Here is a 72,089-nt window from a genome sequence, read left to right on the forward strand (position 1 = left end):
TCTTCTTTGGAGTGTGCCACGACGGCACCCTGGACGGCTTGTGCTTCAACACCCTCGACGACATGTGTGGCAGGGGGACGATGTCATATGTGTTCACTTGATTCCTTCAGCTATTTTTGTTTCTTTCTTGTGCTTCCCGTGTAGGCACCATGGCACCATCTAATTCCTTTTGGCCGGTAGTTGCCAGCACGTAATGTTGAATTTTGTCAAGTCATTTCTTCCATATGTATGGTTTGAGAGAAGGAGTGCAAGATTAACCTTTTGAACTTTGCAATATACAACTTTTATAGAGTCCAACTGTTAATGGTTTACAAAATGAAAGAACTATGTAGAAATTCCCTATGATGCTTAATTGGTTAGTTATTTCTCTCCTTTTTCACTGTATTCTGATAGAGAAGATACTCTTGAGCCTATGAGAAGAACATCGACTCTTTAATTGCTGCTATGAAAATAGCGACAACTAGCTTTACATGCAACATGATATTTCTAACAATCAAGCATGGTTCCTTTAATGCAACTTGGAGAAACTTGAATTGTACATGCTAATCAGATGATGCGGATACATCGTATAGGAGATGAATGCTATTGTCTGATGGAGAATATGCAAACATTGATAAGATTCCACTTCAAGGAGCACCATTTATAAGATACTTGTTGCCAACACCATTGCATATCAAAAGATTTCAGAGTAGAAAAACAAGGGCCATATTAATTAGCTGAAGCTGATTGTTTCTGCGATGCCGCGGCAAGATGAAGCTACCACCACGGTGGTGTAGAGGTGAGTAAAATCTTAATCTAAATCCCTAGACTTTGTCACTTTGACTCCGTGTACTTGTATATTTGCAGGTGGTGCTTATTATTTTGTTACATCAAAGATATAGTTTGTACTATTTATGTTTTTTGTAGTAGAGATATTAAGGAGATGATAAGTAATATAATTCATTTTTCATGTTACTCCAAGGTGAGAAGAGAAGCACATGTCGTTCCTGAATATTTTTTCTATAGTTTTTTCTTAGGGTACAGTGTGGTAATATTTGTTCTAAGCCGTTGCTATTAATATATGATTACTCAATTGGTTTTATCTTAAAGTCTTTCAAATTTATTAAAATTTCACAGTGAAAAATATAATTTTGAATTTGGAGCAATCTTGAGCGAGACAAAGAACAGAAAAATATATGATCATGTAATCATAGTTTGGATTTTGCATTGACTTGTTTTTTAAGGAAGACGTGCGTTGCACGTACATACCAACTAATATACACAACTATAGTCCTTTGTCTAAAAAAATATTGTAGTGGCGTAATCTCGAAGCCCTTTCTCCGTTTAGCATACGTTGCGCCGTGCGCGCGGCTGGCATGGCAAAGCGCGCGATAGCCTCGTGCCGCCCCATCCCTGCGCGTGTCCAGCTCACCCGCACCACACGCCGGCGCCCGTCCAATCCCATCCGCCGTGCTGCGTTCCGGGTCGCGTTTCCATCAAGGCGGATCATTGTCATTTCGTCTTTGCGGCGTGGAATCTGCGGGAGTACCGACCGTCGGGTGCCAGCGGCCACATGGACCCACTCCACACTCTCTAGGCTCTAGCTGAGCCGTGGCAACTGAAAAAGGACTTTCTATATTATCAGGTCGATTCGGGCAAGGGTTTTCTACGTGAGAGGAATATTGTTTCTTTTGGGTTGAAAATCTGACGCCTTCAAATGTGTTGGATCCTGATCGAATGCATGCCAAATTTTCTGTTCATTTTTACTCTATATGACAGTTTTCACTGTAGAACGTAACAAATCCTTATACATAAGTATGACAATTTCATCACTTTTGTGAGAGATTAGTCTTCTTGTATTCGGTGTGGTGTGCATCCACGGCATTGTTTGCAGTGCCAATAGGTTCTCTTGTAATTGATACATTCTATCTTCGATAAAAATATGGTACGTAATTTGTGTCCTCTAAAAAACAATTTTATCAATTTTTGCTTGATAATTTTGGTCGTCAGACTTTTAGAGCTAAAAAACTGTACATCCGAATTTTAACATTTGGAAAAAAAAATTGAACACCTAAACAGGTCATCAGGTTCGTGTTCTCAATGCTGGTACCTACCGTTATCTTTTATATGTAACCGAGCAGCCACGTCCACACGGATTTTTGTTCGTTTGCTGGCCCCGGATTGAGCCACACCATCAGGCCGCGCTTGGGATAGTTGTATGCCAATGCTTTTTGTTTACACTTGTATTTTATTGGCCGCTGCATAATTTCCGGCCGGAAACAAAACGACCGTCCGAGGTCTGTATTTTTTACACCCGTATCTGAAAACGAAACGACTTTTCAAACAGAGCCTCAGTGGTCGACAGGGACCTTCCACGTCGATCGTCGGGTCTATTCAGTGAAGCGCATATGCTCTAACACTAACGTACGGGATACCTACCATATTAGTAGTTTTTTTTTTGGCCCCATGCGCATTGCCAATTTGACTGGTAGCCCAATATAAATCAATTTAATTAGTCCAAGATCCTGCTAGCTATCGCCGCCATGCATGCATGGTGAAAAGCAACAGGGTTTTATACGGAGTACAAAGTAATGACAAGCTGCTTAGATTTTTTTTAAAAAAAAGCAAGCTGCTTAAATTTCTGCTAGCTAGCACTGTTGTCACCGTCACCGTTGACATGTTGGCCTTGACCCGGATTTCTTGCATCTGAAAATGACTGGTTGGGTTTAACTAGCACTACTATATCGCAGCAACCGTGGCCATACGCCCATGCATACTGTGACATACACGCATCATTGGCTAGGTAATCTGGATGTGACGGATTATCAAATCCTTGGCTGTAAATTGCACTTGATGGTATAAAATGGTTGGCCCCATTGGCGCACCCTGTAGTCAAAAATAAAATTTAAAACACACGCATCATTGGCCATTGCATCAATGTGGGTTACTGGACTGATTATCAGCTCGCACGACACGCGCGACGTTACCCCGCAAATGCATGAAAGAGCACGCTTCCAGTAAGATGGACGACATTGCCGGCCAGCTTTAGTGGCTAGACTAGACATTAAGAATAGTCTATTATATCTTGAAGCCATTTCCACTTGGTATAAGACGCACCCAACCTAAAAAGCTTTATCCCGGTTTGCACTTTAGAGAGCTAGCACGTTGAGGGCAGCATGAATACATGCACATACGTCCATTTCATGACCTAACCACCACCCGGGTTAACTATCAAATCCACTGCACATGCAGCTACTACAACGTACAGATCGCCGCTAGAGCATGCACTAGCACGTGGAGCCCTTGCCGGAGTAGCTAATTAACCAGCTGAGATGATGTCCTTTCTGCCTGCAGTGGGTTTACATATTCATATCCAGGCCTCGGTTAAGAGCACACGCCGTACCCAATACCAAGAATAGTTATCGGTTAACCTATATCTGTCTCTCCCACTATCTGGCCCGACTAATTAACAGTTGCACGCACCTGCCATCTCAACGATCATCTCATCAATAAGCTAATTAAGCTAAGCAGTAAGCACCCTTTGGGCTTGCGGAGGAGGCAAACAAGGAACGTTGCCTTTCCATTCATGGGATCCGACGAGGAACGACGTATAGTTGTTTATCTTAAATTTCTTGCATGATTGAAGAGAGAAACGCTTGATCGTCGCGGTGTAGCTAGATCCGGTTCATGCCATCCATGAGATTATATAGATCGTGCGCTAGATCTGCTCGGCCGCACGACACACGCCTTCCTTTTTCTACCACTACGACGATCCAAGGAGCCACGGCGGTGTGCACGAATTTGTCCCCAACGAGAGTCATTTTCTGGTGCAAGTGTAACCACCCAAAAGAGGCTTAATGCATGCTTTCTTAACACTATCGGGCCATTCCACAGTATAGAGTCGCTGTTCACCCATGTGAAGTTGATATTTTCGTAACACCATCCTCTCTGAACTGTTTTTTTTTTACTGCAAACAAATGTACCAATAGGCCACGGGGAATGCTTCCTTCATACTTCCTCCGCCCCATAATATAAGAACGTTTTTTACACTAGTCTAGTGTTAAAAACGTTCTTATATTATGGGACGGAGGGAGTAGTTCATACCAACCTTCGCTGCAAACAGGTAGGGTTCCATTCGTGATACATAATACGTGTTTTAATATGGCCGATCCGGAACGATAAACTTGTAATTTACCTCACAAAGGTTTTGTTTGCTCATATTTTGATTAGGGGATGACTACCACGCTACACACTATACCACGACTGAGTGATGTGTAACCTGAAGGACCCTACCATTTGTGCTGGATTTTTAGGTTTGATTAATGTTGGTGAAAATTTGGACAGTGTGACATTTACATATACCAAGATTTGGCTCCTTGCGAAAAGGGACCAGCGCTCTCGCCTATGACCAAAAGTTAATATGGATCATTTTAGTGAACCACAAACATCCTTATATAAAAAACATGAAGATGCTCAGTTAGACATCTTGTTTTTGTACATAATTGCATTTTGAGTTTAACTCTTCTATAGAGTCGAAATATTAAGTCTATTGCATGAGTTATCATGGAGATGGTAAAAAAAAATGGAGATTGGGGGTAGAAAGGTCAAAGACAATCAGTGCACATTTTTTTATCTTAAAAATGCAATCTCACTGTCTAGCGGGACCACACAAGCCCACGAGCCCACAACGGACACTGGCGGCGTTCCACCTCTGATTGGCCACCACCACATAAAAAAAGCCCAGAAAACAACACGAAACTGCAGGAGAGAGAAAGAGAGAAACCCACCCAAGCCAGAGCCAGAGCCAGACGCCGCGTGCACGCACCGAGCAGAGGAGAATGGCGCCGACGCCGATGGCCGGGGACGGCCCGATCGCCGCGGTGGCCCCGCGCACCCCTCCCCCGCCGTCCGCCTCGGCCGAGGCGTCGGCCTCCGGCTCCGGCTCCGGCGGCGCCGCGGGGTCCGCGGCCGAGGCGCCCGTGCTGATATTCGTCTACTTCCACAAGGCGATCCGCGCGGAGCTGGACAGGCTGCACGCCGCGGCGGTGCGGCTCGCCACGGAGCGCGGCGGGGACGGGGACGCCGCGGCGCTCGACACGCGCTGCCGCTTCCTCTTCTCCGTCTACAGGCACCACTGCGACGCCGAGGACGCGGTACGGTCGTTTGCTCATGGCGCGCCCGGAGCCCCTGAGTTCGCTCTCGCGTTCCGATTAGTTTTATTAGCGAATTTGTGACGGATAATTGGGCTACGACGTGTTGGAATGCCGAATTGTGGCTGTGCTGGCGTTTAGGTCCGCTGAATTGCGGGATAGGTTCCGAGGATTTGGGTTGTGTTCGGGGTTCAGAGTGAGGCGTAACACTGCCGTGATCTGAAAATGGACCGAGTTTGTAGGTGTGGTGTCATGGTGATATGCTCAAATAATATGGGACACGCTTACGGTCTTGCATATACTTCACCATGTGATAGTGAACTATTCCCTGCATTCCACATTATCCTTTTACTGCATTCCCTGAATTTTACTAGCATTTTGTTGCAAACGCCTAGGCATGTCTTAAACTGAACTGTTAAACCATGGCCCTTGAGCATCTAATCACAGGAGTCCATCTCAGAGTACATAATTTTCTCTGTACATTTCCCATTTGCAAAATGAAAGGTTCCGTGTTTAATAAATTGTTCACTTGGTATGGGTATGGGTGTTCTGACTGAAAATGAATTTTCCTGGCATTTGCTTCACTTGGCATGTGATGTGCCTGTGATACGTTAATTGTTCAGCACATATTTTACGGGGAAGGGATGTGCCTGTGATATGTTCATTGTTCAGAGCATGAGCTTTACGGCCTCGTATCATTTACTCTAGACTGACTTCCTATCTTACATTGATATATTTGTGAAATTTTGTAAGCCAACTTTAGTTAAGTATATGTTCACACTGCAGTGAAAATTTGGAGCTAATATTTGCCTTTGATGATTGCAGGTTATCTTTCCAGCACTCGATATTCGAGTCAAGAATGTCGCAGGGACGTATTCCCTTGAGCACAAAAGGGAAAATGATCTCTTTGCCCACCTGTTCTCTCTATTAAAGCTTGATGTACATAGTGATGATGGTGTCCGGAGGGAGATTGCATCCTGTGCTGGAGCAATTCGAACATTTATAACTCAACATATGTTCAAGGAAGAAGAACAGGTTTTCCCATTTTCCTGATTAGTATGTTCTGCTATTTGTATGCTGTTTGTTTAAATTTCACTCAAAGGCGATTTCATTCTCTGTCAGGCAGGAGTATGAGATATGTTGTCATAGTTGTAATTGCCTAGTGGATGTGGTATGAAGCTTCATATTAGGAAGTTTTGAGTTGTCGAATCAAACTAACAAGTTGTAATGAAAGTAATTAAAATCATATGCTTGGTAGTGGGACCTTGGGATGTACTTTTGCCTCAAGGTCTTTAACAATGAGAAGATGTTATGCAAGAGTAGAAGCAATAACATACAGATCTAGATACAGCTGCTGGTCAGTTATATGCACTCATTTTTCAGACAGTTTTATGCACTTATGCCATTTGGCACCCTTTAGTCGTTCCTGCCGCGTCTGTACTAAAGTAGTTTTCCTATTGTCTACGGTCTACTTCAATCTACATTTACCAACAGTATAGTGAAGTACAGAAAAAAAAAATGAAGTAACACCATTTCGTACAAAGCGGTAGAAGGTTAGGCACACGTTGGAAGATGTTTCTAAGCACTGTCTTCCTGCCGATTGACAATTTCCTCTGTATCCAACGTTATGCTCTAATATAAGGGTCATGTCACGTCACTGGGTACGCAGTATGCTGGTATACGAAACCTAAACGCTGATTCCAAGTTTGTATGCAACTTGTGGACTGCTGAAAAGACTACATAATCAGGAAGCCACCTATTTGAGTACTATAGTATCTCTAGAATGTCTTTATTGGCATGCTCACTAGTTGTCATGCCCTGTATATGAGATAGATTTTTTGCATTCTGTGCTCCCTGTGCATGCTTATTGTCCAATACCTTACTGCACAACAGTTTAAAGACATGTGCTGGTAAAGCATAGAAGCTTTGATTAAACTGTTGTTTACATCTCAGAGAACTCAATGGTGAACCTAACTGTAAAAATGAAAGTTCACAACGAGAAGTTTCTCTTGGACTCTTACAAATGATGCATATAATCTTTTATTATATGATGACAAGTTGTCACTTTGTGTTATGTCTATATTAGTGTCCTCCTCTGTCAGTATTTGTTCCTTTCAGCATAGTGCATACAGTTTTGGCGTCTAATCATCCATGGATGTCTTAGGTCTTCCCATTGCTGATCACAAAGTTTTCATATGAAGAGCAAGCTGATTTAGTCTGGCAGTTCATATGCAACATCCCTGTAAACATGATGGCAGATTTTCTTCCATGGCTTTCATCTTCTGTTTCACCTGATGAGCACCAAGATATTCTTAACTGCTTACATAAAATAGTTCCTCAAGAGAAACTTCTCCAACAGGTCAGGATTAATTATCATGCATCTTCTCCTAATAACAATTTTCTTTATGTTATTTGATTTTAGTCTCAAAATTCGTGTAGGTTGTATTTGCATGGATAGGAGGGAAAGAAGTAACTGTGGCACACGATTTCGACAATTCTTGTTCAAAAGGCGGTTATAGATGCGAGGATATCTCTCACCAAACAGACAAGCAAATATGCTCACACGAGAATTCTAAAATTGGAAAGAGGAAGTATGCAGAATCTAATCATAGTCAGCTTGTAACACATCCTATAGATGAGATATTGTATTGGCACGATGCTATCCGGAAAGAATTGAGTGATATAGCAGAGGAGACAAGAAAGATCCAGCAGTCTGGAGACTTCTCCAATGTATCAGCCTTCAATGTGAGGCTTCAGTTTATTGCAGATGTGTGCATCTTCCACAGGTATGTGGCTTTGAATCTCGACTCATGTGCACCTTTGTTTTAATGTTGATGAATAGCCAATTCGTACAACATGCGCATCATGACAACTACTCCCTCCGTTCCAAAATAGATGAACCAACTTTGTACTAGAGTTAGTACAAAATTGGTTCATCTATTTTGGAACGGAGGGAGTAATTAATTATGTCTATTATGTCATACATGTTTGTAATTCATCAGTTATACGCCATTGCTTACACATAATTTGACAACACAATACTTGTATATGAACAAGTTTAGTGTATATTCATCATTACATATGAATATAGATGCATACAATAAAATGCCTTGACGTCCAGTGGTGCTTCAGGTGCGCAACTCATGTGAATAACCATGGAGTCGTGAAAAACCGAGATACCATCAAGCACAGTGAATGAGTAGTATTACCAGTATTGTGAATATGTTACTTTCTTTGCTTTGGGGTTTACATGGTTTTCCTCAAAAGAACTGGGTCTTTATAGATCCCAGTCCTAAGTTCTTATTTTATCCTGTGAAGTGGCCTAATCTGGCATCCTTTGTTTGATCAGTTGTTTTTCTCTTTTGTTCATCTTCAGTATTGCCGAGGATCAAATTATATTTCCTGCAGTTGATGGTGAAGTGTCCTTTGAGCAGGAGCATGCTGAACAAGAACAGCGGTTTAACAAATTTAGATGTTTAATTGAAGAAATCCAAACAGCTGGAGCCAGATCAACTGCGGTGGATTTTTACTCCGAGTTATGTTCACAGGCTGATCAGATAATGGAGGAAATGGAGAAGCACTTCAACAATGAGGAAACAAAGGTGACCTTTTTAAGAAACAAAAGCTAGCCTAGTAGTTAAGAAGCTGGAACCATTTCCCTCTCAATGTGATCAGCGATTCAGCGGGGTCTCATCTATAGTTCACCTTCTTATCTAGGTACTTCCTCAAGCTAGGATAAATTTCTCACCAGAGAAACAAAGAGAACTTCTATATAGGAGTCTTTGTGTCATGCCACTGAAGTTATTGGAGAAGGTTTTACCATGGTTTGTAGTAAAGATGGATGATGCAAATGGACAGTCTTTTCTTCAGAATATGTTCCTGGCAGGTACCTTTTTCAATTTAATAGTTTGTTCTATGCCTCTATACCGCACTAGCTGTATAAAACATCTCCAAATTTGCATGAAACAGCACCTTCCTCTGAAACTGCACTGGTTACTCTTCTCTCCGGCTGGGCATGCAAAGGTCGTTTGAAGGATATATCCAACTCGGGAAAATTCATATGCTTGCCATCAGGAGCACAGGGCTGCCCGTTGGATGGAGATGAGTTAAAAAGTTGTCAGTCATTCTGCCCATGTTCATTGGCCAGCAACGGAACTTTTTCAGTACCTTTGCAGACAGAAAACTGTTCAAGGCCTGTCAAGCGAGGGAATCGTGCAGAATCTATTACGAACAGAACTCACTGCTCACAAACTACTGACATTGAAGAGTCTCGATGTAGCAAGAAACCTTGCCACATTCCTGGGTTAAGAGTGGAAAGTAGCAACTTTGGTGCTGATTTATTTACTTCTGTAAACTCTTTTCGCTCACTGTCTTCCAGTTATTCTGCACCTTCTTTACACTCAAGTCTTTTTTCATGGGAGACGGACACGACATTTTCCAGCCCAGATAGCATCTCTAGGCCAATTGATGCAATATTCAAATTCCATAAGGCAATTCGCAAAGATTTAGAATACTTAGATGTTGAATCTGGAAATCTCATTGATGGAGATGAATCTTGCCTTCGCCAGTTCGTCGGAAGATTTCGCCTACTGTGGGGTCTTTACAGAGCACATAGCAATGCTGAAGATGACATTGTCTTCCCTGCTCTTGAATCGAAAGATGCACTACATAATGTCAGTCACTCATACACCCTTGATCACAAACAGGAAGAAGAATTATTTAAAGATATATCAACCATACTGCTTGAACTTTCACATTTACGTGATGATTTGGCTCACCCCATTGATGAAATTGATGAAGCTGGAAAAGGCCATATTTGTTCATACAGTGAGATTGATTGGTCCAGAAAGCATAATGAACTTTTGACAAAGCTTCAAGGAATGTGCAAGTCTATCCGGTTTACCCTGTCTAATCACGTGCATAGAGAAGAACTTGAGTTGTGGCCACTGTTTGATAAACATTTCTCTGTGGATGACCAAGATAAGATTGTAGGTCGTATAATTGGATCTACAGGAGCTGAGGTTCTGCAGTCAATGATACCTTGGGTTACATCGGCACTTAGTCTAGATGAACAGAACAAGATGATGGATACATGGAAGCAGGCAACGAAGAATACAATGTTTGATGAATGGCTAAACGAATGGTGGAAGAGTTCACCAAATTCATCTGACCCCTCAAATGAGGCCTCCTCCTCCCTTTCTGAAGGTCTGCTCTGTTTTTTTCTAGACTCTCCTCTTCAAACTCTTCCACCATGTTTTTGTTCTCTATTTTACATATGTATATACTTTCTCCACTTGGTAGTATATTTTCCAAGTCAAATGTTTTATCATAGGAAAACCTTAATTGAGAGTTGAGACCCACACTGTTTGATAAAGCAGATACAAATACGAGAATCACCACTTACACTGGATTATCTGTAAAGAGGATATAACTTGCAATGAGCATCATATGAAATTCTTACTCAAAGTTAAATGCTGTGTTACTTAAGTAAGACATGACAACTATTTTGGCATAATAGTGGTGACCCGGTTGAATAAAAAGTTGCAAGCATGATGTTTGATAGTTTGCTTGGACAAAGGGCAATATTAGAGAAGATTCCAGTTTAGGGCAAAGAAGACAGCAAAACTATATCAATGCATTTCTTTGCAACAACTAAAACTGACAATATGGATTATCTGGTTTCTCTGGGTTATTTCAATGATCAAATGTTGACATGATACAATCCTTGGTGATGTAAATTTGTGATAAAGGGGAACAGTCAAGGAGAATGAAGTTGGACATATCATACGTAAGAGCAACTGGCTAGAAAAACACGTCAGATGCTAAAATAGTGCGATTGGGGTGTACATTTATGATGAACGAGGAAATAATCCTCTACACTTCTACTGTTTAAGTATAGCATGTTACAGTTTGGAGGTTCAGATTTTTATTTCATCGAGTCTTTCTTTTCTTTTGCCCTGTAGAAAGCCAAGAAAACCTTGACCAGAGTGATCAGATGTTCAAGCCTGGTTGGAAGGACATTTTCCGAATGAATCAAAGTGAGCTCGAGGCTGAGATACGAAAGGTTTCTCAAGATTCTAGTCTTGATCCAAGGAGGAAAGCATATCTAATCCAAAATCTCATGACGAGGTTTGTCATTTTAAAGTTACAACAAATAAATTGTAGGGGCTATTGCTGCTGTTTCACCCCAAAGATTTTGTATATTTAATTGGAATGACTGGCTGTATATTTCATATTGTTAATTACATGAATTTCAGCCGCTGGATAGCTGCTCAGCAGAAATCACCACAACCAAGATCAGAAGATCATAATGGATCTACTGTAATACCTGGATGTTTTCCTTCTTATCGAGATCCAGAGAAACAAATATTGGGTTGTGAGCATTACAAAAGAAACTGCAAGCTTGTTGCTGCCTGCTGCAATAAGCTGTTCACATGCAGGTTCTGTCATGATAAAGTTAGTGATCATACAATGGAGAGGTAAACTTAGTACAATCAATGTCATCTGTCTTCTGTGCTGACTGCTTAGCACTCTATAATCTCACAGTAGCAGAATGTTCAACGTTCCCTTTTGAACACATGATCCAAATATTACTAAATAAAATGAGATTTGGATAACCTAGTGGTTAATTTGCTCTCTTGTAAAGCAGCAAGGCGACATGATTATTTAAGGCGCGTACTCATCATGGCCGTTGGATTATTTTTTCTTCTTTCTCCTTCATCCATGTGTTCCGGAAGTTACATTCACTTGGAAGTAATTGGTTGAAAAGCTTCAAATGGGCTAACATAGGCCTTGTGAACTTCTCCTTATCTTCCCCATTTGTAGCTTTTAATTGATCTGCCTTAGCCATGTGGTAGTAGTATATAAAAATACATTGGCTACAAAAATACATTACCTTTTCTGTAGTAGCATTGGTTGTTAGAGATATGTTGTGAGATAATTAGCTAAACTGATATTGCTCACATTGTGGTACTGCAATTTTTAGGAAAGCAACTTTGGAGATGATGTGCATGTCATGTATGAAAGTTCAGCCAGTTGGTCCAAATTGCCAAAGTCCTTCTTGCAATGGGCTATCAATGGCAAAATATTATTGCAGTATATGCAAGTTTTTTGATGATGAAAGGTAAACCTGAACGTGTTTGCTAGGTTTCAGTTTCTCTTGCAGTAATAGTTTTCCCCTTGTGTGTGTGTGTGCGTGGTGGTGGTGGTGGGGGGGGGGGGGTGTCGCTCCATGATTTGTATAGTCTTTTCGTTTGGATGGTTATCTCTATCCTCACATATGAAACCAAACTTTGCACTCAACCATGAACATAAGATTGGGCATAAATATATCAATATGATATTAGTTAAAAGGATGACGCATCTATTGTCATTGTGGGAACTAGCTAACCCCTAGAGGGTTCTCTAATTATAAAAGAACACTTCTACCACCTCTCTTCTATTTTCTTGTTTCCTGCCACTTCCTAAAGCCAAAATGTAGGATACCTTACTGGTGGATGGTGGCTGAACTTATTGCCAATCCTCAAATGCGTGCTCATCTGCATCCAAGAATACTTACTAGTCTGTTACTCCCTCCGTCCCATAATATAAGAGCGTTTTTAACACTACACTAGTGTTAAAAACGCTCTTATATTATGGGACAGAGGGAGTAAGTTGCTTCGAATAATACACCATCTCTGTAATGTAGATGCATTTACGCTATGATTAATGCATCATGTGGCTCATTCCTGCCAGTCCTCCTGTGCATACATCTTTAAATTTCAATTATGTGCAAACAAGCCAGTTGGTAGTAGGTTCCGTTTTGTGTTTTGTGTTTTCCATCTCCGTAATGTATTGCAGATGTCTAACTATGTGAACTTTACAGGAGTGTGTATCATTGCCCTTTTTGCAATTTGTGTCGTCTTGGGGAAGGATTGGGCACCGACTTCTTCCACTGCATGAAATGCAACTGTTGCCTCGGCTTGAAACTGAAAGAACACAAATGTCGGGAGAAGATGCTCGAGATGAATTGTCCAATCTGTTGCGACTTCCTATTCACGTCGAGTGCAGCAGTTAGAGGTCTTCCATGTGGGCATTTCATGCATTCAGCATGCTTTCAGGTATGATAGCCTAGTTGCGACCTGAGGCATTTTTTACGTACTCTCTCTGGGAGTCTACTCTGACAATGTTGTCAACTCCAGGCATACACTTGCAGTCACTATACCTGTCCAATCTGCAGCAAATCCTTGGGAGATATGACGGTAAGTTGCGCCACATGACCTGAGTCACTATACCTGTCCAATCTCATGAAATTTAGGAATTTCAGAAACTATTGTTTTCGAGTTACTAACAATTTCCTCTATTAACGCCACATTTCTTTTATTAAAAGCAAAGCAAACAAATTAACGTGAAGTCCATATGTATCCTCTGTTTCTCTGTAGGTGTACTTTGGAATGCTCGACGGCTTGCTGGCTGCGGAAGAGCTTCCTGAGGAATACCGGAACCGGTGCCAGGTACACTATTTCTCTCATTCTGATTTTTTGTTCTTTCCATTGGACTGTAGGATTTACACTGCCGCTCTGCCTGGTTGCTCCAGGATATACTCTGTAACGACTGCGGAAGAAAAGGGCTTTCCCGGTTCCACTGGCTGTATCACAAATGCGGCGCCTGCGGCTCGTACAACACCAGAGTTATCAAGACCGAGGCACCAGATTGTTCCACGCCGAATTAACAGGCGAGTCGTTTTCTGTTTTCTTCTTCTGCTCGATTCTTTTGGAAATTCGCCTCTGTACTATGTCTCTATACAGAGGAACATTGCATATGTATAGCCGTGATGCTTAATAAAGTCAGTTCGGAGCATGGAGGTCGCTTTTGGTTAGCAACGCAGCTAAGACGTCAGTTTACTATAGCAAAACGCTAAATAGTTCTATATTACAGCCATCCCGGCGAGTGCGGGCTTTTGGCGGGCAACCTCCATGATGGTGGATATTTTAAACAATTAGAGAATGACATTTTGGAGTTTCAAAAAATTCTGAAAAAGATTGTACACATTCATATGGATGTATTCAACATGTGTATGAAATTTGAAGATGAAATACATTGTGGTGAGAGCTACACAAAAAAGAGAAAATCCTGCATTTCTAATAGTGAACAGTGTTTGTACTGTTTATCAGTTTGAAAAGTGCGATTTGTCTTTTTTGTGTAGCTCTCACCATAATGTATTTCATCTTCAAAATTTACACAGTTGTAGAATACATCCATGTTAACATGTATGATTTTTTTTCAGAATTTTTGAAACTTTGAAATATGTTTTTTGATTTTTATGGTCGCCCACCATTGGCATTTAGCACCATCGGCCCCCTTTCTAGTTCTAGGATAATGCGTTAGGACAGTGCAAGAACTGGCGGCGAGGCCGCTTGCCACTGCCAAGTTCCCCTCTCCGCTCCAACTGGCCACTTCGGCTTTGCGTCTCGTGGGGCACTGCCACCGCCACTGCCGCTGACAGGGTGCTACGGGTGCACCGGGCCGCACACTCCTGTCACGGCAAGTTCGCGACCAGCCGAACGCCGCGCGCGGTACGGGCACGGGCACGGCAACATCCTCTCATGTGGCCGCTAGCGCGGCTCCCATGCTCTCGTCTCGTCCATGTGAATGAAGCACGGCCAGCGGCACCAACACACTACAAACAAACATACAGCAGCCCCGGCGGTCTCGTCGTGGTACCGGACCTGGGCAAAATTCAGCATTTCAGATGTATATTTTTTAAGTTCCGGACGAAAAGCCACAACTTTTTTTTTAAAAAAATGGAACGAAATTTGCTCAAATTTCTAAATTAGTAAGCAGAATGAAACTATGTCATAGAATCATATTTAATTGGTGGCAATTAATAGCAGAAGGAATGCGGAATGCATCAAGCAAACAAAATATAGCGGAATTTAACATAAGATTACCGCTCCAGAATTATTAACCCAAGAATGAATGAAAACAATAAAAGATAAACGGTCCAGATTGATAGTCCACGACCGTCTACATAAATTAACTCAATACAAAATTACAATAACAATCTAGAATTTAACTAAACCTGGAACCATAACAGATCAATAGTCCGGATTAGTTGTCCAATGTTACAATCCCAAAAGTTAATATTGCATACAGTCCACACAGGGACCATTCAAAGTTCAGGCAACCAGGAAGAGTGATATCTTCTTGCTACTTCTTCCACCCTCAAGTCATTCCATTGGGCAATAGCATTGCGTATTAAATTAAGAAACAAGAATAGGTTAAGTGAGTAAAAAGAAAGAAACAATCATGCAACACAAAACAGATGATGTGGTTTATATTCAAATTTCCATGAGCAACCATCATCAGAAATGACACCCGTAGATGAAAAGAAAATAAGGAATCTTAATAATACAGGTTCTTGACGTCCTTGACCTTCTTGGCTTGCCTAGCCCCGCCCCGATCTGGGGCGGCCGCCTCCTTGCATAGTGCCCGACGAGGCAGTGTCGTGTCACGCACCACCCATGCTGGGTTTCGCCGGCGCGCCGGCGCCGGGAATCGCCAAGGGATGGGAGGATGCGACGAGAGAGAAAACGAAAGAGGAAGTGGGGTGGGGTGACGGAGTGCATAGAGGGTGGGCTAGTGGATTGTTGGAGACAAAACAGACGGTGGTATACCAAGGCCACTTGGCAAACCTCGGGCCATTCCGAGAATGTTTAACACCCGCACACGAAAACAAGGCCTGAGACGGGCGACGGGCGCGCGCGAGAGGTCCGGACTCCGAACGGACAACGGAGAGAACCGGGAGAACCCGAACGGATGCAAGTTTTGAAAAACATGCAGATGAAATGCAGATGATGACATGGCAAAATGCAACACGCAAGCAAATGACATGGCAACGACGGCGAATAACTGACAGACACCTGACGCATCGAATCCGGGGCGTTACAACACTCCTCCACTAACAAGAGATCTCGTCCCGAGATCTTAGGACCGAGACAGAAGTGAAAAGGGATGATGTGAAGCAAGAACTCAAGATAAGGAGCAAAGAATCGAGAGCACTCAAGAAGAAGAGGGGAACGACGAGAATGACGAGAATCGAAAGCTCACGGAATCAGATAGACTATGAAACCACTCCGGTTAGAACAAGATAAGAAACGAATAAGACTGAAAAGATTTAGGCAGCACTCCGGCTGAAACATGGAGGAATAGAACATGAACTTGAGGGGATGGAATGATACCTGATGAAGACATGACACAAAACTCCGGAAAGAATTGAAATAGAATGAAAAGAACTTAGAAGGAAGGATTGAATGGAGTTGTTGAGAAAACGGAGCAACGGTTCAACACACACACATGAAACAAGTTTAAAGGACAAGCTGTCCAAAACAGCAACTAGGCATATTGCAAGCATCAAAACAATAAGCTACAACATCTCAACATGAAAACAAAAGACATGGGCATGATGTACAGGTAAAGCATAACAAAACATGAACACTGAGCTATCTCCAGAAATCACTAGAACATGCTCAAACACACATGGCAAGATTGCAAATAATATCAGTTTCAGACTTTGCAGAAATTAACATCAGGTTGCAATGTTTAGAGCTATCAAACAACATGTTACAGGAACTTATCATGGCAAAAAAAGGCATGGCATGAACCTACTAATCCCATAGATCAAAAGTCCCTTACTGACCATAAGCCAAAAAGGATCAGAAAATATGATGGCACCCACGTAAACATAGCAAGTTATATTACAGATTCATACATGGCAGGAACAGAATTATGAAGGCATGTTGGTGAGCTTGTTACACTCACCACAAAGCAATACATGACATGGCAAGGCAACCAACAGTAAGAAGGCATGTTTGAAACTAAGAAAGGCAAGAACAAGTTCATAGCATGCAAGGATCAACTACAACAACCTTGGCAAAATTGAATAACATGTAAACAATCTGCCAGGAAACATTTTGAAGCAAAAGTAGAGCACGAAATGACATGCTAGACTACTCCATAATTGCAAACAGGGGCATGAATGGATAAAGCATAACCATATGTTCAAAATATCCTTACTGAAGTATCTCAAAATATGCATGGATCTCTCTGTAGCATCATGTTTACATGACATCAAAATAACAGCAGAACAGGGACTAAAACAGCAACATTACGAAGCCTACTTTGCATGCTTGTGCTAGTCACCACATTGATCATAAAAATACATGGCATACACCACTGTAGAGATGGCATGGCATAGTTCAAAACACATGTAGACATCAACCTCATAGGATGCACACATCAATCATGGCAAAAATGACAAAAGTGCATGTTATAACAGTTTCAGCAGATTAACATTATGAATCACTCTTGAAACGATGATTCAGGCATCAAGATGATCTCAAATGAACATGATGCAATGGAATGAAATGATGTACTCGTTGAGATGAACAATTTGACATATTACACGCACGAAATGGGGCTACGGATGCAGAGATACGATGCGATGAACATGGCATGATAATGTCAAAATACAGGGACTTAGCAGATTTTCTGGGTCAACCTTGTCGGATCTCAGATCCAGATCCGGGCACGGAGCTCGAGGTTGGCCGGAGAGGAAGCGGTGGCCGGGGCAGGGAAGGTCGCCGGAGATGGGGCCGGCCGAATCGGGTGAGGCGACGGCGCGGGGAGACCGGGGGGGGGGGCGCCGGCGAGGTGGGAGGCCGAGGCGCGCGGGCTCCGGCGGAGCTCGGCGAGGCGAGGCGCGATCGGAGGCAGCAGCCGGCGGCGGGGACGCGGCGGCGCCCGCGAAGGGCGGCGAGGGGCGGCGGAGTCCGGCGGGAGGCTCGACGGCGGACGGCGGACGGCGGCGCGGGGCGGCACCCGCGGCGACGGCCGGCGACGGGCGGCCGGGCGGCGGAGCGGGCAGACGGGCCGGCGAAGGCGGCGCGCGGGCTCGCGCGGGCCTGCTTCGGGCCCCACGGGCCGCGGCGGAGGAGAGAGACGGCGGCGGCCACGTGGCAGCGCGCCACTGGCTGCGGGCGGAAGTGGGGTGATGTGGCGTCCTTCGATTCGTCGGAACGACGTGGCGGCGGCGGTGGACACGTTCGATGCGGAGGCGGACATGTCCGGCGGCGGCGGGGAAGTTTGCTAGGGTTTCATCTGCGCGAAAAAAACCGGGAGGGGCACATATTTATAGGTTCTGGGAGCTAGGAGAGTCCAAATGAGGAGTGGTTTTCGCCCACACGATCGTGATCGAACGACCGAGAGCATGGAGGGGAGTTAGATGGGTTTTGGGCCAGTTTGGAGGGGGTGTTGGGCTGCAAAGAGAAAGGGGGGTTTCGGGCTACGCGGTTAACCGTTGGAGTATCAAACGACCTCCAAATGGCACGAAACTTGACAGGCGGTCTACCGATGGTATACCAAGGCCACTTGGCAAACTTCGGGCCATTCCGAGAATGTTTAACACCCGCACACGAAAACAAGGCCTGAGACGGGCAACGGGCGCGCGCGAGAGGTCCGGACTCCGAACGGACAACGGAGAGAACCGGGAGAATCCGAACGGATGCAAGTTTTGAAAAACATGCAGATGAAATGCAGATGATGACATGGCAAAATGCAACACGCAAGCAAATGATATGGCAACGACGGCGAATAACTGACAGACACCTGACACATCAAATCTGGGGCGTTACAATGGCTCACTAGATAACCGCGGGCGCAAAAAAGGTTGAAATCAATCATACCGGGAGAGTAATCCGCTTTGTATTCTTGGGAACGTTGTAACTCTTGTAAACTCTAGGGTCCCGATAACTGCCACACGTATGGTGTATCGGGTAGTTGTGCCACACGCCTCGTGTGGCATGGACAGCAACCAGCCCACACACCTACGTGTGGGCAAAACAACTAATGCCCACACACCTCTTTTTTTCCCTCCCGAACCCTCTCACACGCGTGCGTGTGGGCGAAGTTGATAACGCCCACACGCTCGTATGTCAGGCCTCGTACCCTCCTGGTCCCGCACGCCACGCGTGACGCCCACCGCGCGCCCGCAGTTGCCATGGTCCAGACCCTCGTCCATGTTCGTTTAACTGCAGTTGCCATGTCGCTGAACTACGGTTGCCACGTCGGACAACTGCAGTTGCCATGGTTGCTCAACTGCAGTTGCCACGTATGGTCTGATCTAATGTAGTTGCCATGATTTTATAACTTTAGGAGTTGCCACATACTAACACTAGGCAGTTGAGAGAGTTGCCATGTGCTCACAAGCATGCTAGGGCAGTTGCCATGTAAAAAAAGAAGAGTTGCCATCTGCTTACGTGCACGTTGGGGCAGTTGCCATGTACCATGCAAAAACACATGGCAACTCGGTAAAAGAGAGTTGCCATCTGCTTACGTGCATACTAGGCAGTTGCCGTGTACCCTGCAAAAACACATGGCAACTCGGGTAAAAAAAGAGAGTTGCCACCTGCTTGTAAAGCACATTAGGGGCAGTTGCCATATGCGCTGCAAAAAACACATGGCAACTAGCAGCTTGGGTGTGGGAGAGGAGACGGGCATGTGGGCGAGATGGTAAATGCCCACACACTAGCCCTTGTGTGTGCGTGCAAAGTGGCGTGTGGCGCGAACTGCTGAACGCCCACACACCAGCCCCTCCTGTGTGGTGAAACGGCCGTGTGGGCGACCGGGTGAACGCCCACACACCAGGCCAGTCCTACGTGGGACTAGAAACATGCCAAGATTCATGCGCTCACGAACGGACGCGGATCCACGCGTGTGGGCGAGATGCAAACGCCCACACGTGTGGGCGTTAACATTTCCGAAACTCTATTCTTCTTCTTAATTAATGGATGATGCAAATCTTTTGCCTCCATTTCAAAAAATAAATAAATAAAGTTTTAACATTGAGTGAATCAAATGAAATGATTAACTTGTAGAGTAACAAGAAGTAAAACTTCAAAACTTATGATCTCCATGGTTTATGAGCCCGGTGGCCACATTCTCTCCACTTGTGCAATCGCACCGCAATACTTCATGATGGAGTTGGAGATGTGTACCACCGATGGCTAGCAACTTCATATTGCACTCATGGATCACATGCAAGGGGCGGAGGGGACCAAGATGCGGACGGATCCGGTGGACGACAGCGTAGCCCAAGGCGAGCATGCCCATGAGTGCGGGTTGTGGACGTCTGGCAATGCCTGGGCGACTGTGGATTGGTACAGCGACGGTGTAGTCCAAGGCAGGCTGGCGCGTGGGTGGGGCTGCGGATATCCGGCAATGCCTGGGCGACGGCCAGAGAGGTACAACAACGGCCGCGGACGAGGAGGGTGCTTAGGCAAAGCAAGGGGGAGTCTGGGAGAGGGGTTTTGCTGTGTCATGGTGTCTATCAAGTCTTCTGTGTTATTACTAAAAAAAAGTAACAAGTGCTGCAGTGAAGCCACAAAGGTCTTTCTGACCAAACCAAACAAAAAGCATCTAAATTTATGCCTCTTATAAATATGAAAAAGCTGTCTGCATCGTGTTCAACAATTTTCGAATAAAACCGGAGAGAACAACTGGTTGAAGAGATCAAAGTGTTGCTTCGGTCTTTTGATGATTTTAAGGTTGCTTGGGTGCGATGGTCAGCGAATAAGGTTACGCACAGTAGCGGATCTAGCCCAATGGGTCAGGGTGGGCCAACAATAGAACTGTTCATGAAAAATATTTTTTTTTCAATATTCTTACCTGTCCACCCTCTACTTCCGCCACTGGTCACACATATCTTAGCTAGGAATCGTTGTTGTAATGCCTTATGTAAAACTTGGCTCCATGTGTCCTCCCGAGTGTATTCGCTCGGAGGTAACGGATGAGGGAGCTGCGAACTATGAATAAATTAGCAACGTTTCCTTAAAAAAAATTGCAGCCGATCACGCTGGTTTATTGTTGTGAAAGTTTGTATGTCCAACATAATATAAGTACCACAATTCACAAAACATAGCTGATCGGAGAATCCAGAAAAGTAAAAAAAAAAAACACGGTTGAGAAAAAGAAATTAACGATGTCTAGGTCTTGTGGTCGTCGGCGGCGCCGGCGGCGGCGGCTTGCAACTGCTGCATCTGGCGCTCCTTCTTCCTATCCTCCAGCATCTGCAGGCCCTGCCCTTCCTCCGCCATCTCGCGCAGCTGATACTTGGTGGCCAGTGGCGGACCCACCATTGGGGCGAGCTGGGGCGGCCGCCCCGGGTCGCCGGCGGCGGAGGGTCGACCCCCAGCTACCTATCTTTCCTCCGGCGGCGGCGTTTCTGTTTGTGCGGCAGCCAGCGATGAGCGATCGAAGAGGTAAGTGACCGTGAGGCAGAAAGAGTTTTGGGCCGGTGGACTGAGCTATGTTTCTAGAGGCCCAAACAGACGTCTCTCCTTTCCTCGTCAAACAGAAAAAGAAATGAGATTGTCTCAAAAAAAAAAGAGAAATCCCATCTCTTGATCCAGAAATCCCATTGATCCGTTCCCCTCCCTCACGACCTAGACTGCTGCGGTGCTACGCCGCCGCCAGATGCCAGGTGTTCCCGGATCCGGTGGGCGGCGTCTGCATCTACTGGCTGCTGCATCGGCGGGGGAGGGGGCTGGTACGCGTACTACGGCGGCAGGGGGCGGTGTTGGAGCTTGGAGGTCGGGCCAGCGGCGGGAGGCGGCACCGCGGCAGTGAAGTTATTCCGCACCCTTCAGTTTACCGTGCAGGCAATTCAGAGTAATTTTGTTGTTGCTTCCCTTTCCTAGAAGGCTACAAGTAGTTGGGGCTACGGCAGTCCAAATCCTAAGATGATAATTTAGTTTGTCCTTGAGTAGACTAAATTGGATGCATTACATAGGAATATTATTTGTTTGCGATGACCCCCAATGCCCTTCCTACATAGGCATAAGTCTAGCTAGCTTGCAGACATAATTACACATGTGAACAGAATTTGAGCATGTGCAATGCAGCCTTTTAGCTTTCCCTTTTTAACTGACGAAGTAAATGAAATTGATGAAGAAATTTAATTGTTCCAGAAGCGTGAGCTTGGTGGCGCCCACTGCCTCTTGCTCTCAAAGTTGGTTCAAAGTAGACAACATCCCGTATTTTCATTGGTTTATCGGCTCATCAGACTTGCATTGACAGCTGCATCAGTTGAGAGGGTTTTCTCTGTCATGGATATTATAAAGACAGATCTTCGAAAGAAGATGGGTGGCTTAATGATTTGACATTTGTAGTGAAAAAAAAATTAGACATTAAATGTTCGTCCCAGCTAACTTCAATTCCTGGGTCCGCCACTGTTGATGGCCACATACACGGTCGTGACGACACCGATGAAGCCGGCGGTCCTCAGCACCGAAAGTATCGACGGCATCATCACACGCCTCGGCATCGCCGCAAAAGTCAGAGATCGATCGCTAATCGAGTCGAGGAGAGGCGGACGGATCTATGCTGTGCACGCAATGGCCGGGGTTGGGTTCAATTTATTACCTCAGGAAGAACGATTTGGGGGATTCCGACTAGGACGGGCAGAGCGGCTGGATTCCTTTTCTGAAAGCGTATTAGGGTCCGGATTCCTAAACCCGCCTGCGCCGCCGCCGGCAGAGTCGCCGTCGGCGGCGGTGGCAGAGTCGGCGCCGGTGGGAACGCCGGCCGGCTCTGCAAATGTCACCGCAGACATCGAAACGAAGCCTCTTCATCACAACTCCTTCCTATACCCATACCAATACCACTACCACGAAAGAACATTCATTTGTTGTTGTTACAAGTTCACGGCGGCCGCTCTGAGCATGTCGAGCCCGAGCTCGTGCGCCAGCTCCTGCACCAGGTCCCGCTCGATCAGCGCGCCGATCCGGAACGCCTCGCGCGCCACGCCGGCCGCCGCCGCGCGCTCCACGTCACCGGCGGCGAGGTCGTCCAGGGCATGCTGCCCGGCCTCGACGCCGCGCCTCGCCGCCTCCCTCCGGACCTCCGCGGCCAGCCGCTGCTCTGTGCGGACCGTCGCGGCGAGCCTCGTGAACGGCGTGTAGCCGGAGTCGCAGAGCTCGGCGCACATCGAGTCCAGGCACTCCGTGACCAGGTCGGACGCGAGGCTGCGCAGCGGGTTCGCTCCGGGGGCCTTGGGTCTGCTGTTGTTGCCGGAGCTTCTCGGGGTCAGGGTGGCGAGCACAGATTCAGATGTCCTGAGAAGAAAAGCCTCCTTGGAATTTCGTAGGCCGGACGAGCAGACGTTTGTTAGCAGCAGGTCGACGGTCGATGTGACCTCTCCATGCCCAGGGCGCACCGGCTTGCTGCCCTGCACCGCCGGTGCAAGACGGTGCGCGCCATGCTCGCCAGAGTTAGGCTCGGCTCGCCTGGCATTTCTCTCGGTCGCCGCGTCTCGCGCGCTAGATGGCGGCGCACAAGTCTCCGACGGGCGTCTGTCTTCGAGTTGAGCCTCTGTTCCAATGGGTGGGAACATGAATGAAAAGAGTCAGCATGCAAGCCAAGAATGTGCTACTCGGTGAGCTATTTGAACTATGCATTTTACGAAAATATGCTGACAGAGGGGTAAGATAGTAAGGTTTACAGCTTGTTGGCCAAAAACTTTTGTCAGTTGGCCCAAACGAAGTGCAGAAAGAAACTAGAACATGCTCAAAATGATAACTTGTGTTGATTACCTTTAGTGCAGTTTGAGTTCCCAGAAGTGCAGTTCTCATCTGCATATGTAGGTCGGAGTTTTCCTCGTTGTCGGTTGCCTCCAGGTACAGATCGAGATGTATCACTAGCTTTCCCGTTGGCCTGCAGATGGTAGCGACCAAGGAGTTGTCATCAGATAAACAGAATGCATGATGTTATGGTGATCTATATAGGAATAGTAACCTCGGCAATATTAACATACATGGTTGAGGACAGGGAAGAGCAGAATTTACCAACCTCGAGCTTTTTATGAGTCTCGCGCAACTCAACGGAATTAGGAAGCTCTCCGTAGACATGCATCAGACTGTCCAACTCCCGCAGAAGTTCCTCGCTTGACGATCTTTGTAGGACAGGAGCATCACTCGCCTTCTCTGACCATGAAGCGGTTACTCTGCCTCGGCTTCCAGGAATATCTCTGTTCTTCAACTCGTCTCGATTAAACCAGACTGATTCTTCATCGTCCATGCTTGATGTGCCTCGCAATTTTTCCCTGAAAACCAATTCCCTTTCTGAAGAAATACTTTGACAGTCCCTATGAGAGTTTCTTTTAGGACCATTTGCAGATCCCAGAACAGCACTAGTGTTTTTGCTGCGCAAAGAAGTAGGGGTAGCCTTCATCGGTGAGCTGAAAGTGAAAGAAACAATGTCCGAGTCATTACACCTGGAAGCATTGCGCGGCTCTACCGGTCTCAGCAAGTCATTCCTAACATGGATTGGGCTGGCAGTCTTCGGCTTCTCGCTAACCAACCCTGCGCCTTTTGCAATTATCATATCTTTCTCCATAGCCTTTGGTGATGCAGTCCTTGGCTTCGGTTTGTTAGAGCTATCGCTGCGTACGCCACCGATACGATGGACTTTTGTGTTCAGGTTCTTGTTCTGTGCATTGCTACGTGGCAGGCGAATTTCATCCATTACTTTTCCTTTGGACCTCAAAGATGTACTGCTGTTCATACTTTTGTTTAACGAAACAAAATCCTTCCCTGTGCTTGACGCAGGTTGCTCCCCAGTTCTATGTTTCTGCCTCTGAATCATATGTTGTGGATCTTCTGTTCTAGGAACTGTAGGCAATGCGTTCTGCTTCAGGTTGTTCTGCTTGAGAGGGCCAGAAGCAACATTCCCACGGGGTACATTCCTCGGCTGAACTTTTCGGACATCTTGATATATATCAGCGGTAGCATTGAGGATCATCGGATCACTGTCCTTAAACCTAGCCTTCTGGCTTGGGTTGCTTACAGGCAAAACCTTAATGTTTCCTCCAGGTTGCCCTTGCCATGGGACATTCTGGTTTGGCTTCCTATCAGCAGCAATCTTCTTGCAGTTCTCTTCAGACCACTGTCTGGGAGCAGAATTGTGCAGAGAGGCAGCTCCTACGCTGCCAGCACCAGACATTGGTGCATCAACATCACCCATTTCTCTTGAGAATTGATCCGGCGAATTACGTACGGCAGCAGCAGTAGTCGCCACACCGTCGCCGTTGCATGGATACTCCAAGCGTGCATGTCGCTGAGCTCGGTGGCGATTCCTGGACTGCAGACCGGGTTCCAGAACCCTGGCAGCCGCTTCGATCAGCCGAGCTTTGTTCCTGCTTGAAATTGACCTTGGGCTCTTAAGAGGTGAAGCAACCTTGTGATTGTGGTGCCTCCCTGACCACAATGCCTGTGAATCTGCATTGAATTTGCCGGCGTTGTCATGCCATTCATCCATGACCTGCCCTGGCTTCTGATGCGAGGCGGCCATGCTCCCTGAGCTACCAGGCAAGCCTTGAGAGCGTTCATTCCGGTGACCGGCGACCTCGGACTCGGAGGAGTCAGTGGCTCTGGCTGACCTTTCATGGCTGATAGCCGGCATTGAGCTGAGGCCCATTAACCGGGCTACCACACCCGGGTTGCACATCTCACTGGAATTGCTGTCTTGGCTTGGCGGTGGCAAGCGGCTGGTGCCATGGCTTTCACTTTTACTCCTTGCATAGTCTGCAGAATCAAGCTGGAGGAAAGCAGCATGGATGAGCTAGCGATTTAGCATAGAGATAAACAGATAGGAAAAGGAGATGATGAAAAGTTGTAAAGGGCGCAAGGGAAAGGCGTGCAAAATGCTAGATGCTGAACCTGCACAGCTGGGGGGGAATCATTGGGAGTCTTGGGCAACCAGGTACAGATAAAAAGGGAGAACCACTTTGTTTTGGGAATCTCTCAAGAAAGAAATCATGGATGTGAAGTAAACAATTTGGGTGAAAATTTGGAGGACTCAGTTCATTACAACAGACAACAGACAACAGCCAACATACTTCCCTTTGTATAAACAGATTGCAAGGAGGGGGAAGAAGAAGAAGAAAGAAAAAGAAAATGCAAAACCAAGAAAAATAACCTTGGCTTGGGGAAAAGCAAAATGATATTTTTGAGGCAAATTTTGTTGGGGGAAAAAACAACTAGAATTCAGAACTGAGTCCTCCAAATTTGGGTGAAAGAAATCATGGATGTGAAGTAAATAACTAGAATCAAGAAAGAAATCATGGATGTGAAGTAAATAATTTGGGTGAAAGTTTGGAGGAGTTCATTACAACAGACGACAGACAACAGCCAACATACTTCCCTTTGTATGAACAGAAGATTGCAAGGAAGGGAAAACATTAAGAAGATGAAGAAAAAGAAAAGAAAATGCAAAACCAAGAAAGAAAATAAAATCTTGGCTTGGTTTCATGAGAACAGGTGGCTCGGGGAAAAGCATAATGATATTTTTTAGGCAAATTTTGATGGGGAAAAAACAACTAGAATTCAGAACGAAACTTACTGCACAGATGCTAGTAAAAGGTGGGGAAAGATGTAGCAGCGTACCAGGAGAGGCCTCTTCTTGGCCACCGGCGTCTTCTCGCCGCCGCCGGGTGGCCTCCCCTGCGATAATAACCTCTGCTCGCGCACTGAAACGGGAAAGACGCAGAAGAAAGCTGAGGAACAGCACCGATTTTGCACGGAGCCATATTAGCAAATGCAGCCACTCAGTCCGCAATTTCATCTCACCTGGGGCGAGCAGCTTGGTCTTCTTGGAGGAGGAGGAGGAGAAGAGCTTCCTCCTGGCGAGCATCTGGAACAGCGCCGCCACGCGCGACGGCGCCGGCTTCTGCTGCCGCTCGGTGATCGCCAGGCCACCGCCGCCGCCCCCGCCGGCGTTCGCCGCCGACGAGGAGCCGCCTCTCCTCATGCCTCCGCTCCGGCGAGAAGGAGGAAGGAGACAGAAATTCAAACCCGATTCTTCACGAGCGTGGCAGCGAGTAGCACAACACGCGCCCGCTCCTCCTGAATCTTGAATGAATGCCACTCTCTCACAGAAAAATCTCAAAATAAATGCAGAAATCCCTCAGAAAAAACGCAACACCAAAACTTGAGACCGGCCGCTCCTGTATTAATGGCTACATCTAGTTCTTCGTGAGCCGCCGAATCTTGGAGAGGTGACGAGCCATGAGGGACAAATGCTAGAGAACAAAGGGAGATGGCCACTGCAGCTGCTCAGGACATGGCCGCTCCATGCGAATTCCTCTGCCTACTCATGAACCGGCCAAGGCCCCAAGACTCTCTGCCCGGCTCCTCCCGTCACCCTTGAAATAAAAATGGTATAGCAAACAAAACAAAGGGGGCGAAGAGACGGCGCGGAGATCTAGAGCGGACGAGCCAAGCGTCGGAGTTGGGGGATTGGGGAGGGGAGGGGTGAAAAGAGAGGGCTTTTGTGGGGGAGGGGGGAGGGAGGGAGGAGGAAGGAGAAAGGGGCCTGGCTCTTTGTGCAGAGAGGATTCAGAGGAAGCGACATGTCCGTCAAGGGCTGCTTTTGTTTAGCGCTGTGATGATGGATGTGTTGTGATGTGCATGTGTAGCTGTGTCAGAGGAGAAGCTTTCCATTGCTGACCTAATGCTTTTGTTTGTTTGCTTCCTTCCTTCACTGGCCAGTCTGGCTTGGCTTGGGACTGGTCTAATCTTGATTAATTAGTACCACCACTATCCTATAAGTACTACTCCACTATGCTACTTTGGACTGGTCCAATCCAGATTTAATTAAATTATTATTAATATCCTCTGCTATAATAAGCAACTTTGGCCTCTACTACTACTAGGAGCTGAAAACCGATGCTTGAGATGCAAGTGATGAGGTGAAAATTTTCCGTGCCGTCGCAGAGTAATCATCCTCTGCCACAGCTTGTGTTCCATGTTACTGACCGAAGATGAGTGGAATCTAAGCATGGAAAAAAAAAGGGAGAAAATTACCTTGCTTGTGTATAGCTAACCTAGGCGCCGACGGATGGTAACATTCTACTTAACACGCCACTGACACCGGCTTAGAGTGGCTGTGGATGTGATGTCCACTTGCTTCAGACACACACATAGCATCGGTGGCTGGCTGTGATGCACACTCGCTCCGGGATGACACATACTCGCCTCTGGTTGTCATGTGAATCTGCTGTGATGATGAATGAGTAGGGTCAAAGTGAAGAGAAGAGAAGAGAAGGTGGTTGCTCTCCTCTGCTCTCATACGGACGGACAGCTCAACGGGTGACCCAAATGGAAAGTGGTATCCATTTTACCGCTCATCGCACCTATCTACCTCTCCGTGTCAGGGGGTTTGAAACGGACGGTGCACCTATCTACCTCTCCAAGTACCCAAAAAAGAAGAAGAGAGAATCAGTTTGAACAATGCCGCTGGTACTATTTTCATTTTGTGAGATGGCGACGGCAGATAATGAATCCATGGACTATGATGTGTTAATAGTATACTTTAGAGCGTCAGTGTGCACAGGACGAGAGAGTAGACGCAGCTGAGATATTTATTTATTTATTTATTTTAGTTAAAGAGACGTCTAGTTTAGAGTTGTGAGCCCACCTGATAAACAAAATCAGGTATCGCTAGCTAGCGTACAAAATATAGCAGGTCACTTGGTCAAACGCTGCACTGGTGGAATTGATTTATTTTAAGCATGTTTTTTACAGGCATTCCGGGGTACTACAATGTTGACCGTAGACCTAGAAGCGATTTGGCACGGGCTGTACCGTGTACTTGAATGGATGGAGACCCACGGCTATGATTGGCACGGGCTGGGCTGGTACTAACACGCACGATCCGATCCACACCGATACGGCGGTACGAGCGCGAGGCGCTATTTGGATGGCCGTCCGCACGGAACCGCATTGAATTTTTTGACCTGACCTGTTGCGAGCTTCGTGTCAGGCAGCGGGTGAAGTGAATCCCGTAAGTTGATTAATAGGATTGAATCCCGTAAGAATGTTTTCTAATGGAATTTTCTGTAGAGTACATTTCTTAAAAAATCTAACATCCACTCTAACCATTTTTTATAAAGTTTTTTCTATGCCATCAAACACTCCTAGCTAATCCTATGGAATTCAAGTGTGCATGACACTCTAATACTGTATTTTTTTTTTCAATTTCTACGTTTTCAAAGTCCTACTAATCAAAGAGGCCTTTACTGTGAAATGAGCGTGAAAATTGCAGTGAAATCCTCCTAGTACTACTTATATTTTTTTGAGATTGCGACGGCAGATATAATTAATTTAAGGGCTGTCATGTGTTGAGACTTTAGTTGCATAGGACAAGAGAGAAGAGAGGGCTGATATTCTTTTTCTTTTTTAGTTAAGAGACGTCTAGTAGTTTTGAGTTCTGAGCCCACCTGATAAACTAGTCAGATATGGCTAGCTACCGTACAAAATATAGCAGGTCACTTGGTCAGACGCAGCACTGGTGGGATTATTTTGTTTTAAGCGTGTCTTTTTACAGACATTCCAGGGTACTACAATGTTGACCTGTACACCTAGAAGCTAGAAGCGATTTGAATAACACGGAGATGAGCATTTGAACTGACGAGCATAAAACCACACCCCATACGATCAATACAAATAGCTATTATGAAGCTGTAAAGATTATTGGGAAAATATCAGGTGCTCCCTATACTTAGATGATACCGTGATACGGATTTTTAGAAGCCGAGAGTTCTTAAAGATTTTGCGAAAAACACTCAAAGACTCCTAAAATTGAGCGCAAGTTTCACAGCTCCTCAGATGGCGGTGTTCAGATCCAACGGCCGAGGAGCCCGCCGTTGGATCAGATCCAATGGCTCCCGAGAGCTCATGAACATTTTACAAAAAATACACTCAAAGAATATTAAAATTGCACACAAGTTTTTTCCTCAAAAAAAAAATTGCACGCAAGTTCCGCAACTCCTCATATGCCGTCGCATCTAGATTCAACAACCAAGGAGCTCATATCATGGTGCCGTCTAAGCCTCGGTATCACCTGAAACTTCCTCAAAGATTACTGATGATGGCTCTCTTTTTTACTCGAATATGCAACAGGCTTGCGTGTCATTGCGGTGATAGGAGAAGAAAATAGTCACACAGCTGGTGCGCGAACATACCACGAACGCAATTACATGGCGTGGGCTACACAACGGCTGGCGACAAACATTGCCGCCCGATCAGTCAAGGCTACGTCTTAGGTAGAATGGTTGCAAGCCCGGTTTCACACTAGTAGAAAACAGGGCATTTGTCCCGATTCGTAAGGGCCTTTAGTCCCGGTTCAAACACGAACCGGGACAGATGGTCCTCCACGTGGCCGGTGCGCCAAGCCCAGGCAGGGGGGCCTTTGGTCCCGGTTGGTGGCACCAACCGGGACCAAAAGGCATCCACGCGTCAGCATTCCAGTGGCTGGGGGTTTTGTTTTTTTTGAAAGGAGGGCGGGGGGGGGGGGGGGGTTCGGGGTTTCGGGGGCTTAATTTAGGTGTTTCATATATTGTGTTAGCTAGCTAATTAATAGAGAGAAGTGTCCACTCTTATGTCCGTGCTTGGTTGACGCTACGTACTATATACATAAGTGATCGAGAGAACCATTGAGTACATAAGTTCGTCATGCATACCGAGAGAAGTGATCGATCGACCTCTCCGAGAGATTGGTCGAACAACAAGTTTTCGTATCATGTATCCGACGCTACTGGCTACATACATGTACAATATGTATAAGATCTCTTAATTACAATCCCCTAGCAATTGAAATCAACTTCCACGTGGTATTCTCCGGCTTTATTGATGACGTGGTCAAGAAAGAATCCCGTCAATTCCTCTTGAATTGCTTTCATGCGATCTGGTTCTAGGAGTTCATTCCGCATCTGCCACATCTAATTTGAAGAAGGGGGTTAATACATATATATGAATGAAACTCAACAGAAATGATGGTGTAATAAAATGAAATTGTGAATATTATTGCTTATGCACTTCATATTGTCTTTGAGAGTAGCCCCGCTTGTTTTTCAAAGTCGCGTTGTGGATGAACTCGCACACGTAGTATCCACAGAAATCATTCCACTAGTAGAAAAGAGGGCTTTGGTCCACCCCGGGTTAGCCCATTAGTCCATGTTCAGTCTAGAACCGGGACTAATGGGGGCATTAGTCCCGGTTCGTGCGTCCAGGGGCCACGTGGGCCATTTGTCCCGGTTCGTCTGAACCTTTTAGTCCCGGTTGGTGCCACGAACCGGGACTAAAGGGTGCGATGCCCATTAGTCCCGGTTCGTGGCACCAACCGGGACTAAAGGGTTAGACCTTTAGTCCCGGTTCATGCCATCAACCGGTACTAATGGGGTTTGAGGCATTAATACCGGTTCATGGCACGAACCGGTACTAAAGGTCCCATTTTCAAACTCCACCCCCCCCCCCGGATCGCCTTTTCAGTTTTTTTAAAAAAAGAAAATGATGAAAATGTCAAAAAAATAAAAGAAAAAAAGTTTTCCATGTGATATGTGGTCTACTTGTTGGGAAAATTTACAAATATGAATTTCGACTTTATTTGCAAAATCTCGCTAGAATTTAGTAAAATGGGCATAACTTTTGCATACTGACTCGGATAAAAAAGTTTTTTATATGAAAAATCATCTACTCGAAAAGTTACATCCAAATTTAACTGGGGGTACCCCGTTAAACATTTTTAAAATCCTCAAAAACCTAACAGAAAAAAAGTTACGGGGCTTTTAAGATCTAGAGTGGAAAAAATCAAAAAAAATTCAAACTATGGTCAAACAATGGTCAAACAATGGTCAACTAATTATTCTAGAATTTTAGTGTTACTAAATAATTATTTCAGTTATTTTGAATTTTGGTCAAATCTGATCAAACTGTGGTCAAACTGTGGTCAAACAATGGTCAAACTAATTATTCAAGAAATATTATTGTTACTAAATAATTATTGTTTTTTAAAACAATAGTTTCAAACTCAAACAGTGAAATGTGTCACTTCATGCTCACGCAAAATTCCTGAGGGTGTAGGATTGATATCTTACTATTGTCAGCAAAACAACAAGTGCAGACTTGGAAATGAGGAAGAATAGAACCCGGAAGTTAAGTGTGCTCAGGCTGGGGGAGTGGGAGGATGGGTGACCGTTCGGAAAGTTAGATGATTAAGAATGATGAGGGGTGATTAGAGATTAGAGGATAAATTGAGCAGTGATGAGGGGTGGTGATTAGAGATTAGAGGTTAAAAAAATTCAGAAATTTGAAAATAAAAAAAATTCAAAAAAAATCATAAAATTTCCTTTAGTCCCGGTTGGTGTTACCAACCGGGACTAAAGGTGGAGCTCCACGTGGCCGCGACCTTTAGTCCCAGTTCCAGTTTGAACCGGGACTAAAGGGGGGAGGCATTAGTAACGACCCTTTAGTCCCGGTTCAAGAACCGGGACTAAAGGCCCTTACGAACCGGGACTAATGCCCCCGTTTCTACTAGTGTTCCCTTGTTCCTGCCACAAGCATTTTACGAGAAATAGAGCTCAATCAAACTGATAATGAAGCATTATAAATGGCATTGATGAAAGTATAGCTATAGAATCAACGGGAGATGCGCGCAACTAGCTAGCCAGTAGTACTTACTTTCGGGTATTTATATCGCAGCTCCTTCGGCAGTCCCAGAGCTTCTGCGGTGAACTGTTTCCAAACCCTGCAAGACAAAGAAAATAATAATTATTACTTGAGATATCAGGAAATGAACAAAAAGTTGCCGATATGGTGCGATAATGATCGATTGAACTTACTTGTTGAGCAATTCAGTCATGTTCGCATAGGTTTCAGGATCTTTCCGTCTCGAGTCTAAGATGGTTACTAGTCCCCGCTCAAGCTTAATCTCCAGAAGAACATAGTGGTACCTGCGCACGCATGCATAACTCATCAATTACATTACTATAACCTCGCTCGAGTAATAAGGGAAACCGAATATGCACACGACAGTAACACTCACTTGCCGTTGTAAGGAAAGATTATGGTATCTTTGTTTTGATTTTTGATCAACGATCGTAGCAAGTTGTCCTCGGCCTCTTTGACGTCCATTTTAACCAGAAATTCATCTATGATATTTGTGTTAATGAACCCAATATCATAAATTTCTTGTTTTTTGCACTCGATGATCTTCAATCTGCATAATATATTGAGGATAATTAATTATAAATACATGCAATGAAAGAGCCGAGCTATATATAGAGACTTAATGACAGAAATAGTACTTACAAACAGTAGCAAAAGACCATTAGTTTATCGAGGGCCTTTTGATTGAAGAACGCGAAGAACTCATCAAATGGAACAGTCAACAGATCAGTTGCAACGAGGTCGTCTCCTCTTTAATATTCAGATACAAAGCATTCGCCCCCCAGACTCTCTGCAGGTTTTCATGTACCAATTATGGAATCTTCGCATCATTGTTGTCAGAGATTTTTCATCTTTGACGAGAGGCTTCCCGTACTCGTATCTGTGTTCGTCCACCTCCAAGAAATCAGGAAGTTGATCGTCAGGCAGGTAATCTTCAAGATTGCCATAACCGGCCACCGTCCCAGGAGCATTAGCGATGATGTTGCCGCTAGACACATTGAGCGGGGGGGCATGATTGGTTTGCTTGTTCGCCGAGCTGGTCAATTTTTTTCGTAGCTGCTCGTTCTCCTGACCTTAGATGTCTGAAAGTGCTTCCCGACCGCTCCGCTTGGAGATATGTCTGTTCAGTAATGCGCTCATAGTTGGTTCTCGGCGGAGACTTTGCCGGTTTCCTCAGGGCATCGAGAGTGCGCTTTGCTTTCACCGGATCTACCTTCTCCTCCGGAGGTGGATGTCTCTTTGCTTTCACCCCTTCAAAGAACTCCTTCACGTGGGTCCGCACGATCGTATCGTTTTCCTCCTCGGTCCTCTCGTACGGTAACTTCTCTAGAGGCTTGAGAGGAGGACCGTATCTGTATTGCCTCCGGAGCAGACGGAGCGACTGTGGCGTCTGTCTTCTTTCGTGCTTGCTTACGAGGCGGAGGAGAAGGAGTATGACGCGCCGGAGCAGCCGGGGCGGCGGAGGGTCTCTTCCGCCCTTGCTGGCGAGGCGGAGAAGGAGGAGGCTGTTGGCTGCTCGGGATCGCCGGCGCAGCCGGAGAAGGAGGCGGAGTGCCGCCACGCGCCGGAGAAGGAGGCGGACTGCCGCCACGCGTGCCCTGATCATCACTCGCCGGAGGAGGAGGCGGTGGAGGACGCAGAGTGCCCTGACTCACCGGAGGAGGAGGAGGAGGCGGCGGAGGAGGCGGAGTGCCCTGACTCGTCATCGGAGGAGGAGGAGGAGGCCGAGGCGTCCAGTTCGGAAGGTTGATGAGCTCCTTCCGCCATAGGCATGGAGTCTTCAGAGCAGAACCCAGCCTAGTCTCCCCTTCACTGGTAGGGTGGTCAAGCAGGAGGTCCTCAAATCCCTTCGTTATTTCATCCACCATCACCCTAGCATATCCTTCTGGAAGCGGCCGGCAGTGATAAGTTGCTCCGGGTCCAGTGGGATAAACAGAGCCAACAGCTGCCTTGACCTTCAAATTCATCCATCGCGCCATAATGTGGCAATTTTGAGACTCCGTGATAGCATCCACGGGATAGCTGGCTGGAGCCGTCAAGACATGCTCCGGCTGAAGCAGCTCGATGGAAGCCACGCTGCTTCTCCGCTGAGATGGTGGGGTAGCTTCGGGGGAAGCTTCGACAGGTCGTTTGCTGCGATCTGCTGCTTCTCGTTCCTCTTCTCGTTCCTCTAGCCCCATTACCCTTTCATGCAGCGCCTGCAGTTGGCCCTGCTCCAGTTTCTTCCTCCTCTCGTGGGTTTGGTAACCCCCTGCGTCCGGAAAACCAACCTTCCACGGAATGGAGCCTGGCGTGCCTCGTGTCCGTCCAGGGTGCTTAGGATTCCCGTGTTGGAAATATGCCCTAGAGGCAATGATAAATTAGTTATTATTATTATATTTCCTTGTTCATGATAATCGTTTATTATCCATGCTATAAAGTTATTGATAGGAAACTCAAATACATGTGTGGGTACATAGACAACACCATGTCCCTAGTGAGCCTCTAGTTGACTAGCTCGTTGATCAATAGATGGTTACGGTTTCCTGACCATGGACATTGGATGTCGTTGATAATGGGATCACATCATTAGCAGAATGATGTGATGGACAAGACCCAATCCTAAGCCTAGCACAAAGATCGTATAGTTTGTATGCTAAAGCTTTTCTAATGTCAAGTATCTTTTCCTTAGACCATGAGATTATGCAACTCCCGGATACCGTAGGAATGCTTTGGGTGTACCAAACGTCACAACGTAACTGGGTGGCTATAAAAGGTGCACTACAGGTATCTCCGAAAGTGTCTGTTGGGTTGGCACGAATCGAGACTGGGATTTGTCACTCCGGTTAACGGAGAGGTATCTCTGGGCCCACTCGGTAGGACATCATCATAATGTGCACAATGTGACCAAGGGGTTGATCACGGGATGATGTGTTATGGAATGAGTAAAGAGACTTGCCGGTAACGAGATTGAACAAGGTATCGGGATACCGATGATCGAATCTCGGGCAAGTACAATACCGCTAGACAAAGGGAATTGTATACGGGATCGATTGAGTCCTTGACATCGTGGTTCATCCGATGAGATCATCGTGGAACATGTGGGAGCCAACATGGGTATCCAGATCCCGCTGTTGGTTATTGACCGGAGAACGTCTCAGTCATGTCTGCATGGTTCCCGAACCCGTAGGGTCTACACACTTAAGGTTCGATGACGCTAGGGTTATAAAGGAAGTTTGTATGTGGTTACCGAATGTTGTTCGGAGTCCCGGATGAGATCCCGGACGTCACGAGGAGTTCTGGAATGGTCCGAAGGTAAAGATTTATATATGGGAAGTCCTGTTTTGGTCACCAGAAAAGTTTCGGGTTTTATCGGTAACGTACCGGGAGCACCGGGAGGGTCCTGGGGGTCCACCAAGTGGGGCCACCAGCCTCGGAGGGTGCATGGGCCAAGTGTGGGAGGGGACCAGCCCCAGGTGGGCTGGTGCGCCCCCCCACAAGGGCCCAAGGCGCCTAGGGTTGGGGGGAGGGGGCGCACCCACCTAACTTGGGGGGCAAGTTTCCCCCCCCCCTTGGCCGCCACCCTAGATGGGATTGGGGGCAGCCGCACCCCTTGGGGTGGAAACCCTAGAGGGGGTGCACCCCCTCCCTCTCCCTATATATAGTTGAGGTCTTGAGGGCTGCCGATATATGAGTTTTGACCTCTCCCTGGCGCAACCCTACCTCTCTCCCTTCTCTCCCGCGGTGCTTGGCGAAGCCCTGCAGGATTGCCACGCTCCTCCATCACCACCACACCGTTGTGCTGCTGCTGGACGGAGTCTTCCTCAACCTCTCCCTCTCTCCTTGCTGGATCAAGGCATGGGAGACGTCACCGGGCTGTACGTGTGTTGAACGCGGAGGTGCCGTCCGTTCGGCACTAGGATCTCCGGTGATTTGGATCACGACGAGTACGACTCGTTCAACCCCGTTCTCTTGAACGCTTCCGCTTAGCGATCTACAAGGGTATGTAGATGCACTCTCCTTCCCCTCGTTGCTGGTTTCTCCATAGATAGATCTTGGTGACACGTAGGAAAATTTTGAATTTCTGCTACGTTCCCCAACAGTGGCATCATGAGCTAGGTCTATTGCGTAGATTCTTTGCACGAGTAGAACACAAAGTAGTTGTGGGCGTTGATTTTGTTCAATATGCTTACTGTTACTAGTCCAATCTTGTTTCGACGGTATTGTGGGATGAACCGGCCCGGACCGACCTTACACGTACACTTACGTGAGACAGGTTCCACCGACTGACATGCACTTGGTGCATAAGGTGGCTAGCGGGTGCCAGTCTCTCCCACTTTAGTCGGAACGGATTCGATGAAAAGGGTCCTTATGAAGGGTAAATAGCAATTGACATATCACGTTGTGGTTTTTATGTAGGTAAGAAATGTTCTTGCTAAAAACCCATAGCAGCCACGTAAAACATGCAAACAACAATTAGAGGACGTCTAACTTGTTTTTGCAGGGTATGCTATGTGATGTGATATGGCCAAAAAGAATGTGATGAATGATATGTGATGTATGAGATTGATCATGTTCTTGTAATAGGAATCACGACTTGCATGTCGATGAGTATGACAACCGGCAGGAGCCATAGGAGTTGTCTTTATTTATTGTATGACCTGCGTGTCATTGAACAACGCCATGTAATTGTTGGAAATATGCCCTAGAGGCAATAATAAATAAGTTATTATTATATTTCTTTGTTCATGATAATAGTCTTTTTATTCATGCTATAACTGTATTATCCGGAAATCATAATACACGTGTGAATACATAGACCACAATATGTCCCTAGTGAGCCTCTAGTTGACTAGCTCGTTGTGATCAACAGATAGTCATGGTTTCCTGGCTATGGACATTGGATGTCGTTGATAACGGGATCACATCATTAGGAGAATGATGTGATGGACAAGACCCAATCCTAAGCATAGCACAAAGATCGTGTAGTTCGTTTGCTAGAGCTTTGCCAATGTCAAGTATCTCTTCCTTTGACCATGAGATCGTGTAACTCCTAGATACCGTAGGAGTGCTTTGGGTGTATCAAACGTCACAACGTAACTGGGTGACTATAAAGGTGCACTACAGGTATCTCCGAAAGTATCTATTGTTTTATGCGGATCGAGACTGGGATTTGTCACTCCGTGTAAACGGAGAGGTATCTCTGGGCCCACTCGGTAGGACATCATCATATGCGCAATGTGACCAAGGAGTTGATCACGGGATGATGTGTTACGGAACGAGTAAAGTGACTTGCCGGTAACGAGATTGAACAAGGTATCGGTATACCGACGATCGAATCTCGGGCAAGTAAAATACCGCTAGACAAAGGGAATTGTATACGGGATCGATTGAGTTCTTGACATCGTGGTTCATCCGATGAGATCATCGTGGAACATGTGGGAGCCAACATGGGTATCCAGATCCCGCTGTTGGTTATTGACCGGAGAACGTCTCGGTCATGTCTACATGTCTCCCGAACCCGTAGGGTCTACACACTTAAGGTTCGATGACGCTAGGGTTATAAAGGAAGCTTGTATGTGGTTACCGAATGTTGTTCGGAGTCCCGGATGAGATCCCGGACGTCACGAGGAGTTCCGGAATGGTCCGGAGGTAAAGATTTATATATAGGAAGTCCTGTTTCGGCCATCGGGACAAGTTTCGGGGTCATCGGTATTGTACCGGGACCACCGGAAGGGTCCCGGGGGCCCACCGGGTGGGGCCACCTGCCCCGGGGGGCCACATGGGCTGTAGGGGGTGCGCCTTGGCCTACATGGGCCAAGGGCACCAGCCCCAAGAGGCCCATGCGCCTAGGGAACCCTAGAGGGAAGAGTCCTCGAAGGGGAAGGCACCTCCGAGGTGCCTTGGGGAGGATGGACTCCTCCCCCCCTCTTGGCCGCACCCCTTTCTTGGAGTAGGGGGCAAGGCTGCGCCTCCCCCTTCTCCCCTACCCCTATATATAGTGGAGGGGAGGGAGGGCATCCACACCTGAGCCCCTGGCGCCTCCCTCCCTCCCGTGACACCTCCTCCTCTCCCGTAGGTGCTTGGCGAAGCCCTGCAGGATTGCCACGCTCCTCCATCACCACCACGCCGTTGTGCTGCTGCTGGATGGAGTCTTCCTCAACCTCTCCCTCTCTCCTTGCTGGATCAAGGCGTGGGAGACGTCACCGGGCTGTACGTGTGTTGAACGCGGAGGTGCCGTCCATTCGGCACTTGATCATCGGTGATTTGAATCACGACGAGTACGACTCCATCAACCCCGTTCACTTGAACGCTTCCGCTTAGCGATCTACAAGGGTATGTAGATGCAAACTCTCCTCCCCTTTCTACTCGTTGCTGGTCTCTCCATAGATAGATCTTGGTGTTTCGTAGGAAAATTTTTGAATTTCTGCTACGTTCCCCAACAGTGGCATCATGAGCTAGGTCTATTGCGTAGATTCTTTTCACGAGTAGAACACAAAGTAGTTGTGGGCGTTGATGTTGTTCAATATGCTTACCGTTACTAGTCCAATCTTGTTTCGACGGTATTGTGCGATGAAGCGGCCCGGACCGACCTTACACGTACTCTTACGTGAGACAGGTTCCACCGATTGACATGCACTTGGTGCATAAGGTGGCTCGCGGGTGCCAGTCTCTCCCACTTTAGTCGGAACAGATTCGATGAAAAGGGTCCTTATGAAGGGTAAATAGCAATTGGCATATCACGTTGTGGTTTTGCGTAGGTAAGAAACGTTCTTGCTAGAAACCCATAGCAGCCACGTAAAACATGCAAACAACAATTAGAGGACGTCTAACTTGTTTTTGCAGGGTATGCTATGTGATGTGATATGGCCAAAAGGATGTGATGAATGATATATGTGATGTATGAGATTGATCATGTTCTTGTAATAGGATTCACGACTTGCATGTCGATGAGTATGACAACCGGCAGGAGCCATAGGAGTTGTCTTTATTTATTGTATGACCTGCGTGTCATTGGAGAACGCCATGTAAACTACTTTACTTTATTGCTAAACGCGTTAGTCATAGAAGTAGAAGTAGTCGTTGGCGTGACAACTTCATGAAGACACGATGATGGAGATCATGATGATGGAGATCATGGTGTCATGCCGGTGACAAGATGATCATGGAGCCCCGAAGATGAAGATCAAAGGAGCTATATGATATTGGCCATATCATGTCACTACTCTATTTGATTGCATGTGATGTTTATCATGTTTATGCATCTTGTTTGCTTAGAACGACGGTAGTAAATAAGATGATCCCTTACAACAATTTCAAGAAGTGTTCTCCCCTAACTGTGCACCGTTGCTACAGTTCGTCGCTTCTAAGCACCACGTGATGATCGGGTGTGATGGATTCTTACGTTCACATACAACGGGTGTAAGACAGTTTTACACAGCGAAAACACTTAGGGTTAACTTGACGAGCCTAGCATGTGCAGACATGGCCTCGGAACACGGAGACCGAAAGGTCGAGCATGAGTCGTATAGTAGATACGATCAACATGAAGATGTTCACCGATGTTGACTAGTCCGTCTCACGTGATGATCGGACACGGCCTAGTTTGACTCGGATCATGTAATCACTTAGATGACTAGAGGGATGTCTATCTGAGTGGGAGTTCATAAGATGAACTTAATTATCCTGAACATAGTCAAAAGACCTTTTGCAAATTATGTCGTAGCTCACGCTATAGTTCTACTGTTTAGATATGTTCCTAGAGAAAATATAGTTGAAAGTTGATAGTAGCGATTATGCGATCGGTAGAAAGCTCATGTCCTTAATGCACCGCTCAATGTGCTGAACCCCAAACGTCGTTTGTGGATGTTTCGAACATCAAACATACACGTTTTGATAACTACGTGATAGTTCAGTTAAATGGTTTAGAGTATAGGCACCAAAGACGTTTTCGAAATGTCGCGGAACATATGAGATGTTTCGAGGGCTGAAATTAAGATTTCAGGCTCGTGCCCATGTCAAGAGGTATAAGACCTCCGACGATTTTCTTAGCCTACAAACTAAGGGAGAAAAGCTCAATCGTTGAGCTTGTGCTCAGATTGTCTGAGTACAACAATCACTTGAATCGAGTGGGAGTTGATCTTCCAGATGAGATAGTGATGTTTCCCCAAAGTCATTGCCACCAAGCTGCTAGAGCTTCGTGATGAACTATAACATATCAAGGATAGAGATGATGATCCTTGAGGTATTCGCGTTGTTTGACGTCGCGAAAGTAGAAATCAAGAAGGAGCATCAATTGTTGATGGTTGATGAAACCACTAGTTTCAAGAAGGGCAAGGGAAAGAAGGGATACTTCATGAAACGGCAAATCAGCTGCTGCACCAATGAAGAAACCCGAGGTTGAACCCAAACCCGAGACTAAGTGCTTCTGTAATAAGGGGAACAACCACTGGAGCAGGATTACCCTAGATACTTGGTAGATGAGAAGGCTGGCAAAGTCGATAGAAGTATATTGGATATACATTATGTTAATGTGTACTTTACTAGTACTCCTAGTAGCACCAGGGTATTGGATACCGGTTCGGTTGCTAAGTGTTAGTAACTCGAAATAAAAGCTACGGAATAAACGGAGACTAGCTAAAGGTGAGCTGACGATATATGTTGGAAGTGTTTCCAAGGTTGATATGATCAAGCATCGCACGCTCCCTCTACCACCGAGATTGGTGTTTGCGTTGAGCATAGACATGATTGGATTATGTCTATCGCAATACGGTTATTCATTTAAGGAGAATAATGGTTACTCTATTTTTGAATAATACCTTCAATGGTCTTGCACCTAAAGGAATGGTTTATTGAATCTCGGTCGTAGTGATACACATTTTCATGCCAAAAGATATAAGATAGTAATGATAGTACCACTTGCTTGTGGCACTGCCATGTAAGTCATATTGGTATAAAACGCATGAAGAAGCTCCATGTTGATGGATCTTTGGACTCACTCATTTTTGAAAAGTGTGAGACATGCGAACCATGTCTATTGGTGTATATGCATGAAGAAACTCCATGCAAATGGACCGTTTGGACTCAATTGATTTTGAATCACTTGAGATATGCAAATCATACCACATAGGCAAGATGACTGAAAAGCCTCGGTTTCAGTAAAATGGAACAAGATAGCAACTTGTTGGAAGCAACACATTTTGATGTGTGCAGTCCAATGAGTGCTGAGGCATGCAGTGAATATCGTTATGTTCTTACTTCACAGATGATTTGAGTAGATGTTGAGTATATTTACTTGATGAATCACCAGTCTGAATTATTGAATGGTTCAAGTAATTTCAGAGTGAAGTAGAAGATCATTGTGACAAGAGGATAAAATGTCTATGATACGATCATAGAGATAAATATCTGAGTTACGAGTTTTGGCACGCAATTAAGACATTGTGGAAATTGTTTCGCAATTAATACCGCCTGGAACACCATAATGTGATGGTGTGTCCGAACATCATAACTGCACCCTATTGGATATGGTGCGTACCATGATGTCTCTTATCGAATTACCACTATCGTTCATGGGTTAGGCATTAGAGACAACCACATTCACTTTAAATAGGGCACCACGTAATTCCGTTGAGACGACACCGTTTGAATTATGGTTTAGAGAAACCTAAGTTGTCGTTTCTTAAAAAGTTTGGGGCTGCGATGCTTATATGAAAAAGTTTCAGGTTGATAAGCTCGAACCCAAAGCGGATAAAATGCATCTTCATAGGAAACCCAAAACAGTTGGGTATACCTCCTAATTCAGATCCGAAAGCAATATGGATTGTTTCTAGAATCGGGTCCTTTCTCGAGGAAAAGTTTCTCTCGAAAGAATTGAGTGGGAGGATGGTGGAAACTTGATGAGGTTATTGAACCGTCTCTTCAACTAGTGTGTGGCAGGGCACAGGAAGTTGTTCCTGTGGCACCTACACCAATTGAAGTGGAAGCTTATGATAGTGATCATGAAGCTTCGGATCAAGTCACTACCGAACCTCGTAGGACGACAAGGACACGTACTACTTCGGAGTGGTAAGGTGATCCTGTCTTGAAGGTCATGTTGCTAGACAACAATGAACCTACGAGCTATGGAGAAGCGATGGTGGGCCCAAATTCCGACAAATGGTTAGAAGCCATGAAATCCGAGATAGTATCCATATATCAGAACAAAGCATGGACTTTGATGGACTTGCCCGATGATCGGCAATCCATTGAGATAAATGGATCTTTTAAGAAGAAGACGGACGTGGATGGTAATGTCACCATCTATGAAGCTCGACTTGTGGCGAAGTGTTTTCCGACAAGTTCAAGGAGTTGACTACGATGAGATTTTCTCACTCGTAGCGATGCTTAAAGTCCGTCGGAATCATGTTAGCATTAGCTGCATTTATGAAATCTGGCAGATGGATGTCAAGACAAGTTTCCTTACTAGTTTTCGTAAGGAAAGGTTGTATGCAATACAATCAGAAAAGTTTTGTCGATCCTAAGGATGCTAAAAGGTATGCTAGCTCCAGCGATCCTTTTAAGGACTGGAGTAAGCATCTCGGAGTTGGAATGTATGCTTTGATGATGATCAAAGATTTTGGGTTTGTACAAAGTTTATGAGAAACTTGTATTTCCAAAGAAGTGAGTGGGAGCACTATAGAATTTCTGATGAGTATATGTTGTTGACATATTGTTGATCAGAAATGACGTAGAATTTCTGGAAAGCATATAGGGTTATTTGGAAAGTGTTTTTCAATGGAAAGCCTGGATTAAGCTACTTGAACATTGAGCATCAAGATCTATAAGGATAGATCAAAACGCTTAATGGTACTTTCAAAATGAGCACATACCTTGACATGATCTTGAAGGTGTTCAAGATGGACCAGTCAAAGAAGGAGTTCTTGCCTGAGTTGTAATGTACGGAGTTAAGACTTAAAGCTCGACCACGGCAGAATAGAGAGAAAGGACGAAGGTCGTCCCCTATGCTTAAGACGTAGGCTCTTTAGTATGCTATGCTGTGTACCGCACCTGAAGTGTGCCTTGCCATGAGTCAGTCAAGGGGTACAAGAGTGATCCATGAATGGATCACAGGACAGCGGTCAAAGTTATCCTTAGTAACTAGTGGACTAAGGAATTTTCTCGATTATGGAGGTGGTAAAAGAGTTCGTCATAAAGGGTTATGTCGATGCAAGCTTGACACCTATCCGGATAGCTCTGAGTAGAGATACCGGATACATATAATGGAGCAACAATTTAGAATAGCTCCAAGTAGAACAATTATTTGGAATAGCTCCAAATAGAGCGTGGTAGCTACATCTAGGAGATGACATAGAGATTTGTAAAACACACACGGATCTAAAAGGTTCAGACCCGTTGACTAAAACCTCTCTCACAAGCAACATGATCAAACATAAAACTCATTGAGTGTTAATCACATAAGTGATGTGAACTAGACTACTGACTCTAGTAAACTCTTGGGTATTAGTCACATGGCGATGTGACCTGTGAGTGTTAATCACATGGCGATGTGAACTAGATTATTGACTCTAGTGCAAGTGGGAGACTGTTGGAAATATGCCCTAGAGGCAATAATAAATAAGTTATTATTATATTTCTTTGTTCATGATAATAGTCTTTTTATTCATGCTATAACTGTATTATCCGGAAATCATAATACACGTGTGAATACATAGACCACAATATGTCCCTAGTGAGCCTCTAGTTGACTAGCTCGTTGTGATCAACAGATAGTCATGGTTTCCTGGCTATGGACATTGGATGTCGTTGATAACGGGATCACATCATTAGGAGAATGATGTGATGGACAAGACCCAATCCTAAGCATAGCACAAAGATCGTGTAGTTCGTTTGCTAGAGCTTTGCCAATGTCAAGTATCTCTTCCTTTGACCATGAGATCGTGTAACTCCTAGATACCGTAGGAGTGCTTTGGGTGTATCAAACGTCACAACGTAACTGGGTGACTATAAAGGTGCACTACAGGTATCTCCGAAAGTATCTATTGTTTTATGCGGATCGAGACTGGGATTTGTCACTCCGTGTAAACGGAGAGGTATCTCTGGGCCCACTTGGTAGGACATCATCATATGCGCAATGTGACCAAGGAGTTGATCACGGGATGATGTGTTACGGAACGAGTAAAGTGACTTGCCGGTAACGAGATTGAACAAGGTATCGGTATACCGACGATCGAATCTCGGGCAAGTAAAATACCGCTAGACAAAGGGAATTGTATACGGGATCGATTGAGTTCTTGACATCGTGGTTCATCCGATGAGATCATCGTGGAACATGTGGGAGCCAACATGGGTATCCAGATCCCGCTGTTGGTTATTGACCGGAGAACGTCTCGGTCATGTCTACATGTCTCCCGAACCCGTAGGGTCTACACACTTAAGGTTCGATGACGCTAGGGTTATAAAGAAAGCTTGTATGTGGTTACCGAATGTTGTTCGGAGTCCCGGATGAGATCCCGGACGTCACGAGGAGTTCCGGAATGGTCCGGAGGTAAAGATTTATATATAGGAAGTCCTGTTTCGGCCATCGGGACAAGTTTCGGGGTCATCGGTATTGTACCGGGACCACCGGAAGGGTCCCGGGGGCCCACCGGGTGGGGCCACCTGCCCCGGGGGGCCACATGGGCTGTAGGGGGTGCGCCTTGGCCTACATGGGCCAAGGGCACCAGCCCCAAGAGGCCCATGCGCCTAGGGAACCCTAGAGGGAAGAGTCCTCGAAGGGGAAGGCACCTCCGAGGTGCCTTGGGGAGGATGGACTCCTCCCCCCCTCTTGGCCGCACCCCTTTCTTGGAGTAGGGGGCAAGGCTGCGCCTCCCCCTTCTCCCCTACCCCTATATATAGTGGAGGGGAGGGAGGGCATCCACACCTGAGCCCCTGGCGCCTCCCTCCCTCCCGTGACACCTCCTCCTCTCCCGTAGGTGCTTGGCGAAGCCCTGCAGGATTGCCACGCTCCTCCATCACCACCACGCCGTTGTGCTGCTGCTGGATGGAGTCTTCCTCAACCTCTCCCTCTCTCCTTGCTGGATCAAGGCGTGGGAGACGTCACCGGGCTGTACGTGTGTTGAACGCGGAGGTGCCGTCCATTCGGCACTTGATCATCGGTGATTTGAATCACGACGAGTACGACTCCATCAACCCCGTTCACTTGAACGCTTCCGCTTAGCGATCTACAAGGGTATGTAGATGCAAACTCTCCTCCCCTTTCTACTCGTTGCTGGTCTCTCCATAGATAGATCTTGGTGTTTCGTAGGAAAATTTTTGAATTTCTGCTACGTTCCCCAACAGTAATTACTTTACTTTATTGCTAACCGGTAGCCATAGTAGTAGAAGTAATAAGTTGGCGAGACAACTTCATGGAGACACGATGATGGAGATCATGGTGTCATGCCGGTGATGACGATGATCATGGAGCCCCGAAGATGGAGATCAAAAGGAGAAAAATGATATTGGCCATATCATGTCACTTTTTGATTGCACGTGATGTTTATCATGTTTATGCATCTTATTTGCTTAGAACGACGGTAGTAGATAAGATGATCCCTCATTAAAATTTCAAGAAAGTGTTCCCCCTAACTATGCACCATTGCGAAAGTTCGTCGTTTCGAAGCACCACGTGATGATCGGGTGTGATAGATTCTTACGTTCACATACAACGGGTGTATGCCAGATTTACACACGCGAAACACTTAGGTTAACTTGACGAGCCTAGCATGTACAGACATGGCCTCGGAACACAAGAGACCGAAAGGTCGAGCATGAGTCGTATGGAGGATACGATCAACATGAGGATGTTCACCGATGATGACTAGTCCGTCTCACGTGATGATCGGACACGGCCTAGTTGACTCGGATCATGTAATCACTTAGATGACTAGAGGGATATCTATCTGAGTGGGAGTTCATGAGATGAACTTAATTATCCTGAACATAGTCAAAAGATCTTTGCAAATTATGTCGTAAGCTCGCGCTTTAGCTCCACTGTTTAGATATGTTCCTAGAGAAAATATAGTTGAAAGTTGACAGTAGCGATTATGCGGACGGTAGAAAGCTTATGTCCTTAATGCACCGCTCAGTGTGCTGAACCCCAAACGTCGTCTGTGGATGTTTCGAACATCGGACATACACGTTTTGATAACTGCGTGATAGTTCAGTTAAACTGTTTAGAGTTGAGGCACCAAAGACGTTTTCAAAACGTCGCGGAACATATGAGATGTTTCGAGGGCTGAAATTGGGATTTCAGGCTCGTGCCCACGTCAAGAGGTATAAGACCTCCGACAATTTTCTTAGCCTGCAAACTAAGGGAGAAAAGCTCAATCGTTGAGCTTGTGCTCAGATTGTCTGAGTGCAACAATCACTTGAATCAAGTGGGAGTTGATCTTCTAGATGAGATAGTGATGTTTCTCCAAAGTCATTGCCACCAAGCTGCTAGAGCTTCGTGATGAACTATAACATATCAGGGATAGATATGATGATCCTTGAGGTATTCACGATGTTTGACACCGCGAAAGTAGAAATCAAGAAGGAGCATCAATTGTTGATGGTTGGTGAAACCACTAGTTTCAAGAAGGGCAAGGGCAAGAAGGGACACTTCATGAAATGGCAAATCAGTTGCTGCTCCAGTGAAGAAACCCAAGGTTGAACCCAAACCCGAGACTAAGTGCTTCTGTAATAAGGGGAACATCCACTGGAGCAAAATTACCCTAGATACTTGGTAGATAAGAAGGCTGGCAAGGTCGATAAAAGTATATTGGATATACATTATGTTAATGTGTACTTTACTAGTACTCCTAGTAGCACCAGGGTATTAGATACCGGTTCGGTTGCTGAGTGTTAGTAACTCGAAATAAAAGCTACGGAATAAATGGAGACTAGCTAAAGGTGAGCTGACGATACGTGTTGGAAGTGTTTCCAAGGTTGATGTGATCAAGCATCGCACGCTCCCTCTACCATCGAGATTGGTGTTAAACCTAAATAATTGTTATTTGGTGTTTGCGTTGAGCATAGACATGATTGGATTATGTCTGTCGCAATACGGTTATTCATTTAAGGAGAATAATGGTTACTCTGTTTATTTGAATAATACCTTGAATGGTCTAGCACATAAAAGGAATGGTTTATTGAATCTCGATCGTAGTGATACACATTTTCATGCCAAAAAGGATATAAGATAGTAATGATAGTACCACTTACTTGTGGCACTGCCGTGTAAGTCATATTGGTGTAAAACGCATGATGAAGCTCCATGTTGATGGGTCTTTGGACTCACTCGTTTTTGAAAAGTTTGAGACATGCAAACCATGTCTATTGGTGTATACGCATGAAGAAACTCCATGCAGATGGATCGTTTGGACTCACTTGATTTTGAATCACTTGAGATATGCAAATCATACCACATAGGCAAGATGACTGAAAAGCCTCGTTTTTCAATAAGATGGAACAAGATAGCAACTTGTTGGAAGTAACACACTTTGATGTGTGCAGTCCAATGAGTGCTGAGGCATGCAGTGAATATCGTTATGTTTTACTTCACATATGATTTAAGTAGATACTGTATATTTACTTGATGAAACACAAGTCTGAATTATTGAATGGTTCAAGTAATTTCAGAGTGAAGTTGAAGGTCATTGTGCAAAGAGGATAAAATGTCTATGATATGATCATAGAGATGAGTATCTGAGTTACGAGCTTTGGCATACAATTAAGACATTGTGGAAATTGTTTCACAATTAATACCGCCTGGAACACCATAGTGTGATGGTGTGTCCGAACATCATAGTTGCACCCTATTGGATATGGTGCGTACCATGATGTCTCTTATCGAATTACCACTATTGTTCAAGGGTTAGGCATTAGAGACAACCACACTCACTTTAATAGGGCACCACGTAATTCCGTTGAGGCGACACCGTATGAACTATGGTTTGGAGAAACCTAAGTTGTCGTTTCTTAAAAGTTTGGGGCTGCGACGCTTATGTGAAAAAGTTTCATCATGATAAGCCATTGTGAGCCATTGTGAGCTACGTTCCCCAACATCCCGAGGGCCATTGTGAGCTCGTCCTTCTCCCTGTCTGGAACGAACGTCCCTTGCTGCGCTGCATTGATATAGTGTTGAAGGTTCTTGACTGGTATTTGCAGTTGCTCGTCCATCCAACAACACTTCCCTGATACAGGGTCCAAGGTTCCGCCAGCCCCGAAGAACCAAGTCTGGCAACGGTCTGGCCAGTACATTGTCTCTGGTTTGATCCCTTTTTCAAGCAGACCATTCTCAGCCTTGGACTACTTAGGCCGGGCTTTGAGGTAGCCACCTGACCCCGTGCGATGGTGAAGCTTCTTCTTCGCAGCATTTTGCTTGTTTGTCGCCGACATCTTCTTACTCTTTTTTGATGTCTTGTGGGCCACAAATGCGGGCCAGTGATCTTTGATCTTCTCATATTTGTCGATGAATTCTGGTCTCTTTTTTTTTGTCGACAAACTTGTTCAGCTCTTTCCTCCACCTCCTTAATAGGGTTGCCATCTTCTTAAGAGCACAAGACTTGATTAATTGCTCTTTAACTGGCTTCTCCGGATCCTCCTCTGGCGGTAGGGTGAAATTTGCCTTCAGCTGAGTCCAAATATCTTCTTTCTACATATCATTGACATAAGACACCTCAAGGTCTTCCTCCTTAGGCTTATACCTTTGTTGGATGCTGATCGGGACCTTGTCCCTAACAAGAACTCCGCACTGAGCAGAAAATGCGTTCTTTGTCCGGATGGGTTCAATCGGTTCGCCGTCGGGGGCGATTTCTATGATCTCAAACCTTTCATCCGAGCTCAACTTTTTCTTCGGGCCTCGTCTCCTGACCGAAGTTGTGCTCGATCCGGAGGGCTAGAAATTAAAAGGAAGAAAGATGAGAGTAATTAATATGTGTACATATACCAAAACAATGGATGCATCAATTAACTAGTTAGCACGGGCTTAACTAATATATATATACCTGGCCGGACTCGGTTCGGTCACCGGAGTAGTCAGCACGGTCTCCTTCTTGTACCTCCATTGTGTCACTAGAGCCATCATGAACATAGCCCTCTTCTTGTACCGGCATTAATGGGCCGAAGCCATCATGAACATAGCCCTCTTCTTCACCCAATCCTTCCTGACCATCGGTGTCGTTGAGAAATGACGCAACTTCATCACTTCCTTGTGCGATTATGTGCCCCAACATCGCTTCTGTTGCTTCGTCTCGGGAGTGCTCCATAGTTTCTGCAAATATTTACAACAAGTCAATTATTATTCAAACATGGTACAGATGGATATATATATATATATATATATATATATATATATATATATATATATATTAGTGGCAAACGTAGAACTAGCTAACTTCACAATAAGGAATCATGTTAGTGGCCTCGACGCTGCTTCTCTAGGGTTTGGGGTCGCCTCGACACAACGCTTCAAGGGTTTGGGGTGGCCTCAACGACAACGCTCTTTTAACTTGGTAAATTTGGGTGGCCTCGAGAGTTTTTGTCGAGCGAGAGGGCCGAGGGGGGTGCTGCCGTTGTATAGGTTATCACGGTCGAGAGGGGGTATATATATCGACCGCCCCTCATGTCGAAGTTATCTCGAGGGGGCGGCGAGGGCGAAGGCGAGCAGCCTGACGACGACAGACCCGACAAAACATAAGAAAACGAAGAAAAAATAAAAGGAGGAGAAGAAGAAAGGAATAGAGGAGAAGATCGAAGAAAAAAAAAAGAAGAAAAAAAAAGAGGAGAAGAAGAAAGGAATAGAGGAGAAGAAGAATTTGTTTTTCTATTTTTTCTTCTTCTCCTCTATTCCTTTCTTCTTCTCTATTCCTTTCTTCTTCTCCTCTTTCTTTTCTTCTTTTTTGTTCTTCTTATTTATTTCTCCTCTATTCCTTTCTTTCTTCTTCTCCTCTTCTTTTTCTTCTTCTCCCTCGAGAAAGGAAAATAACTAAGGAAAAGGAAGAAAAGAGGAAGAAGGAAGAAGGAAGAAGAAGAAAAAAAAAGAAGAAAAAAAATAGGAGAAGAAGAAAGGAATAGAGGACAAGAAGAAAAAATAGAACTATTTTTTCTATAAATAGTTCTATTTTTTCTTCTTCTCCTCTATTCCTTTCTTCTTCTCCTCTTCTTTTTCTTCTTTTTTCTTCTTCTTATTTATTTCTCCTCTTATTTTCCTCTCCTCTTCTTCTTTCTTTCCTCTTCTTATTTTCTTCTTTCCTACCCTTCTTTTTCTAAAATTGTAACTTTTGCATATATAAAACTTTTCTAAAATTGTAACTTTCTATATATGAACAAAAAACTTTCTATGAAAAAAAATATTTTTAACATATATATTTAGCAAATTCTAGCCACATACATCACATACACATATACATTATAGCCACATACACATATACATCACATATGAACAAAAAAATAAACTAATAAAAATAAAAAAACATATAGCAACATATGAACAAAAACATATAGCCACATACATACACATACATTATATATATATATATATATATATATGAAAAAAAATTAAACTAATAAAAAAATAGAGCCGGGCAGAGGGGCATGGCGGCAGCGGGGTGCGGGGAGCGGGGAGCGGTGCCGGCGTCGAGGGCGGCGGGGACGGCAAAGTTGAGCAGCCTGACGGCGTCGGAGGCGGCGACGACGGTGAGGTGGACCAGTCTGACGGCGTCGGAGGCGGCGGCGACGACGAGGTGGAGCAGCCTGACGGCTCGACGGCGACGGCGACGGCGACGAGGCAGATTGAGCAGCGGACGTCGGGCGGAGAAGAAAGGGATGGATTTTGGAGAAACTGCTAAGTGCTAGTTATATATGAAGAGAATTGGTCCCGGTTCGTGGCACCAACCGGGACCAATGCCCCCTTTAGTCCCGGTTGGTGCCACCAACCGGGACCAAAGGCCTCTTTTCAGCATCCCAAAGGGCGGGAAGCGGCAGCCTTTGGTCCCGGTTGGTGGCACCAACCGGGACTAAAGGGGGAGGCATTAGTCCCGGTTGGTGCCACCAACCGGGACCAAAGGACCCTGTGCTGCCCATGTCGGGGCCAAAGTTTAGTCCCACCTTGCTAGTTGAGAGGGGCGCGCAGTGGTTTATAAGCCCCACTGCCGCACCCCTCTTGAGCTCCTCTTCACCGTAGGCTTGCGGGCCTATTTGCTACTGCTTTGCCTGATGGGCCTTCTGGGCCTACTGCGGGCCTGAATCCTGGTCCATGGTAGGGTTTCTAGTCGTATTCAGGCCGTGGGGGCCCAATAGGAGGCATTTTTTTGTTTTCTTGTTTTCTTTCTTACTTTATTTATTTTATTTTGTTTCTACTTACAACAAAATACTTATTATTGCTATTTTTAATTGTTTTCTAGTTTTTTGTTTTATTTTCTGTATTATTTATTTTGTTTTGTTTTTTGCTTTATTTTTTAATTCTTTTTGCTTTTAGTTTTAGAAAAATTATAAACTTTCTATTAGTGCCATTAGTTTTCAAATTTGAAAACACTTTTTTTGTTTTTTTGTTTTCTTTCTTGCTTTATTTATTTTATTTTGTTTCTACTTACAACAAAAGACTTATTGTTGCTATTTTGAATTGTTTTTTGTTTTGTTTTCTGCATTTTTTTTGTTTTTTGCTTTATTTTTTTAATTCTTTTTGCTTTTAGTTTTAGAAAAATTATAAACTTTCTGTTAATGCCATTAGTTTTCAAATTTGAAAACACTTTTTTTTTGTTTTTTTGTTTTCTTTCTTGCTTTATTTATTTTATTTTGTTTCTACTTACAACAAAATATTGATTGTTGCTATTTTTAATTATTACGAGGGCCGGACCATAAGACATTAAAGCATTTCAAATGAACTATGAAAAAGTTGAAAGTTGGCATGGTATCATAAAATCACCCACATAGCATGTGCATGTACAAAACGGACAATGGTATCATACTCGTGTGTTACAAAGTTGGCATGGTATCATCATAATAGTTGCGGGAGAAAGTCTTCACTTTTTCTTCGCTTGTGTCATTTGCTTATTGCGCCGTAACCATGGATAATCTTCATCGTTTATCAGGATGCTGGGGTTAGCCTTGACTTTGAAGGGAGGAATTTCATGAAACTTTTCATAATCTTCAGACATGTCTGTCTTGCCCTTCACTCCCACGATGTCCCTTTTTCCTGAAAGAACTATGTGGCACTTTGGCTCATCGTATGATGTATTCGCTTTCTTATCTTTTCTTTTTCTCGGTCTGGTAGACATGTCCTTCACATAGATAACATGTGCCACATCATTGGCTAGGACGAACGGTTCGTCAGTGTACCCAAGATTTTTCAGATCCATTGTTGTCATTCCGTACTGTGGGTCTACCTGTACCCTGCCTCCTGACAGATTGACCCATTTGCACTTAAACAAAGGGACCTTAAAATCATGTACGTAGTCAAGTTCCCATATGTCCACTATGTAACCATAATGTGTGTCCTTTCCCCTCTCGGTTGTTGCATCAAAGCGGACACCGCTGTTTTGGTTGGTGCTCTTTTGATCTTGGTCAATCGTGTAAAATGTATTCCCATTTATCTCGTATCCTTTCCAAATCGTAACAGTCGAAGATGGTCCCCTGGACAACAAGTACAACTCATCACAAACAGTGTTGTCACCTCTGAGACGTGCTTCCAACCAACTGCTGAAAGTCCTGATGTGTTCACATGTAATCCAGTCGTCGCACTGCTCCGGGTGTTTGGAGCGCAGACTGTTCTTGTGTTCATCGACATACGGGGTCACCAAGGTAGAGTTCTGTAGAACTGTGTAGCGTGCTTGAGATCAAAAATATCCGTCCCTGCATATTATTGAGTCCCTTCCAAGCGTGCCTTTTCCAGTCAGCCTCCCCTCATACCGCGATTGAGGGAGACCTATCTTCTTAAGGCCAGGAATGAAGTCAACACAAAACCCGATGACATCTTCTGTTTGATGGCCCATGGAGATGCTTTCTTCTGGCCTAGCGTGGTTACGGACATATTTCTTTAGGACTCCCATGAACCTCTCAAATGGGTACATATTGTGTAGAAATACGGGGCCTAGAATGACAATCTCGTCAACTAGATGAACTAGGACGTGCATCATGATATTGAAGAAGGATGGTGGGAACACCAACTCGAAACTGACAAGACATTGCACCACATCACTCCTTAGCCTTGGTATGATTTCTGGATCGATCACCTTCTGAGAGATTGCATTGAGGAATGCACATAGCTTCACAATGACTAATCGGACATTTTCCGGTAGAAGCCCCCTCAATGCAACCGGAAGCAGTTGCGTCATAATCACGTGGTAGTCATGAGACTTTAGGTTCTGAAACTTTTTCTCTGACATATTTATTATTCCTTTTATATTCGACGAGAAGCCAGTCGGGACCTTCATACTAAGCAGGCATTCAAAGAAGATTTCCTTCTCTTCTTTGGTAAGAGCATAGCTGGCAGGACCTTCATACTGCTTTGGAGGCATGCCGTATTTTTCGTGCAAACATTGCAGGTCCTCCCGTGCCTCAGCTGTATCTTTTGTCTTCCCATACACGCCCAAGAAGCCTAGCAGGTTCACACAAAGGTTCTTCGTCACGTGCATCACATCGATCGAAGAGCGGACCTCTAGGTCTTTCCAGTAGGGTGTCCCAAAATATAGATTTCTTTTTCCACATGGGTGCGTGTCCCCCAGCGTCACTCGGAACAGCTAGTCCGCCGGGACCCTTTCCAAAGATTATGTGTAAATCATTGACCATAGCAAGTACGTGATCACCGGTACGCATGGCAGGCTTCTTCCGGTGATCTGCCTCGCCTTTGAAATGCTTGCCTTTCTTTCGACATTGATGGTTGGTCGGAAGAAATCGACGATGGCCCAGGTACACATTCTTCCTGCAGCTTCCCAGGTATATACTATCGGTGTCAAGTAAACAGTGTGTGCATGCGTGGTGTCCCTTGTTTGTCTGTCCTGAAAGGTTACTGAGAGCAGGGCAATCGTTGATGGTCACGAACAACAACGTCTTTAGGTGAAATTCCTCCTGTTTGTGCTCATCCCATGTACGTACACCGTTTCCATTCCACAGCTGTAAAAGTTCTTCAACTAATGGCCTTAGGTACACATCAATGTCGTTGCCGGGTTGCTTAGGGCCTTGGATGAGAACTGGCATCATAATGAACTTCTGCTTCATGCACATCCAAGGAGGAAGGTTATACATACATAGAGTCACGGGCCAGGTGCTGTGATTGCAGCTCTGCTCCCCGAAAGGATTAATGCCATCCGCGCTTAAAGCAAACCATACGTTCCTTAGGTCACTTGCAAACTCATCCCAGTACTTTCTCTCGATTTTTCTCCACTGCGACCCGTCAGCGGGTGCTCTCAACTTCCCGTCTTTCTTACGGTCCTCACTGTGCCATCGCATTAACTTGGCATGCTCGCCCTTTCTGAACAGACGTTTCAACTGTGGTATTATAGGAGCATACCACATCACCTTCGCAGGAACCCTCTTCCTGGGGGGGCTCGCCGTCAACATCACCAGGGTCATCTCGTCTGATCTTATACCATAATGCACCGCATACCGGGCATGCGTTCAGATCCTTGTACGCACCGCGGTAGAGGATGCAGTCATTAGGGCATGCATGTATCTTCTGCACCTCCAATCCTAGAGGGCATACGACCTTCTTTGCTGCGTATGTACTATCGGGCAATTCGTTATCCTTTGGAAGCTTCTTCTTCAATATTTTCAGTAGCTTCTCAAATCCTTTGTCAGGCACAACATTCTCTGCCTTCTACTGCAGCAATTCCAGTACGGTACCAAGTTTTGTGTTGCCATCTTCGCAATTGGGGTACAACCCTTTTTTGTGGTCCTCTAACATGCGATCGAACTTCAGATTCTCCTTTTGACTTTCACATTGCGTCCTTGCATCGACAATGACCCGGCGGAGATCATCATCATCAGGCATATCGTCTGGTTCCTCTTGATCTTCAGCAGCTTCGCCTGTTGCAGCATCATCGTGCACATCGTCTGGTTCCTCTTGATCTTCAGTAGCATCACCGTATTCAGGGGGCACATAGTTGTCATCGTACTTTTCTTCTTCGCCGTCTTCCATCATAACCCCTATTTCTCCGTGCCTCGTCCAAACATTATAGTGTGGCATGAAACCCTTGTAAAGCAGGTGGGTGTGAAGGATTTTCCGGTCAGAGTAAGACTTCGTATTCCCACATATAGGGCATGGACAACACATAAAATCATTCTGCTTGTTTGCCTCAGCCACTTCGAGAAAATCATGCACGCCCTTAATATACTCGGAGATGTGTCTTGAACCGTACATCCATTGCCGGTTCATCTGCGTGCATTATATATAATTAAGTGTGTCAAAAATCATTACAGAACATCATGAATAGATAATTAAGTGACCAAATTAATAGAAGTTCATCATCACATTAAAACCAAAGTACATACATAGTTCTCATCTAACAACATAAAGCTCTGCAGAGCATCTAAATTAATTAAACCATACATTGAAACTATGTAAAACATTTCAATGCGAAAACAAATGCGATCATAATCGCAACTAATGTAACAACTGATCCAACGGCATAATGATACCAAGCCTCGGTATGAATGGCATATTTTCTAATCTTTCTAATCTTCAAGCGCATTGCATCCATCTTGATCTTGTGATCATCGACGACATCCGCAACATGCAACTCTAATATCATCTTCTCCTCCTCAATTTTTCTATTTTTTTCCTTCAAGAAATTGTTTTCTTCTTCAATTAAATTTAACCTCTCGACAATAGGGTCGGTTGGAATTTCCGGTTCAATAGCCTCCTAGATAAATAAAATCTATGTCACGTTGGTCGGCATAATTGTCATAAACAATAAATGAACCAATAGTTATGAAAAGATAATATATACCACATCCGAATCATAGGCAGGACGAGGGCCAACGGGGGCGGATACCAAAACCATCGCACTATATAAGATGCAATAATAAAAGTAAGAAAATTATACAAGTATCTATATAAACATACAAGTAAGAATTTTTTTTCCTTTCAGAAAGAAGATCAGAACAAAAGGCTCACCACGGTGGTGCCGGCGACGAGATCGGCGCGGGCGATCGACTGCGGTGAAGACGGGGACGGGACGTGACGGACCGCTAAAGCTAGACAAATATTGAGGAAAATGGAGCTTGGAGGTCGAGCTTGGAGAGAAGAAAGCTTAAGTAGTGTGGCTCGGGCATTCCATCGAACACCTCGTGTGCATAGGAGATGAGCTAGAGCACCACAAAGCTCTTTCCTCGCCGGCCACGAAAAACAAAGCAGTGGGAGTGCTCTACTCGCGGGCGAGGGATATATATAGGCAATTAATTGGTCCCGGTTCGTGGCAAGAACCAGGACTAAAGGGTAGTCTTTGGTCCCGGTTCAGGCCAACAACCGAAACCAATGATGATGGGCCAGGAGCGAGGCACATTGGTCCTGGTTCGTCCCACCAACTGGGACCAAAAGGTCCAGACAAACCGGGACCAATGGCCCACGTGGCCCGACCGGCCCCCGGGACTCACGAACCGGATCCAATGGCCCCATTGATCCCGGTTCTGGATTGAACCGGGAGTAATGGGCTGACCTGGCCTGGACCATTGCCCCCTTTTCTACCAGTGCCACCAGCGCAGGCCCATTTCTTAGCCTCCTTGCGAATGTTGTTGGTAAGCCGCACGATTGATGGCTGCTCGGTGTCAAAAAACACAAGCATCTCGTGCCTTCCAGATGAGCAAACTCGTGAGCAAGATCATGGATGAGATGCCCCTGCTGCTGGTTATTTGGTGACACGCTGTGAGAAGCCGCCCACCAGTCGATGAAGATGTCATCACAACAGTACCAGGTGGAGGAATCGTCGGCCGGCACCAAGATAGGACCTCATGCCAGATTTGTCGCGAGAACGGGCAACCCACAAGCAGATGATGCATGGTCTCGTGGAGTCGGTCGCATAGCACGCATCTGGGGGCATGTGGTAACCGACGCCGGAGCAGTCTATCGACGGTCCAGCACCGGTCTTGGAGAGCCAGCCAGACGAAGATCTTGGTTCTCACTGGCGCCCAGGATTTCCAACGGAGCTGCCATTGGTAAGCTGCGGTGGAGCCGAGAAGCGTCGCCGAGTAGCAGGAGGCTGAAGTGTACAGACTGTTGGCGGTCATCCTCCACGTGAGTCGATCGGGCTCCATCTCATAGTTGGAGAAATTGTAGACTCGTTCATAGCTGGGTGTATTGGACGGTGGCCTCCACAGAGAGGGAGCCGTGCATGTCTTGCACCTAAGATCGTCCGTGGATGCCCTAGGCCACCGTGTGTGTCTTCCGTCGTCGCTTTGGAACCATGGCAAACACCGCCGGCGCGATCTCCGCGGTCGAGTGCCCAAGGAGCCAGTGGTCTTCCCGGAACAGGCATGAGCGGCGTCTCCCACCAGCCAGGTCGTGCGTGTTCGAAAGATGGCACGGACGTCGTTGTCCTGGCTGAGGGGGAGGTGGCGCCAGGGACGGACGTCGATGATGGCTCTCGCAGTCTCGCTTGTGCCGTTGATGACATGTTGGTGTCATTGGCTGCTTGGCGGATCAAAATTAGCCGCGAGCGACTTCCGACGGATCTATGACGTACTACATCCATCCATGATATAAATCGTGGCACATGTACCGTGTACTTGCATTGATGGAGACCCACGGGCTATCATTGGCACCGCGGGTACACGATGGTACGAGCGCGAGGAGGTACTCCTCTATCTGGCCGTCCGCACGAAGCCGCATTGAATTTTGACCTGACCTGTTGCGAGTTTCGTGTCAGGCAGCTGGTGAAGTGGCTGGAAACGGACCCGCGCGTTCCTGTTCGGCATCTTTTTTACCGATCCGGCACAGGCAGTCGAACTGCAGCACATTGATGGTGGACTGATTGTGCTCTCCCTCCGTGGCTGCAGACACGCCGCTCGACCCATCGGGCCTCCCTCTCAACCAACGTTCCTCTATCGTTGACTTGAGTTCTTCCACCATTAGAGCATCCACGGCCGCGGCGTTGGGCAAATCCGGACCCTCAAACGCCCATAAACGCGTTCGTGCGCGGCGGGTACTCATCGGACTTTGTTGACTTGTACATCTGTATCCCTTGTATTTCAAATCTCCAAATCACACAAAAGCATGCAATGCTACGTAAAAAACGATCATCACACATAGTCCATCGTATCACCATTTCATCGCCGGACAAAAGGAGCATGGTTCGTCGGAGTTCAATAGCGGACAATGCAAATTCATACTACAAACTAATTAAAACATAGTTAAAATATAAACACAAGGGCGAAGGGCAGAGGAAATCACCATTTCTTAGCCGTCCTCTTTCCCTTCTGGTCGTCGGCATGGTTGTGCCCCTCCTCCGCGTAGGCGTAGGCGTGCGGAGGCACGTTGTCGTCGGGGCTGGAGGTGGAGTCGTCCGTCGAATCCGAGTCGGAGCTGCACCTCATGCCCAATAGCCTGCGGAGCAGGTAGTCCTGCTCCTTCGCATGGCCGGCTGCCTTCGCCTTCGCCGCCGCCTCCTTGGTTGCCTCGCGCTCCGACAACTTGATGGCGAGTCGGAGCACATTAGCATTCTTGCGGCGGAGGCGCCACGCATCTGTCTCTGCCGTCGTGAGTGAGCGGCGGAGGACAGAGGCGAGGAGCGTTGCCTCAGGATCGACCGGCGCGCGGACATCGACTCGGACGCTGCTGCCCTTTCCGTCGCCCGTTGCCGCTCGGTCGGGTTGCTCCTGCCTCTGACTCGGGCGTTCGAGTGCGCGCCGGCCCCGGCGCGGGCACGAGAACACAGCGGTGGCCAAGTCACCCCTCCGGAGCAGAGGGTGATGGTGGTGGGCGGCGGACCTGGAGGAGCGGAGCGGAGTGGCTGCAGCTGCGCATCGCGCGGGATTGGCCGGCGACGTCGCCGACACTGCATTGGCGGGCGCTGATGAAGTGGATCCATCATTGTCGAATCCGCCTTGGTCGACGATCGAACGCCTCAATGTGATGCAGAGGGCGACCTTCTCCACATAGTCGGGCTCCGCTTCGTGCAGCAGGCTGGCCCAGTCGTCGTCGGAGTTGGAGTCCCACCGGAAGCAGCACTACTTCGGTCGCCGGCCATCGGATGCGTTTGGACGGGATCAGAAGTGGAGTGGACGGAGAGAAAAGTAAAGTGGAGTTCGGATTGACTGTTGTCTAGGGTTTTTCGGATGAGGATATTTGTGGGACAGGGTGGTCCATGCTGGGCCGAGCCGACGTGGCAGACACGTCCGGACTCCCTCATATCAGCCTCATATTTGGACTAAATATGAGAGGTGCCGATTAGTCCGGACGTTTGAGACCCATTTGAGGCACTCCGGTGGATCGATTTTTTGTGACCGGTTAGTCCGTCCGGTTATTTAAGACGGGTTTGAGACGCCCAGCTGTAGATACTCTTACACACTTTTCATGTATATAATGTATATAGTGCCATTAGACTAAAATCTGCATTGAGCAACTGATGGACGAGGCGAACGGTCGAGAGCGAATGTGTGGTATGCATACACGATCGAGCTGGTCAAGTGGCAGATACACATTCGCGTACTCTCGAAAAAAAGATTTGAGCGATTTCTCGTATAATTTAATCTAGAAATTTGATAGATAAATCTCTTTTTTTTCGGAAAACTTCCAATCTATTCATCTTCAATCATGATTATACAACGAACACTAAAAATAATGAAAATTACATCCAGATTCGTAGACCACCTAGCGACGACTACAAGCACTGAAGCGAGTCAAAGACGCGCCGCTGTCATCGCCCCTCCCTCGTCGGAGCCGAGCAAATCTTATTGTAGTAGACAGTCGGGAAGTCGTCGTGCTAAGACCCCACAGAACCAACACACCAGAACAACAACCGCCGCAGATGAAGAATGTAGATCAAAAGAATCCAACCTGAAGATACACGAACAAAAACGAACAACGAACAGACCCGAGCAAATCCATCAAAGACAGATCCGCCGGAGACACACCTCCACACGCCCGCCGATAATGCTAGACACATCACCGGAACGGGGGCTAGATGGGGAAACCTTTATTAATCTTCAGTGAGCCGCCGTCGCCTCGCCTTCCTGAGCAGGACACAAACCCTACCAAAGCTAGAAAAAAGCGAGATCCACTCCGCCTTCATTACCCTAAGGCCAACGGAGACGGGACGAACCGGCGCCGGCGCCGGCGGGAGGCAGAGTACCCTAGCTTTTTGGAGGCTGCGGCTGGTTATGTCAAGAGGCCAGTAGAACTGTACCCGTCCCTGTTTGTTTGAAACGGTCACATTCATATAGGGTCAAGGCCAGTAGAACTGTACCCGTCCCTGTTTGTTTGAAACGGTCACATTCATATAGGGTCAAGAGGCCAGTAAATCTCCTTTTTTTGGCGGGATTCAATAGGTAAATCAGAAAGAACGGAATAAACATGACGATCAAAAGAACGCGTGTAATCTGATAAATAAATAAGATGAAAGCAACATGTGCAGTTCAATTGATAGTACTAAGAATCAAGAAGCAGTTCCTAACGTAAGGGATAAGAATACATATGACGCGTTGGATGAAGAGGCGTTCACCGTCACGGTATCAGCATCAGCGAGCGACATGTTCGAGAACAGTTTGACGATGTCGGGAAATAAGTCATCGTTGAAAAAGTAGTCGGATCCAACAAACTGCACTAGCGCGCTTTCAATAATCTAATCACCCCTCTTCCGTATAGGGTCACAAGTGCGCGAGGTTCCAGAGGCCCACTGTCTCACTTGCTAATGCATGCCGAGGAGAGAGATGTGAAAGACATGGTCGGCGCAAAGTTGTGGAACGACTTGATAGGCGCATAGAGGGCGAAGTATCTCACACACGCTCGTCCAGGAAGAGGAGCGGCTCGTCCAGGAAGAGGAGCGACCTTTTATAGGAGAGTTTTAAGTGACCAGCTTAGAAGAGTAAGGGAAACAGTTTTTTTTAGGGCAAACAAATAGCTTTATTACTCAACGTTCTGGGCATCGCCCATTACATACTCAGCAACAATGGCTGGAACTACATTATCAGCAACAAGAACCACTCCCACATGGAGACCCAGGCCAGAAGAAGGGAAACAACCATAATTGTTCAGATTCATCTTCCACTAGTAAAAAACATTTCAATTTTTTCCTTACGTGACAAAAAAGAAGGAACCTCATACACGTCCTAATAAGGCTTGTATACACGGGAGCGACTTTTTGGTGGACGAGGGCATTGGCTCCCGGTTTTGTAAATGATTCAAAGATCTTATTCCAAGTTTTAAAAAATCGAAAAAAATTGTGAAGTTTTCATTCAAAAAATTATGATTTGCAAGCTGCACAAAAAACAAAATCCCAGCCCAACAATAAAAATCTATTGGCCCATTTTCATTTCTTTATTTGTTCTTTTGTATACGCCACGTATGAAAGCATATTGTTATGGAAATCTTCTTGAACATGTTATATGTGTATTTGTGTGTGTACCAAAAAAAAATTGCACTGTGAAAATATGTTCTTTTAAGTCCACCGATGCACTCATCCACCCAAGGGCATTTTCGTTGTATACGCCCACTCCTCAAGCTTTTAGTGGTGTGTGAAACAACCCACCTTTTATGTTGGTCTCCAATAAACCCGGGCATGGGCAGCCCGGCCCGAAAAACCAGGGCCGGGCCGGGCCGGGCTTGACACTCGGGCCGGGCTCGGGCTTTGTTTTGCAGCCCGAAAGGTAGTACGGGCCGGGCTCGGGCTTCTCTTTTTCTATTTTTCAGGTCGGGCTTTCGGGCTTCGGGTTGGGCTTGCATATTCATGTACTAAAAAATAGCGTTCGGGCCGGGCTTTCGGGCTTTGGGCTTGATTTTGGGCCGGGCTCGGGCTTCATTTCAAGGAGTATTTCGGGCTTCGGGCCGGGCTCGGGCTTGAAAAATGAAGGCCAGGCTTTTACAAGCCCGGCCCGAAACCCGGCCCGGCCCGACGTTTGCCCAGGTTTAGTCTCCAACATCCTCCACTAGCATGGTGTTACTTTTCTTAGAAGGAATAACACACTTTATTCAAACTTCAAGGTTAAAGGAATACAAATGTTGGGGGTGGGGGATTACATAACCAAACATGCCGACCAACCTCGAGCGAGGCCTCCATTCTAGCTAATTTGTGAGCCTCCTCATTACATGTGCGCTTCTCATGGCATATTTCACGTGCCCAAAACTTTACCTTGTTGTCCTTGATCTCATGAAGAATCATGCAATGATCTTCTTTGTTGTCTTTCATGTGTAGATCGTTTACCAGCTTCAAGCGATCCGAAGCAACTGTAATCCTGGTAAGACCCAGGTCTTCTCCAAGAGCGAAAGCTTATGTGCAAGCATATGCTTAGATCATCACCGGACTCATTAGCCCATCAAATACAACAGCAGAAGCGCCTAGAAAATATCCATCTTCATCTTATCAAACCACCCCCGGCTGCTCCCCTATGCGCCGATTTGGCTAAAGCCCCATCTACCTTTGATGACCCATAAGTATAGGGGATCAATCATACTCCTTTCGATAAGTAAAAGTGTCGAACCCAACAAGAAGCAGAAAGAATCAATAAGCGGTTTTCTACAAGGAATTCTAGCTGCCGACAATTTCCCTCTTGTGATGGAACTTGTAATTTAATAGATAAAGGGCATTAGAATTGCATTAAGAAGTGGAATATAACTTTAAACAATAGAAATATTAGTAGGAAAACATGATGCGAAATGGATGTATCAACTCCACCAAGTTTAGACCTCGCTTGCCCTCGAGCGAATATCGAGCTCGATAATCATGACCACGGGTTTATAAAGAGAGGCGTCGATAAAAACAAAATATAAACATGGTAGCATCATGATCATTATTATAACATCAGCTATTAATCATATAACTTCTCATAAACAAGTAACAATTCATTCACAAGCTAAAGTATAAACAGTAAACTTTCTTGGAAACCAACAAATTTTGTTCTTAGTCATCAAGACAATTACAGTTCATCATATTTCCAGAAAGGGTCTATGTAATAGATTTTTGATTTAGCAAACTCCACATACTCAACTATCATATAGTCTTTCATGACTACTGGCACTCAAAGCATATTTTTAGAACATACTGTTTCAGTCAGACACAAAGAAAGACGAGGTGTCGGTGTATTAAACATGGGTGTTTATACCCTGACTTATGCATAGACAGTAGCGGCCTTCCCGACGGCATGGATTTGCCGGAGGATGGCTCTTATCAATACTCAAGATTTGGTTAGCAAAACTATGAAGAATACCTCAAGGCAGGTCATAGAGAAGTACTAATGAAGTACTGAAGAACAAGACCCAAGTTGCCAGCAAGCTTCCGGCTGGCAACCTCAAGATTGGCAAGCTCCCTTCCATAGCTCCATCGTGGCAAGTGTCAGGATCTTGCCGATAGGTGTCGAGCGGGCATGCAGTTAGGTGAAGCTTGTCGGACATGTGGCGGCCCATGACCTGAAGAAGCACTTTATTGACACCCGTCCAAAGGGCGTGGAAGAAGAATAGAAGGTAGCGCGAGTGGTACAATTGGAGAAAGACTACCTTGCCGGCATTCCTCCTCAGCATGACACCTGATGGAGCATTTATTGCTTTTGTCCTAATCCATTAGAGTTAGGTATTATCCATTGTTCACCTCTTGTAATTACCTTTCTGCCACTGTGGTGGCCCCTTTCATCTATAAAAGGAGGCCCATAGTAAACTTTACAAGGGCTGACATCCTGCCCATTTGCATTACGTAGCTGCACTTCCCGAGCACTTCGCCGGCAAGCTTGCACTCTCTTGTAACTTGGGCATATTTCACATATCAATCCACAAAGGAAGGAGTAGGGTTTTACGCCTCACAGCGGCCCGAACCTAGGTAAATTTGTGTGTCTACTTGTTGGATCTGCTCTTTGTGTACTGCGATCCCCAGAGCCGAACTGTAAAGGATCTTATTGATCCCAAAGACTTTCGTACATCGACACGAGGGTTTAATGTTTCACCACCCAACTTATTTACCTCAGAGATAATGTCAACAATAATAACTTATGATTATGTATAATCAGCTGGATATATATGCCTGGATATTTTCCTACCACGGGATGCTTGCCAAGTGGAGAATAATTGAGGTTGGAACAAGAATAAATATTTTTGACTCTTGTGGAAAAGTAAAGTTTAAACATTGAAAGATAGGTCCTCACAGAGAGAAGTAGAGGTTGTCATGCACTTTTAATTTTTGGATGTGCAAGTTCTTAATGTAAAGGAGCGTCACTTTATATTGCCCCTTATGATTGTCGTGGTTCTAAGTCTGACAGTAGTGTAGGGGGGGGTACTAATGGAGAGGCAAGATCCTAGCTATGGAATAGTTGTACACGCAAGAGTTTTACGAGTTCAGGCCCTTCTCGGAGGAAGTAACAGCCCTACGTCTTGGTGCCCGGAGGTGGTCGACTGGATTATATGCGTGTGAATTACAGGGGTGCGAACCCTTTACACTGAGGAGGGGGATGGCTTATATAGAGTTTGCCAGACCCCTCCAACCCTCAGTTATGCAGGGTTTAAAGTACATTAAGACAGGGGGTTACTGGTAACGCCCACATAAAGTGCTATGAAGACCATTAAGGCTACTTAATGAGAGACCGTTACCCGCAGAGTGACTTTAGATCTCCTGGCCGTCGAGTGATTGGCTTCATGGTCGAGTGATTAGCTTCATGGTCGAGTGTCTTCGAGTTCGTCGAGTGGAACTCCTCTAGGTCGACTGACAAGTGGTTTCTTCTAGAGATGTCCTTGGGTAGGGTAGTTTGGACAGGTCCATGACCCTACCCTAGGTACATAGCTCCATCATTAGCCCCCGAATGGATCGAGGTTTGAGTGGGGAAGGAGTTGAGAATTCTTCCGACCCATTTTTCGTGCTATGAATATGTCTTGTCTTGGATCAATGAACTTTAGGTGACGGCGTCAACTTATTTCTCAGTTGCCTTGATCCATTCTTTATATCCATCGAGTGAAGTTTTCGCTTGGAGAGCTCCGAGTGGTAGAGCGGAGGAGATCTTCCGCCTGACGAGTTGTTCTGCAGCCCACGGATTTCGTGGGATTCGAATTTTGGGAAGCGCATGGGACGGGGCGAGACCGCAACAATCGGACGGGATAAGGCAGGGACACATCAATCTCCGCGCCACCTTTTTCGCCAGGTATCGCGCGTGCGACTGTTGCCGGATTTGACAGGATCGCCCGGGCCTACATGTCAGCCACTTGGAAGCAGCCTTATATAAAGCGTCGGACGGGGGTTTTTGAACAGTGCGCCTTCATTCCCCCCTCTCTTCTCCAGATTTCTCCGCCGCGCTCGCCTCCGCTCTAGCGCCGCTGTTTCGTGCATGCTTCGCCGGCGACAATGGTGAAGGAGAAGACGACGGCTTTGGAGCGGGCGAAGAAGGCGACGGCGAAGGCAAAGGGAAGACCGACCAGTCGGGGCAGATCCTCGTCGCGGGCCGGTCTACCGCAAGGCTGGATCCAGGGCGACTGGATCCGCTCGACCATCTGCCAGAAGGATCTTGACAACCTGGCCGATGAGGGACTAATCCTCATGGATCGGCGAGGCTCCCGGGGAAGGAGTGGCATCCGCAGCCTCAGGAGGGTGAGTGTGTTCTCCTAGCCACTCACGTTGACCGCGGGTTTTCTTTGCCGCCCCACCCTTTCTTTTGGGGGTTTCTGAACTTTTTTGGGGCACAACTCCACCACTTCACGCCCAACTCCATCGTGTATCTCGCTGCCTTCGTATCTTTGTGTGAGAATTTCTTGGGTCGCCGGTCGCATTGGGGCCTTTTCAAACACATCTTCACATGTCGCTCCCAAATGGTGAAAAAGGCCAATTTGAGTGACGAGAGAACCCAAGTGATCCAGATGTGTGGGGGTCTTGGAGTCCAAATGAGGGGTAAAAGTGCCTTTCCAGCCATGGTTCTTCCTGAGTCGGTCCGAGGGTGGCAGTCGACCTGGTTCTACTGCCAAGACCAGCCGACGCCAGGGCAGTTGACTGGACTCCCTCCTTTCTCCATGGATCGAGTGAGCAAGCCATCCTCTATGAAGGTGGTCCCGGAGGAGAAGGCTCAAGTTAAGGTGCTGGTCGAGCGTGTAGTCCAACTTATCCGTGACGGGGTGACTGGCATGGATCTTCTGGAGGTTTTCCTTCGCCGACGCATTCAACCGCTTCAGTATAGAGACCATCCGATGTGGATGTATTCTGGCACTGAAGACACCACTCGGGTCCACCCGGAGGAGGTCGAGGATGCCACACTAGAGAGGTGGATGACTGCCATCACAAGGAACAAGGACAACCCCCGAGGAGCCAGGAGGATCCCTCCACTCGACCAATCGTACGAGCCAGACAAGGTCCGATTCTGTTTCTCCGACTGTGATCCTACTTCTTTCATTCTGTTTTGCTAGAGTTCGGTTGACTGACTTTTGTCTTGTTTATTGTCTTCCAGGTAACTATCGAGATGTACTCGATGCCCAACGGGGCACAAGAACAGATCGAGGAGGAGGAGGGGAGTGGAGGTGAAAGTCAGGAGGAGTGGCAATCTGATGGTGAGGAGGATGAAGAAGACGACGGTACTGGTGAGGAGGAGGAGGAGGAAGAGGAGGAGGAAGTCGACCCTCCCCGTACTGAAAGGCGATCCAAGCTCGCCCATGACCCTACAGTCGAGCGTGGTAAAGCAACTATGCTCGTTGGGCAGTCGACGAAACGCCCTCGGATGACCTCTCCGGCGTCGACTGAGAAAGCGTCAAAGCAACCTCAAGCGACGTTGTCAAAGCCGACGAAGGCCCTGCCGAAGATGAAGATGGTGATTCCCACTATTTCCGGGTAAACAGCAGAACTTGTGTTTTCTCGTTTGGCATGAATAAACTCTTGGTCGACTCGTTGGCTAACTGACTGATTTCTGGAATCTGCAGTGCTGCTACCTCCAAGACCTCAGTCAGGAACGAGGATCAAGAAATGGAAGATGCTGCCACCTCCAACCTTGGTATGGTCTCTGTCGTTTTGCTTTCGGTCGATTGGGTCTTCATCTTTAACTTTGACTCCTTCTCGTAGCTCCACCTCATGTCATTGATCTCCCTGATGATGATGAGGAGGAGCCATTGAGGCAGAGGAGGAACAAGAAGGCGCCTGCTGGAAAGGCTGCTTAGGTTGTATCAGTACCTGAGACGCTGGTTTCGGAGGGAGGCAACGTCACTCGGGCTACCGTGTCTTTTGTTGTGCCGCTGACGAGTGCCCGCCCTTCGTCGTCGAGTGCTGATCTGCCTTCCCTTTTCGCCACACACTACGTCCCAGAGGACCAAGCAGGTGCTGCTAAGGAAGCTATACGCCAAGCGGGGGCCATGATGGAACAGGTGAAGGCGATCCGAGACGCCAGCCAGGCAGCTTATGATGCCAGCTCAGCTCTTCAAAGCAATGTCCAGGTTAGTTGATCACCGCTTGTTCTATTAGGATATGCAATCTGAAGATTTCCTTTCCGAAGATCTTTGAATCTGTACACCCATTGGGTGCGTCGACTGATTTTTTGAACTTTTTGAACTGATGGGGGCACGCTAAGTGCACCCACTGGTCGTAGTCCCCGAGACTATGGTCGACTGCTGGCAGTCGACCGTGGTCTATGTATTTTGAATTTCCTCATTCCAACTTCGATGGTCGGCCTGGTCAGACCATGTCAAACGGAATCTTGGGACCGGTGGGGGCACGCTGAGTGCACCCACTGCGTGTAGTCCCCGAGACTACGTTAGACTGCTGGCAGTCGACTGTAGTCTGAAGATCCTGTTTTTTTAGTAGATCATGATGAGATCATGACTGACTGCTGACAGCTAGCTATGGTTTTGGAACCACAATCTCTTTGTTCCTTTTGGTCGACTGATCGGATCAAGTCGATAAAACTAGTGGGGACATGCTGAGTGCACCCACTGGGTGTAGTCCCCGAGACTACTGTTTGAATATTTTGATTCGACTGTAGTCTTAGAAATGCTATGTTTTTTCTCTTAGCTACTCGGAAGTAACCTCTCTTTGATATCTATCGACTGACTCTTTGCAGAAATCTTGCAAGCTTGTGGCTCGTTATACTGAGTTGGAGAACAAACATATCCAGCTCGAACTTGACTTGAAGCTCGTCCAGGAGAACTTCACTAAGGCGAAGGAGGAAGCGAAAGGTATGTTTGGTGAGAATCTTGATAGCTGTCCTTATTTTTTGTCCATTCTTGATTCTGATCTCATTGTCACTTTGTAGAAAAACTGAAGGAGGCTCTGAAGAAGAAGGATCTTGAACTCGCCGAGGCGTAGAAAGCGGCTTCAGACAAGACAAAGCTCACGGAGGAAAAGTTGACTTCAGTCAGTAAACTCGAAGAGGAGAACGCCAATCTGAAAGCTGCCCTTGACGCGGCCAACAAGGAGGCCAGCTGACTGAAGAATGACAAGATTGCTCTGAGCGACAAGGCTAGCGAACTGGCAGGAAAGAAGAATGATCTGGAGGCTTATCTGGGAGGGCTCGCCAAAAAGTTATTCCTCGCTCTTGAAGGTAATCTCTTTATCTGACTGACTCGTTATTGACGACTCATCATAAAACTACTGGCTTAACTCCGAATTATGTTTACAGAATTCTACCAGAACTTTGAGGAAGAAACCAGTTGACTGGAGACGAGCCTGGACCCCATTAACTCTCCTATGAAGGATGAAGCTGCTATGAATGTGCTCCGATTGGAGTCTCGCGTTGCTGGTGTTGTCGACTACCTTGTTCGACTGAAGGTTGCTGTGTCACGGATCGACACGACACTCTGGCCGGGAGAAATGCTTTAGAATGACCTCGAGTCCCTAATGGCTCGACTGAATGAAGTTCCAGGTCGAGTGCAGGAATGGAAAAAATCTTCTGCCCGGTGTGGCGCTGATGTCTCTGTGTCTCTGGTCCGTGTTCATTGCAAGGATGCACGAGAGGACAAGTTGGCATCCCTCAAGGTGGCCAATACCAAGAAGCATGACTTCCGATCCTTCATGGAGACCTTCATCACTGCTGCCACTCGGATTGCGAATGGAATCGACCTGGAAGAGTTTGTCGCGCCTTCCAGTCCTCCACCGGAGGAGTAAAAAACTTCTATGCTTGATGCCTTAAATTTGCCTCGGAATGCCGAGTGGTTTTTTGTAACCGATAAACTTTAATAGGCTCGATGCCTGAGCACTTCTGGATCCGTAGGATGCTATCTGAACTTGGGTTTGCCGTTGAATATGTTTGCATTTGTCTTCGAGTGGGCCTTGCTCTCCACTCGGAGTATGTTTTTGTCCTTGGGACGTACTCTTGTAGGTCGGAGCACAGATTGCAGTCGACTTGCGTCCTTGCAGGCCAGGACGAAGAGCACATTGTTTTGTGCCGAAGCTCGAAGGAGAAGGTAGCAGTCGACCTGCACCTCGTCGTCCTTGCAGAGCGCATGTTGTATTTTGTGCCGAAGCTCGAAGGAGAAGGTAGCAGTCGACCTGCACCTCATCGTCCTTGCAGAGCGCATGTTGTATTTGTGTCGTAGCTCGAAGGAGAAGGTAGCAGTCGACTTGCACCTCGTCGTCCTTGCGGGTCGGAACGAATTTCGTACTTAGGCGAGTGCTGGACTGCAGCTAAGCCTCCGAGTGAGAGGCAGACTCACCACTCGGTAGGATTTCGAACACTTAGGCGAGTACTGGACTGCAGCTAAGCCCCCGAGTGAGAGGCAGACTCACCACTCGGTAGGATTTCAAATACTTAGGCAAGTACTGGACTGCAGCTAAGCCCTCGAGTGAGAGGCAGACTCACCACTCGGTAGGATTTCTAATACTTAGGCGAGTATTGGACTGCAGCTAAGCCCGCGAGTGGGAGGTTTGCTCTCCACTCGGTAGGATTTTTAAACACTTAGGCGAGTACTGAACTGCAGCTAAGCCTCCGAGTGAGAGGCAGACTCACCACTCGGTAGGATTTCAAATACTTAGGCGAGTACTGGACCGCAGCTAAGCCCCCGAGTGGGAGGTTTGCTCTCCACTCGGTAGGATTTTTATTACTTTTCATTGTATTTGTGCCATAACCCGAAGAAGAAGGTAGCAGTCGACCTGCGCCTCGTCATCCTTGCGGATCGGAATGAATTTTATACTTAGGCGAGTACTGGACTGCAGCTAAGCCCCCGAGTGGGAGGTTTGCTCTCCATTTGGTAGGATTTCAAACACTTAGGCGAGCACTAGACTGCAGCTAAGCCCCCGAGTGGGAGATTTGTTCTCCACTCGGTAGGATTTCAAACACTTAGGCGAAACGGATTCGCAGCTAAGCCCCCGAGTGGGAGGTTTGCTCTCCACTCGGTAGGATTTCAAACACTTAGGCGAAACGGATTCGCGGCTAAGCCCACGAGTGGGAGGTTTGCTCTCCACTCGGTAGGATTTCAAACACTTAGGCGAAACGGATTCGCGGCTAAGTCTCCGAGTGAGAGGTTTGCTCTCCACTCGGTAGGATTTGCAAAACGGATTCACGGCTAAGTCTCCGAGTGAGAGGCTTGCTCGTCACTCGGTAGGAATTTTTTTACAAACTTAGGCGAAACGGATTCACAGCTAAGCCACCCACTGGGGGATTTAAAAGCAACAACAACTAAAGAGAAAATTATAACACTTTTGTCTTTGATAAATAAACTACAGGAGTATTTTTATTACATCTCATCCGAGTGAGTACTTAAGTGTAAAAGGGGCGGAGCAGACCCTCATTCCAAGCTCGTGTCTCATCAATCTGGCGATCAACGTTGTAAAGACGGTATGCTCCGTTGTGGAGAACTTTGGTGATGATGAAGGGGCCTTCCCAAGTAGGGGCGAGTTTGTGTGGCTTCTGTTGGTCCACTCGAAGGACCAAATCTCCTTCTTGGAAGGCTCAACTCTTCACGTTTCTGGCATGGAATCGACACAAGTCTTGCTGATAGATGGTCGACCGGATCATGGCCATCTCTCTTTCTTCTTCCAGAAGGTCGACTGCGTCCTGTCTGGCCTGCTCTGCTTCAACTTCAAAGTAGAGCTCGACTCGTGGTGCATTGTGAAGCAGATCGCTCGGTAGAACCGCTTTAGCTTCGTAGACCAGAAAGAATGGAGTTCTCCCAATCGACCGATTTGGTGTAGTCCTCAATCCCCAAAGAACTGACGGGAGTTCGTCGACCCACGCGCCTGCTGCGTGCTTGAGATCATGCATCAACCGGGGTTTCAATCCTTTGAGAATTAGGCTGTTTGCTCTTTCTGCTTGTCCATTCGACTGGGGATGGGCGACTGAAGCATAGTCGACTCGTGTGTCTTGAGAAGCGCAAAAGGCTCTGAATTGGTCGGAA

General features: G+C 46.3%; 2 protein-coding genes across 2 annotated transcripts; one reads left to right on the forward strand and one right to left on the reverse strand.

Moving 5' to 3' along the window:
* The first annotated feature begins 4,763 nt into the window (after positions 1 to 4,763).
* LOC123143920 (zinc finger protein BRUTUS) lies at positions 4,764 to 13,967 on the forward strand. Its single transcript, XM_044562910.1, has 14 exons — positions 4,764 to 5,132; positions 5,955 to 6,164; positions 7,294 to 7,488; positions 7,569 to 7,915; positions 8,506 to 8,731; positions 8,847 to 9,015; positions 9,099 to 10,334; positions 11,093 to 11,258; positions 11,387 to 11,608; positions 12,115 to 12,252; positions 12,994 to 13,228; positions 13,310 to 13,369; positions 13,550 to 13,621; positions 13,705 to 13,967. The coding sequence occupies exons 1-14, from the start codon at positions 4,818 to 4,820 to the stop codon at positions 13,837 to 13,839; spliced, it is 3,726 nt and encodes a 1,241-aa protein (XP_044418845.1). The 5' UTR covers positions 4,764 to 4,817; the 3' UTR covers positions 13,840 to 13,967.
* An 8,843-nt stretch (positions 13,968 to 22,810) lies between these two features.
* On the reverse strand, positions 22,811 to 27,508 carry LOC123143930 (uncharacterized). Its single transcript, XM_044562921.1, has 5 exons — positions 26,789 to 27,508; positions 26,606 to 26,688; positions 24,012 to 25,757; positions 23,756 to 23,876; positions 22,811 to 23,534 (listed from the first exon to the last, which is right to left on the reverse strand). The coding sequence occupies exons 1-5, from the start codon at positions 26,967 to 26,969 to the stop codon at positions 22,858 to 22,860; spliced, it is 2,808 nt and encodes a 935-aa protein (XP_044418856.1). The 5' UTR covers positions 26,970 to 27,508; the 3' UTR covers positions 22,811 to 22,857.
* Between the last annotated feature and the right edge of the window lie 44,581 nt (positions 27,509 to 72,089).

The sequence above is a fragment of the Triticum aestivum genome, chromosome 1B (genome assembly GCF_018294505.1).
Source record: "Triticum aestivum cultivar Chinese Spring chromosome 1B, IWGSC CS RefSeq v2.1, whole genome shotgun sequence".
Classification (NCBI taxonomy): domain Eukaryota; kingdom Viridiplantae; phylum Streptophyta; class Magnoliopsida; order Poales; family Poaceae; genus Triticum; species Triticum aestivum.

Excerpts from the sequence above, each read along its gene's own strand:
- LOC123143920 (XM_044562910.1), top strand. The coding sequence starts at position 4,818 with ATGGCGCCGACGCCGATGGCCGGGGACGGCCCGATCGCCGCGGTGGCC. Across the intron at positions 5,133-5,954 it reads ACTGCGACGCCGAGGACGCG|GTTATCTTTCCAGCACTCGA; the intron begins GTACGGTCGTTT and ends TGATGATTGCAG. Across the intron at positions 13,370-13,549 it reads AATCCTTGGGAGATATGACG|GTGTACTTTGGAATGCTCGA; the intron begins GTAAGTTGCGCC and ends GTTTCTCTGTAG.
- LOC123143930 (XM_044562921.1), bottom strand. The coding sequence starts at position 26,969 with ATGAGGAGAGGCGGCTCCTCGTCGGCGGCGAACGCCGGCGGGGGCGGC. Across the intron at positions 25,758-26,605 it reads CCAAGAAGAGGCCTCTCCTG|CTTGATTCTGCAGACTATGC; the intron begins GTACGCTGCTAC and ends GCTTTCCTCCAG. Across the intron at positions 23,535-23,755 it reads GAACTCAAACTGCACTAAAG|AGGCTCAACTCGAAGACAGA; the intron begins GTAATCAACACA and ends CCATTGGAACAG.